The sequence below is a fragment of the Pezoporus flaviventris genome, unplaced genomic scaffold (assembly GCF_033815535.1).
Source record: "Pezoporus flaviventris isolate CSIRO_AGI_PZ_B2104156 unplaced genomic scaffold, CSIRO_AGI_Pfla_v1 ptg000145l, whole genome shotgun sequence".
Taxonomy (NCBI): Eukaryota; Metazoa; Chordata; class Aves; order Psittaciformes; family Psittacidae; genus Pezoporus; species Pezoporus flaviventris.
The window spans coordinates 124,091-194,357 of NW_026892693.1; the positions used below are offsets into that span (position 1 = coordinate 124,091).

General features: G+C 48.6%; 6 protein-coding genes and 2 pseudogenes across 6 annotated transcripts; 4 read left to right on the forward strand and 4 right to left on the reverse strand.

The window, feature by feature from the left end:
• Positions 1-2,408: 2,408 nt before the first annotated feature.
• On the reverse strand, positions 2,409-3,342 carry LOC133282895 (olfactory receptor 9G19-like; annotated as a pseudogene).
• Positions 3,343-8,675: 5,333 nt separating this feature from the next.
• On the forward strand, positions 8,676-9,602 carry LOC133282921 (olfactory receptor 5G3-like). The gene has a single exon (XM_061479283.1). The coding sequence runs from the start codon at positions 8,676-8,678 to the stop codon at positions 9,600-9,602; it is 927 nt and encodes a 308-aa protein (XP_061335267.1).
• A 9,141-nt stretch (positions 9,603-18,743) lies between these two features.
• Positions 18,744-19,670, reverse strand: LOC133282896 (olfactory receptor 9G19-like; annotated as a pseudogene).
• Positions 19,671-25,019: 5,349 nt separating this feature from the next.
• Positions 25,020-25,946, forward strand: LOC133282934 (olfactory receptor 5G3-like). The gene has a single exon (XM_061479305.1). The coding sequence runs from the start codon at positions 25,020-25,022 to the stop codon at positions 25,944-25,946; it is 927 nt and encodes a 308-aa protein (XP_061335289.1).
• Positions 25,947-33,818: 7,872 nt separating this feature from the next.
• On the reverse strand, positions 33,819-34,745 carry LOC133282923 (olfactory receptor 5G3-like). Its single transcript, XM_061479285.1, has one exon. It carries the CDS (start codon positions 34,743-34,745, stop codon positions 33,819-33,821), a length of 927 nt encoding a protein of 308 aa, XP_061335269.1.
• Positions 34,746-40,561: 5,816 nt separating this feature from the next.
• On the forward strand, positions 40,562-41,548 carry LOC133282874 (olfactory receptor 5AP2-like). Its single transcript, XM_061479226.1, has one exon. It carries the CDS (start codon positions 40,562-40,564, stop codon positions 41,546-41,548), a length of 987 nt encoding a protein of 328 aa, XP_061335210.1.
• Positions 41,549-49,367: 7,819 nt separating this feature from the next.
• LOC133282892 (olfactory receptor 5AP2-like) lies at positions 49,368-50,345 on the forward strand. Its single transcript, XM_061479253.1, has one exon. It carries the CDS (start codon positions 49,368-49,370, stop codon positions 50,343-50,345), a length of 978 nt encoding a protein of 325 aa, XP_061335237.1.
• A 10,012-nt stretch (positions 50,346-60,357) lies between these two features.
• LOC133282891 (olfactory receptor 5G3-like) lies at positions 60,358-61,284 on the reverse strand. The gene has a single exon (XM_061479252.1). The coding sequence runs from the start codon at positions 61,282-61,284 to the stop codon at positions 60,358-60,360; it is 927 nt and encodes a 308-aa protein (XP_061335236.1).
• Positions 61,285-70,267: the final 8,983 nt, after the last annotated feature.

A 70,267-nucleotide genomic window follows, 5' to 3' on the forward strand; every position in this document is an offset into this window, starting at 1 on the left:
AAACCCCAGAAGGTCTTGTTAAAGCTGGTGACTCCTGGAAGGGTGCTTGGTCCCCAAGGACCACTTCTTGCTTTGGCAAAGTGAGCAGCATCACTTGTGATGGAAATAGCTGTGACTGCTTGTATTGTGAAAGCCTGGATCTCGGGCCTGCTGGAGGGCTTTCTGTGCCCATGCATGCTTGGTCCTACTCTCTCTTTAAAGACACATCCCCGTCTTCATGACATGTGCAGATCATGTGGTTCTTGCTAATGGGGTGCTTTGTCCCTTCCTGCTTTTGACCCCTAATAAAGGGAGCTGGGGAAGCTCATTGTATTTCTCTTCACTTTTCAACCTCCTCAAGGACACTTCATACATTGAATTTCTTGTTATTAGTTGCCTTTGGATGGATTTATTTGTGTCTTTTAAGCTGTGAGGCAAGTTGAAGTCCCCTACATCCATCCTCCACGCCTGACTGGCTTTCATAAATGTGGTTTTCCTACCATTATGGATTTGGGATTGGAGAATAAGCATGGGAATGGGGTCACCTGACTCAACATCTAAAATTCATTGTCTAGTTATGAGACAGTCAGGTCCCTTCTAGAATGGATAGAAATAAGAGGATGTTTTATCCCATCCTAGGGCAGCTGGTGAGGGTGGATGTGGTCCAGAGCAGGTCCGAACATCAGAAGCACTTGTACCGTGCACCCTCTCTCCATGGTATGTGCATCCCAGAATAGCTTTGTCTGCATTAATCTAATTCCAGTCAGGATGTGAAGGCCTCCTGGAGGTCAAACTGGATCAGCTGCCCCCCTCAAACCTGTTTGCAGTTTGTTTTAATCCAAGAGACAGGACAAGAGGAAACGGCCTCAAGCTGCCCCAGGGCAGGTTTAGATGGAGCTGAGGAACAATTCCTGCCCCAGAGGGTGCTCAGGCATTGGAACAGGCTGCCCAGGGCAGGGCTGCAGGCACTGGCCCTACAAGTGTTCCCACACTGTGTAGATGTGTCCCTCAGTGCCATGGGTTAGGGATGGCCTTAACAGGGCTGGGCAGTGGTTGGACTGGATGAGCTTGAAGGGCTTTTCCAACCTGGTTGATTCAATGAGTCTAAAAGGAGCCCAGTTCATGCAGCCTGACCCCAGCCTCTGATGGGGATGGAAACACAGGGAGGGGAGAATGCTCTGTGTGTGTGTGCGTGTGTGTGTGTGAGTGTCTTCAAACTTGAACTCTTGAAGCTGCTCTCTTTATCTGAACAAATACTAGAGATACAGAAACACACCTTCACTGAGCACAGATGGAGACACAAAACTCTGATTGAATGACTCAACTTTTAAGTATCTAAATTTGAAGATGAAACTCCTTCAGATCTCCTAATCCCTCCTCCCTTAAAATATTTTACTTTTCCTTTCAGTTGGACTAAAACTTTATAAAGGGAAAAAAATGAAGATAATGTAAGAACTAAGAAACCACCTTTTTTTTGCATGTTTTCCTGTAAGTGGTGGTGAAAACTACCACTTAAGTTGCAGGGAAGGAGACAGATGCAGTGAAATGCCCCAGGTCTGGTTCGGTTGCCCTCATATAGAAATGTGGTGCTATTTCCTCTGTCCTGAAGGGCCCAGGTCACTGGCTTGCACTTGGCATGTACATCATGCAGCCTTCAGAAGGGTTGGGTCGTTCTGGAGCCACATCTGAAAGCTCAGAGGGAGCCCCAGGGGCATCTCCAGGGTGTTAATAGTCAATGTTCAGGCAACTGAACTCAAACCCAGATGCCTGTGTGCTTGTTGACATTGGTTCATGCAATCTGATCTGCTCTACCCATGCTCATGTGTATGTTTCATTGGGATAATAGTCTAGGACTGTGGAATTGTGTCTGTGTGGTTCAATACAGCATCATGAAGATACAACTGGGACAGCTCAGGAACAGGCACACGATAATTCATGACTTCTGGTTCCCCAAGTACGTGGTAAATGCTCCACCCCTGGCAGTGCTCAAGGCCAGGTTGGACACAGGGGCTTGGAGCAAGCTGCTCCAGTGGAAGGGGTTGGGACTGGGTGATCTTAAGGTACTTTCGAACCCAAAGCAGTCTATGATTCTCTGACACATGGAGCTTTAGCTGAGCTACTGATTTGAGCATAAGTAATGAATGTTTAATTCAGATGAAGCACAGTGTGAAGGTGATGTGCAACCAACTCAGCTACTGCTATAATCTCATTTTATAGCAAATATCAGTTGTATATGGGGGGAGGTGGGAATGAGAGGAGGTCTGTCTGCACAGTGACACCTCATGTCCACCATGAAGCACTTCAGGGTCAGGAGAGCTTATGGTCCTGCATGGACTGTGAAAAGTGACAAAGTAAGACGCAAGCAAGACAAGGTCTGTGCACTTCTTGCTGTGTGCATCCTTAGGGACATAACCCCTGGGTTCCTCCTGTTAGGAAGCTGTCTGTCTCTTCAGCAGAGTCTTCAGTGCCTCCTTCACCTCCTGGCTCCTCACGCTGTAGACGAAGGGGTTCAGCATGGGAGTCACCACTGTGTAAAGCACAGAGACCACCTTGTCCCTCTCCAGCACATAGGAGGAGCTGGGCTGAGTGTAAATGAAGAGGATGGAGGCACAGTAAAGGGTGATGGTGGTGAGGTGAGTGGCAGAGGTGGAGAAGGCTTTGCCCTGCCCCTCGGCTGAGCACATCCTCAGGATAACAACGGGGATGGAGACGTAGGACTTGAGGATGATGTTGAAGGTCAGGATGAAGTATGAAGTAGAGGAGGGACTGGGAACTCTGTCACATCCCAGGAGAGCTTCACCAGTGGAGCAGGTCGCAGAGGAAGCCATCGATGACGTTGGAGTCGCAAAAGCTGAGGGTGAACGTGTAGCTGGCAATGAGGGTAGAGTTGGCAAAGCCGCTGAGGTAGGAGGTGACCACCAGCCCTATGCAGAGCTTCTTGGTCATGGCAGCAGCATGGAGCAGTGGGTTGGAGATGGCCACGTACCTGTCATAGGCCATGGCTGCCAGCAGGTAGCTCTCGGTGCAGGCCAAGCCACCGGAGACAAAGAATTGAGCAGCACACCCAGCAAATGGGGTGCTCTTGTCCTCAGAGACGTGGTTCAGAAGGATCTTGGGGGTGTAGACAGAGGAATACCAGAGGTCCAGGAAGGACAAATTGCCAGTGAAAAAGTCCATTGGGGTATGGAGGCGTGAGCTGCGGCATATCACCACTATGAGGGTGATGTTGCTCATGAGGGTGGTGATGGAGGCTAAGGTGAGCACCATGAACAAGAGAAGCTGCAGCTTTGGGTCAGTGGTGAGCCCCAGGAGGATGAAGCTGGTGATTGAACTGTGGTTCCTCTTCCATGGATCTGGAGACATGGATCCCAGTGGGTATTTCATAGCTGCAGTGTGGGGTCTTGATCCTGGGTTAAGCGAAGGGCTTCCATGGTGCTGGCATTGCTCTCTGTCCCAAAACACAGCTGCACACACAAAAGAGAAAAGCAGAGTAAATTTTGTATTGAGAAGACCTGTTGTGCTGATTTTGGTTGTGCTCTTCTACGGAGAATGACGGAATGGTTTGGAAGCAACCTTAAAGCTCATCCGGTTCCAACCCCCTGTCCACGAGAGGGGCACCTACTAGAGCAGATTGCTCCAAGTCTCATCCAAGTTGGCCTTGAACCCTTCCTTGCATTCCCGAACTTCTGTGAATGGGAAATCTCAATCTCAGTGTCACATGAAATTGCTCATATATTAAGACTCTTTAATTTGAATTTCATGTGGCGGAACTGGAGGTAGAGGCTGAAGACAAATGCATGTAGGGTCACCATGTGCTACAGCCCAACACAGTTTGATTAGATTCATTGTCATCAGTCCTACCACTAAAAGCATTGTCTCATTGAGTTTTCTCTTTTGCATGAGCAAGCACTGAAGGGTTGGAGGTGCACCTAAAAGCCTTAATTACAAGTGTATGTATGTATATTAGGACCTCTGGTTTTAGGCACATTATTGAAAGCAGCAGTTATTCAGCGCTAGTGTGTGTTTGCACAGCTGAGTGCAGGCCCAGAAGCTGGAATTCATCTCACCCAACATTGCCAGCCTAAAAATGAATGACTTCAGCTCTTCCGTAGCCAATGGAAGTGATAGACTCTTCCATAGGAAGACCAGAAAATGAGCTGTGGCTTGCTGCTTCTTTGCAACTTCATCTATGCTCCAGGCTTGAAGGACCCTCTCTCAATTGCCTCTCGTGCTGGATGCTCCTCAATGGGCTTGATGGTTTTCTTATCTGGCCTCATATGTTGATTCTGATGTTTGTCATCAGGTACCACAAGGGGTGGGCAGAGAGATGAGGAGACAAAGAAAAGAGAGATGAATCCCCTGGAAGATTTACCTTCTTGGCTAATATGATTCTGTACCCCTTGTTGACCCTTTTTACCTGAGAATACTCGCTCACGGTCTTATCCAGCAAGATCCCATGTGTCCCATGGAGCCTTCGGCTAGAGCATATCACCACCATGAGGGTCCAATGTAGAATCACAAGTTTAGAGACCACAAGGACAAAAGCACGCTGAAGATCTCTGTGTGACAGCCCCACAGCAGCTCATCTCCCAGGGCAAAGCAAGCAGGTACGGCCTCTCCTGTCCCGGCATTGCCTGTGGTGTGTGGTTGGGGATATTTATCCATTGCTTCATTCTGTATCTCCTTAGGTACCAGGGCGCTGAAGCAGATACTCAGTGTGTCCTTTGCCCCCAGTGAAGTGTTGCTGCACAGCCGTGCATCCCCCAGAGATGGCCTCAGTTACTCCCTGCACCAAGAAAGACCATTTCAGAGCTTTCATAGCTCTCCATGTTACGTGCTCACTGTTTCCATCACTGCAGCTGCAGAACAAAGGTGCAATCTCAAGAACATCCATGTTCTTTACATTGAGCTGATTATACCTTTTTACCAGCCTGAATGTAGGAGGAAACAAGAACTCATCCTTGGAGTCTTCCCCAGAACATCCTTCAGCTCTGTGCGCCTGCAGATGTGGATCTGGGCTCTCAGCATTGGGATTATCAAGGTGAAGTCAACAGGCACCAGGCTGGACAGAGTCTTGGGTGACTTGGTGTAGTGTGAGGCATCCCTGCCCATGGCAGGGGGTTGGGCTTTCAGGTCTTTTCCAACCCAAACCATTCCATGATTCTATGACACCCCTTTGTCCTGGTGCAGGGAATAACTTGAGCTCTGCAGTCCACAGTGAGAAGTGGGAATTTCTGGGTAGTACTCAGTTCAGCTATTTAGGGTGGTTGTTTCGGAGGAGGTGAATTGCTTCTTAGAGGACCTGGCAACAATAGGGTGAGAAGGGTCAGATGAAGAACCAAGCCTGTAGACGACAACATTCAGCTAAACCATGCTCAGATTTAGCTGGTATGCTCAATATAAGCACCGAGTTAGTTATAAATGATCTGTCAAAGAAAAACCCAAGCAGAGCAACCCCAAATGTTCTTTCTGATTGGATTTTGACATTTCTTCCTGGAGTCCTGCAGGAGAAATCCCATCCCAATCCATTGGACTGACCACAATGACTGGCACCAGCCTGTGCATCACATGCTAAAGCCACGGAATGATTCATTTCATCCCCTTTTAGGCAACTGAGTGCTCATCAAGTCAGTGTTGAAATGATACAGATTGGAGTGGAATGAAATGAAGCTTCAAGTGCAGCTGATGAGCATTTTCTTATGCATTTGTCTGGGTGCCTTTTCTGATTCTCAGGACAACTTCTTGGGGGTTATGGACCCCAAATGGATCTATTTAGGGAAAGAAACCACACAGACCCAATGGTATTTTATTTTTTGGGTAGGTTTTGGTTTCTGCATCCCTTTTCGTTAAAATTCACTGGAGGGGTTTGGTGTCATGGCACATTCGAGCACAGACTGTGTTTTTGAATCACTCCTGAGTGACTGAGGTTTAGTGAATGGAATGAGAATGATTAAAACCAATAACCCAGACACAACCAGGCAGACTCCCTGGTGCTTCAAGCTGATGATGCTTTCCCTACCTTAGATATCTGCCAGAAAATGTTGCTCTTGGCTTTTTAGACATAAATTGTGCTGGAAAGCTGGGCACATCATTGTGTGTAAGTGAGCTGTGAATGTGGGATGAGGCAGAGCTTTGGTGAGAAGCTGCGAGGGCTGGAGCAGCTCTGCTCTGGAGGAGGCTGAGAGAGCTGGGCTGGGGCAGCCTGGGGAAGAGAAGGCTCCTGAAGGGGAGACCTGAGAGCAGCTCCAGTGCCTGAAGGGGCTGCAGGGAACCTGGAGAGGGGCTTGGGACAAGGGATGGAGGGACAGGCCAAGGGGAATGGCTTGAACCTGCCCGAGGGGAGACTGAGATGAGCTCTGAGGCAGAAGCTCTTCCCTGTGAGGGTGCTGAGGCGCTGGCACAGGGTGCCCAGAGAAGCTGTGGCTGCCCCATCCCTGGCAGTGCTCAAGGGCAGGTTGGACACAGGGGCTTGGAGCAAGCTGCTCCAGTGGAAGGGGTTGGGGTTGGAGCTGGATGAGCTTTAAGGTCCCTTCCAACACAAACCAGGCTGGGATTCTGTGATGGGTTTGGGAGCATCCATCAGAGGCACCAGTGACAGGGGCAACCCTTAATCACCCTTCAGAAGGGCCTTTTTCCCCTCTTGCTGCCATTTTCAGTCCTTTACCACACTCCTCACTGTTCTTCCCCATCTCCTTCCTTCCACTTTCTGGCGCTGCTCCCTCAGGCTCTCCTTTGTCTCTTGTGCTTCCAGCCCAATGCGTGGAAGAAGGTGAACGTCATCATTGAGGAGAGCACAAGGACTGGGGCTGCCTCAGGCCCCACTGATATTAATAACCAAATTCCCCAGGAAGCCCTCTCCAGGCAGAGGAAGGACAGGAGGGTGACCATGAGCAGCCAGCACAGAGGTACCAAGGAAAAGTCACACCTGACCAACCTGAGTGCCTTGGGTGATGTGAGCATTGAGGTTTGCTTGGACAAGAAGTAGAGGACAGCATTTACCTTGCTATTAGTAAGGTCACCACGATCTTCTCTTAGCTCTCTGCAAGTCAAACTTGTGAGGTATGGTTGGAGTACAAGGAATTGAAGATGGGTTTAAAGCCGTTTCGTTGCACATGATGCCTGACACTGCTGATGGACACTGGTACCAACTCCCATTGGCGAGGCTCCCCTCACCTCCCTGCCATGATAATGTCAACCATGGCCCTTGTGAAGCTGTAACTGCCTCAGAAATGCTCCAAAAGTGGATGTCAAAGGTGGGCTTGTTCTGTAGTTTGCTCTAAGGGAGCCCAAAGCCCTGTTGCTTGCTCAAGCTGAGGTCATCTCCTCTGGGTATTTCTTCTCCTCCAAACTAATGAACCCAGAGAAGAGATAATGACCTGCTTTGGGCTTTGTCACCTCCTGGGGCCCAAAGAGATTCACAGTCCCACATCCCCACATCACTTGAAATAGGAAGGGGGTTTGCTGATGCTGGTTCATTCCCAGGCTCCCTGCACGGCTCCAGGCACGTTCATCTTCACATCCATCTCCGAGAGCATCAGGAGGGCAGCAGAGACAGAGCTGAGATGTAAGTGAGGGGCAGCATCTTCCAGCCCATCTTTCTCCTGTGCTTCTCTCTTGCCAACAAGCAGCAGCTCCTGTCTTCATGTCCTGCCCTACTTCAGGGTCCTGGGCTTCTTGATGATGCTCTGGGCTTCCCAGGGAGCTGCTTGTGCTGTGTGCTCCCCATGCTGCTGCTGAGAAGGCAGGTTTGGAGATCACCCTGGTGGAGAGCACCCTCAGGAGGCTTCCTCACCTCTGAGCACAGATGTTTCCTGGGTGAGCACCAGAAGCTTCCCTGTACAGGACATTCAGGGTGCTCCCCATTGCTGAGATGAGGCAGCTCCAAAAGATGACTTTTTTCCCCCAAAACATGTGTGCAAGTAGGGATTTCTGAGCTCTGGGGATTGCCCATTTCTATTGGAGACTCAAGGAACAGGTTAAAGAACCATGAAAAGGTTTTAGATGTGACAGAGTGTGTCAGGAGGGAGGGGAAACAGATATTAACCCCTGTGTAAGGTTGCATAGGAGCATTGTATGGCTTGTGTTGGAAGAGACCTTAAATCTCACCCAGTTCCAAGCCCCTGTGATGGCCAGGGACACCTTCCACTAGAGCAGGTTGCCCTGTCCAACCTGCACTTTCCATAAGTCAGGAATTCGTTCCAGTTAGGAAGAAACCCAAGCAGAGAGGGAAGGAGCGGGTGGTTGGGAAATGCCCACGAGAGGATGAGGGATTAACTCATCACTGTGAAAGCACCACGTTTCTCTGTGTTCCAGGTTGAGCCGGATGGTCTCCAAGCCCCAGGCTGAGCACTAAAGCAGGCGATGAGGTGCAGCACTAAGGTAAAGTTACTCAGGTGAGTGGAACCTCACCTTTCCACAGAGGTCATTGCTCAACATCTCAAGGTGAGCCAGAGGAGCAGGCACCACGTTGTGCCATGGTGTTTAACTGCTTGAGCACCCCTTTGTTCTACCTGTGCTGGCACAGGACTTTCACCAACCTGTTCCTCATTGAGCTGTGCCTGAACTCTCCCTTTCCATCCTGCAGGACTGTCTCTGAGCAGCTCCCACCACACAGAGGCTTTTCCACCTGGGACATCCCTGCCTCTTGGAGAAGAAACCTCCAGCCAGGAGCTCACCCACAAAGCACCATCCAGCCCATGGCACAAAGCAATTGCACCCAAGTGACCCAGTTCAGCCTGGCGGGGTTCACAGAGGACCCGGTGACTCAGCTCAACTTGTTCCTGCTCTTCCTGCTCACCTACCTTGTCACCATCATGGGCAACCTGGGCATCATCATCTTAACCAGGGCCAGCCCCCACCTCCACTCCCCCATGTATTATTTCCTGAGCAACCTGGCCTTTGTAGACCTCTGGATTTCCACCATCGTCAACCCCAAGTTGTTGGTTGACTTGATGTCAGAGAAGAAGAGCATTGCTTATGCTGTCTGCGTGGCTCAGGTCTTCCTCTTTCAGCTTTTTGGGGTAACTGAATGCTTCCTGCTGGCTTCGATGGCCTATGACCGTTACGTGGCCATTTGCCATCCCCTGCTGTACCCCCTTGTCATGTCCCCAAAGTGCTGTTTCCAGCTGGTGACTGGCTCGTACCTCATGGGGCTGACCAATGGTGTGGGACAGACCATCAGCATGTCCACCCTGTCCTTCTGCAGCTCCAGCACCATCGACCTCTTCTTCTGTGACATTTCCCCTCTCATCTCCCTCTCCACCTCTGACACCACCCTCAGCCACATCATCCTGACCACTGCAGCATCTCTCTTTGGTGTGTCCAGCAGCCTGGTTATCCTGCTCTCCTACGTGGCCATCATCGCCACCATCCTGAGCATCAATTCAGCCGAGGGCAAGCGCAAAGCCTTCTCCACCTGCACCTCCCACCTCACCACTGTCAGCATCCTCTATGGGGCATGCTTTTTTATGTATTTATTCCCCAGCTCAAACAGCTCAAGAGCAGCAGATAAATGGACTGTGGTGATCTACACCGTGGTGACTCCCATGCTGAACCCCTTGATCTACAGCCTGAGGAATGAGGAGGTGAAGGAGGCTTTGAGGAGACTCTTGAAAATAAAATGATCTTGAATTCTCCCAGTATAGGACCAGATAGAATGGAGATGTGGAGGGTAGATGCTCAGCTTTTGGTTAAGTATGGATAACATGTTGGGGGTCTTCTGCACCCAGCCTTATGTGATGCACTGCTTGATGTGATTGAGAATACAAATAATTTCATACTCTAAACTTTGATAAATATATTTAGTAGTTAATTTCACCTAATTGATTAATTAGTCATTTATTTCACCTAATGAAGACACAAGTAGACAACTACAAGCGTGCACTTCTCTTCATCTTAGGGTAAGGGGGACCTTACTGCCCTCTACGCCTGCCTGACGGGAGGATGGAGCCAGGAGGGGCTGGGCTCTGCTCCCAAGGAACAAGGGATGGGACAAGAGGAAACGGCCTCAAGCTGCCCCAGGGCAGGTTTAGATGGAGCTGAGGAACAATTCCTGCCCCAGAGGGTGCTCAGGCATTGGAACAGGCTGCCCAGGGCAGGGCTGCAGGCACCGGCCCTGCAAGTGTTCACAAACCCTATAGAGAAGGCCCTCAGTGCCATGGGTTAGGGGTGGCCTTGGCACTGCTGGGGAATGCTTGAACTTGATGAGCTTAAAGCTCTTTTCCTTTTTGCTCTCCCTTTTGCTTGGCAAATGAGAATAAACAGAGAGTGAATTCTACCGTTCCACTGGATCAAACTCCATTTCTAGACAGTGTTGGTAAATTCATTGAGGGCCTTAAGAAAAGGACAAAAACACCTTTAACAAGAGAAATAGAGATGACAGCAAATAAGTGTGATGCCATGCAGGCAGTATTTTTAGGTTTTGATGCACAAACCTCATTCAATGATTTCCAGCACCATTCACCTCATTTTATTTCAGACAGCAAAGAATTTAAGTGAAATATGGCACTTGTGTGACCTCTGGTACGAATGAAGGTGCTTTGAAAGCGTTTTAAGACGTGATAGTGATGAATCCACACCAAAGGGCAGAAACAATCGTGGAACCCCTGTCCCCTGGTCCACACCTTTGCTTTCCATTCCCCCGTTGGCAGCAATAGAAGCCATGATCTCCATGGCAGCCTGACCACAACACAGCACAGGAGCTGTGGTGTTGCTCAGCAGCCTTCAGACCTCCTGTGTGTAAGCCCATGGCAGCCTGGAGCAATGGCATTGCCTGCCCTGATGCCTCTCCTGTTGCTTTCCTGCGCAGAGAGCTGATGGGTGATGGACACACATTTCATACACAAACCACCCCAAAATACTCCACTGTGTGCATTACCTCAGCCCATGGAGCTGCAGCCTCTGCCAGGACCATGGTGAAACCTGGAGCCATGGCTGAGCCTTAGGGCTATCCTAGACACACATAATAACCTAGGCTGGAGAGAGAAGCTCCATGGCTGGATTCAGTTAAGCCAGGATCAATGTGGTTTGGTGATTCCTTAACAACACACAACTCACAGGCACCCAGGGTCAATCAGCTGAATCCTGCTTTGTTCCCAAAGCTTCCTGATAATTCCCTGGTTATTATTTAACCCAGATGACTGCTGTTGTCCTCCTGAGCCTTGGGGACAAGCAGGGGCAGAGGTTTCACACCCTCCCTGGCCCCTATGTCAGTGTTTGGCTGCTCTTACAGTGGGGTTTTCTCTCTCCCTCTGTTTCTAACTGGAATTTCCCATGCTGCACATTCACAATAGGAAACCTCAGATTTACCCTCATCTGCAAGATAAAGCACATGGAGAACTTGGCAGGAGGCATCAAGTCAAAAAGAATGGGACACCATTAATTCTTGCAGGAATCCTTTCTCTGTCCCTGAAATCATCGAATCATGGAATAGGTTGGGTTGGAAGGGACCTTAAAGCTCCTCCAGCTCCAACCCCTGCCACGGGCAGGGATCCCTTCCACTGGAGCAGCTTGCTCCAAGCCCCTGTGTCCAACCTGGCCTTGAGCACTGCCAGGGATGGGGCAGCCACAGCTTCTCTGGGCACCCTGTGCCAGCGCCTCAGCACCCTCCCAGGGAAGAGCTTCTGCCTAAGAGCTCATCTCAGTCTCCCCTCGGGCAGGTTCAAGCCATTCCCCTTGGCCTGTTCCTTGTCCCAAGCCCCTCTCCAGCTTTCCTGTAGTACCCTTAATGTACTGATAGGCCACAATAAGGTCTCTCTGGTGCCTTCTACAACAATATTCAATGACTTTATGTCCAGCTGCTCTCTCTTTCACCATCACCAAGTGTTTAAACAGGAATATGAGCTCTTAGTGTCTTGAAAACACAAGTCTGTGGCTACAACCCTATCGCTCTGCTCATTGTGGCTTCACATTGGAGCTGCTGCTCTCAAAGCCAAAAGCTTTTTGCTCCTTGTTGTGTGTGTTTAAGGAAACCAGTGGTTTGCTGTGTCTAAGGGCTGCCACTGCCTTCAATGGGGTTATCATCTGACCAGGAGAGCAGAGCAAACACCAGGTGAGGTTCCAGGAAGCAGAAGCAGCAGCCAGCATTGCAATGCATCTTCCTGCTGGGTCATGATGAGCAGGCAATGAGGTGCCTGGCTTCTGGCATTCCTGCTGATGAGCTCCTAATGGCTTTAGCTCCCCACTCTCAGCTGGAGCTGCTTTCATTGTAGTTAAATCTGGTTTAAAGGCAGCTGAGCAATTGCTGGGTAGGAGCTACCTCCCCTTCTTTGGGTACTTAGTGACTGGATTTAGGAATCACCTCAAATGTCCTTAGGGAAGCACTTATCTCCTTACATTGGAATGCACCATGTCACCTCTATGTGTTTACTGGGTCCATCAGCTCCCTTTAGTGTTGAGGGAGATTTGGTGGGGTTCATGCCCCTCACTGCAAGGCAGACACCTCCATTGCTCCAGGTGAAGAGATCTGAATGACCTCTGCTGATTGCCTTGGTCTGAGTCTCATCAGCTGTAATGGGACCTTGGCTCATAAATAGGTAAGGAGATACACTCACTTTTGGCTCTTTGTATTAGTTGTGGCTGGATCTGGGTGAAACAAATATTCTGGTAGGTTAATAAAGGCCCAGAAGCAAGCGAATTATGGGTTTTCCCTTTGGTTGAAAAGGTTTTGAAGATTAGGGCTTCAAATGAGTAGATCCTGCACTGAGGTTGGGATGCCCCTGTTGTGTAAATTCATGTATGGGAAGAACCCGGAACATTGAGTGCTGTTTTCTTGTCTCCAGGTTAGCTGTAAATAGAGCTGTCTTGGTTTGGTCTTACTCCTTTTGAATTTGGTGGCTAGGGTATTTCTCTTATTTTGGGTTTTTTTTGTGGGTTTTTCTTTTTTTTTTTTTTTTAAAGACAATTGAGAGAGATGAGAATGGTTTCTTTTAGTCACCATTTCTACCATGAAGGGAAGCAACTTTCTGAGGTTGTGGTGGAAGAAGCAAGGATCTCTTCTTCAAACACTGGTGAGTTCATTTCTGTGTCTGACTTTATCACTGTTCATGGCTTGGAAAGACATGGGGTGGATTGAGATGAGCTCTTAGGCAGAAGCTCTTCCCTGGGAGGGTGCTGAGGCGCTGGCACAGGGTGCCCAGAGAAGCTGTGGCTGCCCCATCCCTGGCAGTGCTCAAGGCCAGGTTGGACACAGGGGCTTGGAGCAAGCTGCTCCAGTGGAAGGGGTCCCTGCCCGTGGCAGGGGTTGGAGCTGGAGGAGCTTTAAGGTCCCTTCAAGCCAAACCGTTCTGTGATTCTGATTTATGATAGTTTGAACTCAAGAAAGAGCAATTTGCATATCCCAGATCTTGAGAAAGGGAAGGTTGGGTTGAGCAAGGAGAGACAAACCCGTAGGTGTTAAAGCTTTAGCAAAGCCCTGTCTGCTGTCAGCTGCTTCTCTCTCCAAGGAACAAGTCCCACTCTTGGTTTCATTTCCTCCTTTTGCAAGCACCAAAGAGCCATCTCGAGGCATATAATGTAAAATAGCATTTCCAAGGCAAAATTTGGGTCCAAAATGGGCAGGTGGAATCAGAGAGACTTCAAAAAGGGAAAATGCTGAGTCCTGCCCATGTGGAAGAGGTGCTCTAAGAACCAAGACAGACTTGGGGGGGCAGTTTATCAGAGAGGGACAAGGTGGTTGTGGTGTCCACTGAGTTGAAATGAGCCATCAATGTGTCCTTGCAGCAAAGGCACCCACCAGCAACATGAGAAGAGCACTGGGGGTGAGTCAAGGGACTTTGTGCAATGAACATCTGAGCCCAGGCTGGGGAATGGGGAAGTAAAAGCTGCTTTGGGAAGGGTGGAGGGAGAAGATGAATTGTGCTGAAGAGATGGTCATCTTGCTTGAAAAGGGGCTGATGGAAAGAAGGAAGTGGTAGGGGAAGGGGGAGGAATGCTCATTTCTCAACAGGCAATATGCGTATTTTAAGGTCGTCTCGTGTGCACTCATATATACACACATGTTCTTTAAATATAAGCAAGAACAGAGGAAGAAATATATGCAAGAACAATTCAGATGAGAAGCGGCTGGTTTTTCCCTTGAAGCTACAAGTACATGGAATTGCATTCAGGGATTCTGGTCTCACCTTAATCAACTCAAACACCACTACAGAGTCAGAAAACCAATTTGATTTCTTATCTATTTAATGCAACACTAATCCATGTGGCAGATTAAGGCATGATATTGCTGTATTTACTTGTCCTTAAATAAGAACCCTCCCAAACAGGAAAGAAATCATCCCAAACAAGCCTCCTTGTTAAAAAGAATTTGGTTGCTCATGAGAAGATGCTTATGTTTTGCAGGACCAATTCTTTCCATAACAGGCCAGCCAGAGCTTTAGGATTTAAGCGTTAAGATTATTTTTTTTCCATATAGGAACTATTGCCTATTATTTTATCAAGGTATTATTTTTAATATATTATTTAGGACCTTCAACCATCATGGTTTTATCTCCCAGGAATTGGGTGCAGTCCTAAAGGAAACCCCAAATCCTGCATTAACCTCATGCACTGTGTGCCCCTATGAGCTGGGAGAAGTGATTCAACCTCTTCCCATGTTTCTTTGTCTCCTGCTGCCCAGAGAGTGGCTGGAGGAAAGCACTTGAGTGTGACCACGTTTGTCCTCTTGGGCTTCCCCAGTGTGTGGAAGCTGCTCTTTGTGCCTGTTTTACTCATCTCCATCAGCATGGTGGTGGGGAACCTTATGCAGACCAGCTCTCAGCTTCATGTGCCCATCTACTTCTTTCCTCATAGGAAATGTGCTTTTTTTCTTCCGTAGGATGTAGCTGGGCATTTTGCTCTTCTGGATGGGCCTGCTCCATGGGAAGCTGCCACCATGCTGACCTAGGAGCAAGGTGAAATATCATCCCCTGTGATAAGCAGTCACCCAACTTGGTGCAGGAACAGCCTTTCAAGGCACTGTCTGGGCAGTGTTGGCTTTTCCTTGGATGCCATCTGGAGCTGATGACACAGATGCTCCACGCTTCTGGCCATATGTTGTATGCCGACGTGCCCAACTTGTTTCATGGCCCAAAGACTCTCAGTGTTGTCCAGAACTACCCTATCACTTCTTCATTTCCTTATCTTTGTCCATCCAGGCCAAGCTTATTTTCCATCCCAGCTGCAGCTTACTCATGATTTCTCATTCCAGGGTTTGAGGGTTGAGTCAAAGGTCAAAGGAGTGATAGTATGTAATGGTAGGTTTCCACATCTGAATTAGTCACAGAAGGTTCCCCTTATGGAGACAAGGATGCATGGGGGGGCTTTGATTCAGCTTGGATCTATTTTAAACATCCATATCAGGGGTTTCTTCTGGAAAAAGTGGATGGTTCTCTGCCCTTGCAGTGAAAGATGCTGGGCAGGCACAGCTACAATGTGGGTTGTGTTCAGAGCAGACAGAGGCCGTGGCCTTAAGAGTCAGTTTAAGCCTAATGGGAAACATCAGCTCACTGTGCTGATGCGTTGGGGTCCTTGAGAAACCCCACTCAAAAGTGAGGAGGTGAAAGCAGCTTTTCATACAACCATGGAATGGTTTGGGTTGGGTTGGAAGGGAGCTTAAAGCTCCTGAAATTCCAGCTCCCTGCCGCAGACAGGGACACCTTCCACTAGAGCAGGTTGCTGCAATCCCTATTTAATCTGTCTGCTATCAGTTCTATTGATCAGTAATTTCCAATGCATCAAGGCCTCAGTGCTCAGCATCCATAAAACATTTCCTGGACAGAATAGGAATACAAAATGAATGTAGGCAGTGTCCTGGCTGTGCGTTTTCTCTTATGAAGGTTGGTAATAGCAGATATTAACTTCCTGATGAGGGGTGTCTATTCTGCATCGATGGATAGGAAATTATTCCTCTAGGAAATACGAGTGTTGGTTTGCTCTTTTCAGAGCAATGAGATGGAAGCTATTCTCCATAAACCTGGCTGGGCCTGAAGGAGCTGAAAGAAAGCTGGAGAGTGGCTTTGGAGAAGGGCCTGTAGGGTCAGGACAAGGGGAATGGGTTTTTTTGGATGCAGGGGCTGGAGCTGGAGGAGCTTTAAGGTCCCTTCCAACACAAACCAGGCTGGGTTTCCATGATGCAGGTCCATGAAATTGTCCTTAATACCCAAACATGCCAACACAGTGACCCTCCAGCTCACTGGCTTTGGGCATGAGCCGTCTCTGTCAACAAGGCAGCTGTAGAAGTGAACTTTGCTGTTAACAAAGAAGAAAGTTTCTTTCTTGTTATCCCCAGCTAATTAATCTCTGATGGCTTGTTATGAAGAATGAGGGAAGTCACATGCAAGTTTTCTGAGAAGCTTTCGTGGTGATGAGGAAACTTCCTTGGTAAACCCCAGAAGGTCTTGTTAAAGCTGGTGACTCCTGGAAGGGTGCTTGGTCCCCAAGGACCACTTCTTGCTTTGGCAAAGTGAGCAGCATCACTTGTGATGGAAATAGCTGTGACTGCTTGTATTGTGAAAGCCTGGATCCCGGGCCTGCTGGAGGGCTTTCTGTGCCCATGCATGCTTGGTCCTACTCTCTCTTTAAAGACACATCCCTGTCTTCATGACATGTGCAGATCATGTGGTTCTTGCTAATGGGGTGCTTTGTCCCTTCCTGCTTTTGACCCCTAATAAAGGGGGCTGGGGAAGCTCATTGCATTTCTCTTCACTTTTCAACCTCCTCAAGGACACTTCATACATTGAATTTCTTGTTATTAGTTGCCTTGGGATGGATTTATTTGTGTCTCTTAAGCTGTGAGGCAAGTTGTAGTCCACTCCATCCATCCTCCATGCCTGACTGGCTTTCATAAATGTGATTTTCCTACCGTTATGGATTTGGGATGGGAGAATAAGCATGGGAATGGGGTCACCTGACTCAACATCTAAAATTCATTGTCTAGTTATGAGACAGTCAGGTCCCTTCTAGAATGGATAGAAATAAGAGGATGTTTTATCACATCCTAGGACAGCTGGTGAGGGTGGATGTGGTCCAGAGCAGGTCTGAACATCAGAAGGACTTGTACCATGTACCCTCTCTCCATGGTATGTGCATCCCAGAATAGCTTTGTCTGCATTAATCTAATTCCAGTCAGGATGTGAAGGCCTCCTGGAGGTCAAACTGGATCAGCTGCCCCCCTCAAACCTGTTTGCAGTTTGTTTTAATCCAAGAGACAGGACAAGAGGAAACGGCCTCAAGCTGCACCAGGGCAGGTTTAGATGGAGCTGAGGAACAATTCCTGCCCCAGAGGGTGCTCAGGCATTGGAACAGGCTGCCCAGGGCAGGGCTGTAGTCATCATCCCTGCAAGTGTTCACACACTGTGTAGATGTGTCCCTCAGTGCCATGGGTTAGGGATGGCCTTGACAGGGCTGGGCAGTGGTTGGACTGGATGAGCTTGAAGGGCTTTTCCAACCTGGTTGATTCAATGAGTCTAAAAGGAGCCCAGTTCATGCAGCCTGACCCCAGCCTCTGATGGGGATGGAAACACAGGGAGGGGAGAACGCTCTGTGTGTGTGTGCGTGTGTGTGTGTGAGTGTCTTCAAACTTGAACTCTTGAAGCTGCTCTTTATCTGTACAAATACTAGAGATACAGAAACACACCTTCACTGAGCACAGATGGAGACACAAAACTCTGATTGAATGACTTAACTTTTAAGTATCTAAATTTGAAGATGAAACTCCTTCAGATCTCCTAATCCCTCCTCCCTTAAAATATTTTACTTTTCCTTTCAGTTGGACTAAAACTTTATAAAGGGAAAAAAATGAAGATAATGTAAGAACTAAGAAACCACCTTTTTTTTGCATGTTTTCCTGTAAGTGGTGGTGGAAAGTACCACTTAAGTTGCAGGGAAGGAGACAGATGCAGTGAAATGCCCCAGGTCTGGTTCGGTTGCCCTCATATAGAAATGTGGTGCTATTTCCTCTGTCCTGAAGGGCCCAGGTCACTGGCTTGCACTTGGCATGTACATCATGCAGCCTTCAGAAGGGTTGGGTCGTTCTGGAGCCATATCTGAAAGCTCAGAGGGAGCCCCAGGGGCATCTCCAGGGTGTTAATAGTCAATGTTGAGGCAACTGAACTCAAACCCAGATGCCTGTGTGCTTGTTGACATTGGTTCATGCAATCTGATCTGCTCTACCCATGCTCATGTGAATGTTTCATTGGGATAATAGTCTAGGACTATGGAATTGTGTCTGTGTGGTTCAATACAGCATCATGAAGATATAACTGGGACAGCTCAGGAACAGGCACACGATAATTCATGACTTCTGGTTCCCCAAGTACGTGGTAAATGCTCCACCCCTGGCAGTGCTCAAGGCCAGGTTGGACACAGGGGCTTGGAACAAGCTGCTCCAGTGGAAGGGGTTGGGACTGGGTGATCTTAAGGTACTTTCGAACCCAAAGCAGTCTATGATTCTCTGACACATGGAGCTTTAGCTGAGCTACTGATTTGAGCATAAGTAATGAATGTTTAATTCAGATAAAGCACAGTGTGAAGGTGATGTGCAACCAACTCAGCTACTGCTATAATCTCATTTTATAGCAAATATCAGTTGTATATGGGGGGAGGTGGGAATGAGAGGAGGTCTGTCTGCACAGTGACACCTCATGTCCACCATGAAGCACTTCAGGGTCAGGAGAGCTTATGGTCCTGCATGGACTGTGAAAAGTGACAAAGTAAGACGCAAGCAAGACAAGGTCTGTGCACTTCTTGCTGTGTGCATCCTTAGGGACATAACCCCTGGGTTCCTTCTGTTAGGAAGCTGTCTGTCTCTTCAGCAGAGTCTTCAGTGCCTCCTTCACCTCCTGGCTCCTCACGCTGTAGACGAAGGGGTTCAGCATGGGAGTCACCACTGTGTAAAGCACAGAGACCACCTTGTCCCTCTCCAGCACATAGGAGGAGCTGGGCTGAGTGTAAATGAAGAGGATGGAGGCATAGTAAAGGGTGGTGGTGGTGAGGTGGGTGGCAGAGGTGGAGAAGGCTTTGCCCTGCCCCTCGGTCGAGCACCTCCTCAGGATAACAACAGGGATGGAGACGTAGGACTTGAGGATGATGTTGAAGGTCAGGATGAAGTAGAGGAGGGACTGGGAACTCTGTCACATCCCAGGAGAGCTTCACCAGTGGAGCAGGTCGCAGAGGAAGCCATCGATGACGTTGGAGTCGCAAAAGCTGAGGGTGAACGTGTAGCTGGCAATGAGGGTAGAGTTGGCAAAGCCGCTGAGGTAGGAGGTGACCACCAGCCCTATGCAGAGCTTCTTGGTCATGGCAGCAGCATGGAGCAGTGGGTTGGAGATGGCCACGTACCTGTCATAGGCCATGGCTGCCAGCAGGTAGCTCTCGGTGCAGGCCAAGCCACCAGAGACAAAGAACTGAGCAGCACACCCAGCAAATGGGGTGCTCTTGTCCTCAGAGATGCGGTTCAGAAGGATCTTGGGGGTGTAGACAGAGGAATACCAGAGGTCCAGGAAGGACAAATTGCCAGTGAAAAAGTCCATTGGGGTATGGAGGCGTGAGCTGCGGCATATCACCACTATGAGGGTGATGTTGCTCATGAGGGTGGTGATGGAGGCTAAGGTGAGCACCATGAACAAGAGAAGCTGCAGCTTTGGGTCAGTGGTGAGCCCCAGGAGGATGAAGCTGGTGATTGAACTGTGGTTCCTCTTCCATGGATCTGGAGACATGGATCCCAGTGGGTATTTCATAGCTGCAGTGTGGGGTCTTGATCCTGGGTTAAGCGAAGGGCTTCCATGGTGCTGGCATTGCTCTCTGTCCCAAAACACAGCTGCACACACAAAAGAGAAAAGCAGAGTAAATTTTGTATTGAGAAGACCTGTTGTGCTGATTTTGGTTGTGCTCTTCTACGGAGAATGACGGAATGGTTTGGAAGCAACCTTAAAGCTCATCCGGTTCCAACCCCCTGTCCACGAGAGGGGCACCTACTAGAGCAGATTGCTCCAAGTCTCATCCAAGTTGGCCTTGAACCCTTCCTTGCATTCCCGAACTTCTGTGAATGGGAAATCTCAATCTCAGTGTCACATGAAATTGCTCATATATTAAGACTCTTTAATTTGAATTTCATGTGGCGGAACTGGAGGTAGAGGCTGAAGACAAATGCATGTAGGGTCACCATGTGCTACAGCCCAACACAGTTTGATTAGATTCATTGTCATCAGTCCTACCACTAAAAGCATTGTCTCATTGAGTTTTCTCTTTTGCATGAGCAAGCACTGAAGGGTTGGAGGTGCACTTAAATGCCTTAATTACAAGTGTATGTATATTAGGACCTCTGGTTTTAGGCAAATTATTGAAAGCAGCAGTTATTCAGCGCTAGTGTGTGTTTGCACAGCTGAGTGCAGGCCCAGAAGCTGGAATTCATCTCACCCAACATTGCCAGCCTAAAAATGAATGACTTCAGCTCTTCCATAGCCAATGGAAGTGATAGACTCTTCCATAGGAAGACCAGAAAATGAGCTGTGGCTTGCTGCTTCTTTGCAACTTCATCTATGCTCCAGGCTTGAAGGACCCTCTCTCAATTGCCTCTCGTGCTGGATGCTCCTCAATGGGCTTGATGGTTTTCTTATCTGGCCTCATATGTTGATTCTGATGTTTGTCATCAGGTACCACAAGGGGTGGGCAGAGAGATGAGGAGACAAAGAAAAGAGAGATGAATCCCCTGGAAGATTTACCTTCTTGGCTAATATGATTCTGTACCCCTTGTTGACCCTTTTTACCTGAGAATACTCGCTCACGGTCTTATCTAGCAAGATCCCATGTGTCCCATGGAGCCTTCGGCTAGAGCATATCACCACCATGAGGGTCCAGTGTAGAATCACAAGTTTAGAGACCACAAGGACAAAAGCACGCTGAAGATCTCTGTGTGACAGCCCCACAGCAGCTCATCTAACAGGGCAAAGCAAGCAGGTACGGCCTCTCCTGTCCCAGCATTGCCTGTGGTGTGTGGTTAGGGATATTTATCCATTGCTTCATTCTGTATCTCCTTAGGTACCAGGGCGCTGAAGCAGATACTCAGTGTGTCCTTTGCTCCCAGTGAAGTGTTGCTGCACAGCCGTGCATCCCCCAGAGATGGCCTCAGTTACTCCCTGCACCAAGAAAGACCATTTCAGAGCTTTCATAGCTCTCCATGTTACGTGCTCACTGTTTCCATCACTGCAGCTGCAGAACAAAGGTGCAATCTCAAGAACATCCATGTTCTTTACATTGAGCTGATTATACCTTTTTACCAGCCTGAATGTAGGAGGAAACAAGAACTCATCTTTGGAGTCTTCCCCAGAGCATCCTTCAGCTCTGTGCGCCTGCAGATGTGGATCTGGGCTCTCAGCATGGGGATTATCAAGGTGAAGTCAACAGGCACCAGGCTGGACAGAGTCTTGGGTGACTTGGTGTAGTGTGAGGCATCCCTGCCCATGGCAGGGGGTTGGGCTTTCAGGTCTTTTCCAACCCAAACCATTCCATGATTCTATGACACCCCTTTGTCCTGGTGCAGGGAATAACTTGAGCTCTGCAGTCCACAGTGAGAAGTGGGAATTTCTGGGTAGTACTCAGTTCAGCTATTTAGGGTGGTTGTTTCGGAGGAGGTGAATTGCTTCTTAGAGGACCTGGCAACAATAGGGTGAGAAGGGTCAGATGAAGAACCAAGCCTGTAGACGACAACATTCAGCTAAACCATGCTCAGATTTAGCTGGTATGCTCAATATAAGCACCGAGTTAGTTATAAATGATCTGTCAAAGAAAAACCCAAGCAGAGCAACCCCAAATGTTCTTTCTGATTGGATTTTGACATTTCTTCCTGGAGTCCTGCAGGAGAAATCCCATCCCAATCCATTGGACTGACCACAATGACTGGCACCAGCCTGTGCATCACATGCTAAAGCCACGGAATGATTCATTTCATCCCCTTTTAGGCAACTGAGTGCTCATCAAGTCAGTGTTGAAATGATACAGATTGGAGTGGAATGAAATGAAGCTTCAAGTGCAGCTGATGAGCATTTTCTTATGCATTTGTCTGGGTGCCTTTTCTGATTCTCAGGACAACTTCTTGGGGGTTATGGACCCCAAATGGATCTATTTAGGGAAAGAAACCACACAGACCCAATGGTATTTTATTTTTTGGGTAGGTTTTGCTTTCTGCATCCCTTTTCGTTAAAATTCACTGGAGGGGTTTGGTGTCATGGCACATTCGAGCACAGACTGTGTTTTTGAATCACTCCTGAGTGACTGAGGTTTAGTGAATGGAATGAGAATGATTAAAACCAATAACCCAGACACAACCAGGCAGACTCCCTGGTGCTTCAAGCTGATGATGCTTTCCCTACCTTAGATATCTGCCAGAAAATGTTGCTCTTGGCTTTTTAGACATAAACTGTGCTGGAAAGCTGGGCACATCATTGTGTGTGAGTGAGCTGTGAATGTGGGATGAGGCAGAGCTTTGGTGAGAAGCTGCGAGGGCTGGAGCAGCTCTGCTCTGGAGGAGGCTGAGAGAGCTGGGCTGGGGCAGCCTGGACAAGAGAAGGCTCCTGAAGGGGAGACCTGAGAGCAGCTCCAGTGCCTGAAGGGGCTGCAGGGAAACTGGAGAGGGGCTTGGGACAAGGGATGTAGGGACAGGCCAAGGGGAACGGCTTGAACCTGCCCGAGGGGAGACTGAGCTGAGCTCTTAGGCAGAAGCTCTTCCCTGGGAGGGTGCTGAGGCGCTGGCACAGGGTGCCCAGAGAAGCTGTGGCTGCCCCATCCCTGGCAGTGCTCAAGGGCAGGTTGGACACAGGGGCTTGGAGCAAGCTGCTCCAGTGGAAGGGGTCCCTGCCTGTGGCAGGGGTTGGAGCTGGAAGAGCTTTAAGGTCCCTTCCAACGCAAACCAGGCTGGGATTCTGTGATGGGTTTCGGAGCATCCATCAGAGGCACCAGTGACAGGGGCAACCGTTAATCACCCTTCAGAAGGGCCTTTTTCCCCTCTTGCTGCCATTTTCAGTCCTTTACCACACTCCTCACTGTTCCTCCCCATCTCCTTCCTTCCACTTTCTGGCGCTGCTCCCTCAGGCTCTCCTTTGTCTCTTGTGCTTCCAGCCCAATGCGTGGAAGAAGGTGAACGTCATCATTGAGGAGAGCACAAGGACTGGGGCTGCCTCAGGCCCCACTGATATTAATAACCAAATTCCCCAGGAAGCCCTCTCCAGGCAGAGGAAGGACAGGAGGGTGACCATGAGCAGCCAGCACAGAGGTACCAAGGAAAAGTCACACCTGACCAACCTGAGTGCCTTGGGTGATGTGAGCATTGAGGTTTGCATGGACAAGAAGTAGAGGACAGCATTTACCTTGCTATTAGTAAGGTCACCACGATCTTCTCTTAGCTCTCTGCAAGTCAAACTTGTGAGGTATGGTTGGAGTACAAGGAATTGAAGATGGGTTTAAAGCCGTTTCGTTGCACATGATGCCTGACACTGCTGATGGACACTGGTACCAACTCCCATTGGCGAGGCTCCCCTCACCTCCCTGCCATGATAATGTCAACCATGGCCCTTGTGAAGCTGTAACTGCCTCAGAAATGCTCCAAAAGTGGATGTCAAAGCTGGGCTTGTTCTGTGACTTGCTCTAAGGGAGCCCAAAGCCCTGTTGCTTGCTCAAGCTGAGGTCATCTCCTCTGAGTACACTTCTCCTCTTCCAAACTAATCAGCACAGAGAAGAGATAATGACCTGCTGTGGGCTTTGTCACCTCCTGGGGCCCAAAGAGATTCACAGTCCCACATCCCCACATCACTTGAAATAGGAAGGGGGTTTGCTGATGCTGGTTCATTCCCAGGCTCCCTGCACAGCTCCAGGCATGTTCATCTTCACATCCATCTCCGAGAGCATGAGGAGGGCAGCAGAGACAGAGCTGAGATGTAAGTGAGGGGCAGCATCTTCCAGCCCATCTTTCTCCTGTGCTTCTCTCTTGCCAACAAGCAGCAGCTCCTGTCTTCATGTCCTGCCCTACTGCAGGGTCCTGGGCTTCTTGATGATGCTCTGGGCTTCCCAGGGAGCTGCTTGTGCTGTGTGCTCCCCATGCTGCTGCTGGGAAGGCAGGTTTGGAGATCACCCTGGTGGAGAGCACCCTCAGGAGGCTTCCTCTCCTCTGAGCACAGATGTTTCCTGGATGAGCACCAGGAGCTTTCCTGTACAGGACATTCAGGGTGCTCCCCATTGCTGAGATGAGGCAGCTCCAAAAGATGACTTTTTTCCCCCAAAACATGTGTGCAAGTAGGGATTTCTGAGCTCTGGGGATTGCCCATTTCTATTGGAGACTCAAGGAACAGGTTAAAGAACCATGAAAAGGTTTTAGATCTGACAGAGTGTGTCAGGAGGGAGGGGAAACGGATATTAACCCCTGTGTAAGGTTGCATAGGAGCATTGTATGGCTTGTGTTGGAAGAGACCTTAAATCTCACCCAGTTCCAAGCCCCTGTGATGGCCAGGGACACCTTCCACTAGAGCAGGTTGCCCTGTCCAACCTGCACTTTCCATAAGTCAGGAATTCGTTCCAGTTAGGAAGAAACCCAAGCAGAGAGGGAAGGAGCGGGTGGTTGGGAAATGCCCATGAGAGGATGAGGGATTAACTCTGCACTGTGAAAGCACCACGTTTCTCTGTGTTCCAGGTTGAGCCGGATGGTCTCCAAGCCCCAGGCTGAGCACTAAAGCAGGCGATGAGGTGCAGCACTAAGGTAAAGTTACTCAGGTGAGTGGAACCTCCCCACTGTTTTCCAAAGTGGTCATTGCTCAACATCCAGAAGTGAGCCAGAGGAGCAGGCACCGCGTTGTGCCATGGTGTTTAACTGCTTGAGCACCCCTTTGTTCTACCTGTGCTGGCACAGGACTTTCACCAACCTGTTCCTCATTGAGCTGTGCCTGAACTCTCCCTTTCCATCCTGCAGGACTGTCTCTGAGCAGCTCCCACCACACAGAGGCTTTTCCACCTGGGACATCCCTGCCTCTTGGAGAAGAAACCTCCAGCCAGGAGCTCACCCACAAAGCACCATCCAGCCCATGGCACAAAGCAACTGCACCCAAGTGACCGAGTTCAGCCTGGCGGGGTTCACAGAGGACCCGGTGACTCAGGTCTACTTGTTCCTGCTCTTCCTGCTCACCTACCTTGTCACCATCATGGGCAACCTGGGCATCATCATCTTAATCAGGGCCAGCCCCCGCCTCCACTCCCCCATGTATTATTTCCTGAGCAACCTGGCCTTTGTAGACCTCTGGCTTTCCACCATCGTCAACCCCAAGATGTTGCTTGACTTGATGTCAGAGAAGAAGAGCATTGCTTATGCTGGCTGCGTGGCTCAGGTCTTCCTCTTTCAGCTTTTTGGGATAACTGAATGCTTCCTGCTGGCTTCGATGGCCTATGACCGTTACGTGGCCATTTGCCATCCCCTGCTGTACCCCCTTGTCATGTCCCCAAAGTGCTGTTCCCAGCTGGTGACTGGCTCGTACCTCATGGGGCTGACCAATGGTGTGGGACAGACCATCAGCATGTCCACCCTGTCCTTCTGCAGCTCCAGCACCATCGACCTCTTCTTCTGTGACATTTCCCCTCTCATCTCCCTCTCCACCTCTGACACCACCCTCAGCCACATCATCCTGACCACTGCAGCATCTCTCTTTGGTGTGTCCTGCAGCCTGGTTGTCCTGCTCTCCTACGTGGCCATCATCGCCACCATCCTGAGCATCAATTCAGCCGAGGGCAAGCGCAAAGCCTTCTCCACCTGCACCTCCCACCTCACCACTGTCGGCATCCTCTATGGGGCATCCTTTTTTATGTATTTATTCCCCAGCTCTCGCAGCTCAAGAGCAGCAGATAAATGGGCTGTGGTGATCTACACCGTGGTGACTCCCATGCTGAACCCCTTGATCTACAGCCTGAGGAATAAGGAGGTGAAGGAGGCTTTGAGGGGACTCTTGAAAATAAAATGATCTTAAATTCTCCCAGTATAGGACCAGATAGAATGGAGATGTGGAGGGTAGATGCTCAGCTTTTGGTTAAGTATGGATAACATGTTGGGGGTCTTCTGCACCCAGCCTTATGTGATGCACTGCTTGATGTGATTGAGAATACAAATAATTTCATACTCTAAACTTTGATAAATATATTTAGTAGTTAATTTCACCTAATTGGTTAATTAGTCATTTATTTCACCTAATGAAGACACAAGTAGATAACTACAAGCGTGCACTTCTCTTCATCTTAGGGTAAGGGGGACCTTACTGCCCTCTACGCCTGCCTGACGGGAGGATGGAGCCAGGAGGGGCTGGGCTCTGCTCCCAAGGAACAAGGGATGGGACAAGAGGAAACGGCCTCAAGCTGCCCCAGGGCAGGTTTAGATGGAGCTGAGGAACAATTCCTGCCCCAGAGGGTGCTCAGGCATTGGAACAGGCTGCCCAGGGCAGGGCTGCAGGCACCGGCCCTGCACGTGCTCACAAAATCTATAGAGGAGGTCTCAGTGTCATGGGTTTGGGATGGCCTTGACAGGGCAAGGGAACACTTGGACTGCATGAACTTAAAGCTCTTTTCCTTTTTGCTCTCCCTTTTGCTTGGCAAATGAGAATAAACAGAGAGTGAATTCTACCGTTCCACTGGATCAAACTCCATTTCTAGACAGTGTTGGTAAATTCATTGAGGGCCTTAAGAAAAAACACCTTTATCAAGACAAATAGAAATAAGAGCAAATAAGTGTGATGCCATGCAGGGAGTAGTATTACGTTTTGATGCACAAGCCTCATTAAAAGATTTCCAGCACCATTCACCTCATTTCATTTTAGACAGCAAAGAATTTAAGTGAAATATGGCACTTGTGTGACCTCTGGTATGAATGAAGGCAGTTTGAAAGCATTTTAAGATGTGATAGTGATGAATCTCCTCCAAATGGAAGATACTATCAAGGGACCCCTGTCCACTGCTCCACAGTGGTTTCCAGCTTCCTGTTGGCAGCAATAGAAGCCATGATCTCCATGGCAGCCTGGCCACAACAGAGCACAGGAGCTGTGGTGTTGCTCAGCAGCCTTCAGACCTCCTACGTGGCAGCCCATGGCAGCCTGGAGCAATGGCATTGCCTGCCCTGATGTCTCTCCTGTTGCCTTCCTGCGCAGAGAGCTGATGGGTGATGGACACACATTTCATACACAAACCACCCCAAAATACTCCACTGTGTGCATTACCTCAGCCCATAGAGCTGCAGCCTCTGCCAGGACCATGGTGAAACCTGGAGCCATGGCTGAGCTTTAGGGCTATCCTAGACACACATAATAACCTAGGCTGGAGGGAGAAGCTCCATGATTGAATTGAATCAAGCCAGGATCAAAGTGTTTGCTAATTCCTTAACAACACACAACTCACAGGCACCCAGGGTCAATCAGCTGAATCCTGCTTTGTTCCCAAAGCTTCCTGATAACTCCCTGGTTATTATTTAACCCAGATGACTGCTGTTGCCCTCCTGAGTCTTGGGGACAAGCAGGGGCAGAGGTTTCACACGCTCCCTGGCCCCTATGTCAGTGTTTGGCTGCTTTTACAGTGGGGTTTTCCCCCTCCCTCTGTTTCTAACTGGAATTTCCCATGCTGCAAATTCCCAATAGGAAATCTGAGATTTACCCTCATCTGCAAGATAAAGCACATAGAATCATAGAATCATAAAATAATTAGGTTTGGAAAGGACCTTAACATCTTCCAGTTCCAACCCCCTGCCATGGGCAGGGACACCTCACACTAAACTATGGCACCCAAGACTCTGTCCAACCTGGCCTTGAACACTGCCAGGGATGGAGCATTCACAACCTCCCTGGGCAACCCATTCCAGTGCCTCAGCACCCTCACAGGAAAGAATTTCCTCCTTACATCCAATCTAAACTTCCCCTGTTTCAGTTTGAACCCGTTACCCCTTGTCCTGTCACTGCAGTCCCTAATGAAGAGTCCCTCCCCAGCATCCCTATAGGCCCCCTTCAGACACTGGAAGCTGCTCTGAGGTCTCCCCGCAGCCTTCTCTTCTCCAGGCTGAACAGCCCCAACTTCCTCAGCCTGTCTCCATACAGGAGGTGCTCCAGCCCCTGAGCATCCTCGTGGCCTCCTCTGGACTTGTTCCAACAGTTCCATGTCCTTTTTATGTTGAGGACCCCAGAACTGCACACAATGCTCCAGGTGAGGTCTCACAAGAGCAGAGCAGAGGGGCAGGATCACCTCCTTGGACCTGCTGGTCACGCTGCTTTGGATGCAGCCCAGGACACGGTTGGTTTCTGGCCAGAAGCGCACACTGAGGCCGGCTCATGTTCATTTTCTCATCAGGCAACACCCTCAAGTCTTTCTCCTTGGGCTGCTCTGAATCTGGATGGCATTCCTTCCCTCCAGGGTATCAACCGAACCACCCAGCTTGGTGTCATCGGCAAACTTGCTGAGGTTGCACTCAATCCCACTGTCCATGGCAGCAACGAAGATGTTGAACAAGACCGGTCCCAACACCGATCCCTGAGGGACACCACTCGTTACTGGTCTCCAGCCGGACATTGAGCCACTGACCACAACTCTTTGTGTGCGGCCATCCAGCCAGTTCTTTATCCACCGAGTGGTCCATCCATCAAATTGATGTCTCTCAATTTAGAGACAAGGATGTCGTGTGGGACAGTGTCGAACGCTTTGCACAAGTCCAGGTAGATGACATCAGCTGCTCTACCCCTGTCCATCAGTTCTGTAGCCCCATCATAGAAGGCCACCAAATTGGTCAGGCAGGATTTCCTCTTAGTGAAGCCCTGCTGGCTGTCACCAAGCACCTTGTTGTTTTTCATGTGCCTTAGCATGCCATCCAGGAGAATCTGCTCCAAGATTTTGCCAGGCACAGAGGTGAGACTGACTGCTCTGTAATTCCCTGGGTCATCCATTTTCCCCTTCTTGAAAACAGGGGTTATATTTCCCTTTTTCCAGTTGTCAGGAACTTCACCTGACTGCCAGGATTTCTCAAATACAATGGCCAGCGGCTTCGCAACTTCATTCTCCAGCTCCTTCAGGACCCGCGGATGGATCTCATCAGGACCCATGGACTTGTGCACGTTCACATTTTTAAGATGGTCTTGAACCAGTTCCTCTCCTACGGTGGGCGCAAGGTCTTCATTCTCACAGTCCCCATGTCTGCCTTCCAAGACTTGGGTGGTGTGGTCAGAGCCTTTGGCAGTGAAGAGCGAGGCAAAGAAGTCATTCAGAACCTCAGCCTTCTCCAAACCCTGTGTAGCCAGTTCTCCTGAGAGCTTCCTAAGGGGGCCTGCATTCTCCCTAGTCTGTTTTTTATTTGCTATGTACCTGTAGAATCCCTTCCTGTTATCTTTAATACCTCTAGCTAAGTTTAATTCTAACTGGGCCTTAGCTTTCCTAACGTGGTCCCTAGCTTCCCCGATAACATCCCTGTACTCTTCCCATGCCACCTGTCCTTGCTTCCACTTATTATAAGCCTCTTTTTTCATTTGAATTTTCCTCAGGAGCTCCTTATCCATCCAAGGAGGTCTCCTGGTCCTCCTGCTGCACTTCCTTCTGGTTGGGATGCAACACTCCTGAGCTTGCAGCAGGTGATCCTTGAATATCAACCAACAGACTTGGGCCCCCCTGCCCTCTAGGGCAGTATCCCATGGAACCTTCCTAAGCAGGTTCCTGAAGAGGCCAAAGTCTGCTCTTTTGAAGTCCAGGGCAGTGAGCTTGCTGCACGCTCTTCCCACTGTCCTGAGGATCTCAAATTCGACCATGTCATGATCGCTGCATCCAAGGCTGCTCTGGAGAGTCACATTTCCAAAGAGCCCTTCCCTGCTGGTGAGCACGAGGTCAAGCATGGCACCTCTCCGTGTTGACTCCTCTATTACTTGCAGAAGGAAGTTGTCTTCCACACAGTCGAGGAACCTCCTGGAGTGCTTGTGCCGGGCCGTACCGTTGTTCCACAGACTCTCTGTTAACTGCTCACCTGTTCCCAGACAGAGTTCCACACTCTCCAGCCTACCCCTAACATGAAGGGCAGCCCCCCACTCCCCGCCTGCCGGGCCTCTCTTTCCTAAAGAGTCTGTGACCTTCCATCCCAACACTGCAGTCATAGGAGCCATCCCACCATGTTTCTGCGATGCCTGTTATATCATACCCCCGTAGACGTTCACACATCTCTAATTCCTCATGTTTGTTCCCCATGCTACAGGCATTTGTATAGAGGCATCTGAGCCGAGCTCCAACTGAAGCCAGCTCATTGGCTGGAGCGGCTGGAATATCTCTACATTGCTCTGAGCATTTATTAGGTGCTGGACACTGACTGGGTGTGTTGGGATGGAACGATGCCCCCCTCCCCCAACACATCTGGTTTAAAGCCTCCTTGACCAGTCTGGCAAGCCTCCTACCAAAACTGCTCTTTCCCTTCTTTATCAGACCAGCTCCACCAGCCCCCCCTAGATCTGGCCTACAAACTTGGGTCCCGTGTTCAAGGCACCCAAACCCTGACTATGACACCACCCTTTTAACCATTTATTAACCTGGCCAATCCTCCTAGCTTTTTTTAGGTCCTTCCCTGTATCGTGGTGAATTGATGAAAAGACCACCTGAGCTCCAGAGCCCCTAACCACCTCCCCCAGGGCTCTGTAGTCCTTCTTTATGTTCCCCAGGCTACTACTATCTATATCCCTAGCACCCACATGTGTCACCAGGAGTGGGTAATAGTCCGTGGGACTTACTAGAGCAGGCAGCCTCTCTGCCACATCCCTGATCCATGCCCCTGGTAGGCAACACACCTCCCTTGAGACGGGGTCTGGCCGGCAGACGAGTGCTTCTGTCCCTTTCAGTGTAGAGTCCCCTACTGCTACGACCCGCCGCTTTTTCCTGGCAGCACCAGCAGAGATCTTCTTTAGCAGTGCATCAGCCGGCTGCTTCTTTCTCATGAGCCTCCTGCAGGACAGCAAAGCGATTCTGCCTGGGGACAGGGGATTTAGGGGGAAGCCCCTTGCTTTTGGTTGTTCTTTTCCTACCTTGTTGGGTTTTTTGTCACTAATTCCCGGGTTCCCGGTTTAACGGCCTCCTTCTTTCCTTCATGAGGCAGAGGTGAAGCTCGAGGCCCCTGCACAGTTTGGGCCAGGAGAAAACATTCCTGCCTCCTCTCAGCTTCCCTGACATCTCGCAGTCCATTAACAGCATCCCGCAGCTCAGCCCCTGCTGCAGGAGGACCTCCACCAGGGAGCACCGAGTGCAGCCCTGCCCATTGCGCACCATTCCCTCACCAGACCGGTGCAGGCACTCTCTGCACTGCAGCCTCCCTCCCCTCTCATCGGCTCTGTCTGGGTGCCTACGCAGCCACCGCCGGGGCAGCCAGAGCAGAGCTCCCGCACCGGGCCCTGCTCACACACCGAGTGCTCCCCATCCCGCTCGCCTGCCCGCACAATCTGCCTCCATCCGCTCTGTTCGCCGCGCTCCTGCTAACTTAAGGACATCTGAATGTCAGGTGGAGGAGGCCCAGCCGGACTATGGAGACCTGACAGTAACTGTGCATCGGAAAGAAAGGTGTTCTCCAAAGCGATTGTTGCATAAACATTACTTGAAATTAATATATTTTATTCCTTAAGTGTTATTAAACATCACAATAAAATTTCAGAGAGCAAGAGGGAGAAGGTAGGTGGTGGCTTTGCCCTGCTGGCATCAAACCGGATGGTATCTGAGCTCACGTTTTATATCAGCAAATGATTTCTGGTGTTATTTCTGGTTTTAAAGAAATATTAACTGATATTTCCAGGTATTTCAACTCCAGACCACAAGGTTTGGTCATGTAAAATGACAGAGGGGGTATTGAGGTGAGCTCTTGGGCAGAAGTTGCTCTCTGGGAGGGTGCTGAGGCGCTGGCACAGGGTCCCCAGAGAAGCTGTGGCTGCCCCATCCCTGGCAGTGTTCAAGGCCAGGTTGGACACAGGGGCTTGGAGCAAGCTGCTCCAGTGGAAGGGGTAGGGGTTGGAGCTGGAGGAGCTTTAAGGTCCCTTCCAACCCAACCCATTCCATGATTCAATGATTTCAGGGACAGAGAAAGGATTCCTGCAAGAATTAATGGTGTCCCATTCTTTTTGACTTGATGCCTCCTGCCAAGTTCTCCATGTGCTTTATCTTGCAGATGAGGGTAAATCTGAGATTTCCTATTGTGAATGTGCAGCATGGGAAATTCCAGTTAGAAACAGAGGGAGAGAGAAAACCCCACTGTAAAAGCAGCCAAACACTGACATAGGGGCCAGGGAGGGTGTGAAACCTCTGCCCCTGCTTGTCCCCAAGGCTCAGAAGGACAACAGCAGTCATCTGGGTTAAATAATAACCAGGGAATTATCAGGAAGCTTTGGGAACAAAGCAGGATTCAGCTGATTGACCCTGGGTGCCTGTGAGTTGTGTGTTGTTAAGGAATCACCAAACCACATTGATCCTGGCTTAACTGAATCCAGCCATGGAGCTTCTCTCTCCAGCCTAGGTTATTATGTGTGTCTAGGATAGCCCTAAAGCTCAGCGATGGCTCCAGGTTTCACCATGGTCCTGGCAGAGGCTGCAGCTCTATGGGCTGAGGTAACGCACACATTGGAGTATTTTGGGGTGGTTTATGCATGCAGTGTTTGCTCATCACCAATCAGCTCTCTGCGCAGGAAAGCAACAAGAGAGACATCAGGGCAGGCAATGCCATTGCTCCAGGCTGCCATGGGCTGACACACAGGAGGTCTGAAGGCTGCTGAGCAACACCACAGCTCCTGTGCTGTGTTGTGGTCAGGCTGCCATGGAGATCATGGCTTCTATTGCTGCCAACAGGGAGCTCAAAAGCAAAGGTGAGGAGCAGTGGATGGGGACTCCTTTACAGTTTCTGCCCTTTGCTAGGGATTCATCACTATCACATCTTAAAACGCTTTCAAAGCACCTTCATTCATACCAGAGGTCACACAAGTACCATATTTCACTTAAATTCTTTGCTGTCTGAAATGAAATGAGGTGAATGGTGCTGGAAATCATTGAATGAGGTTTGTACATCAAAACCTGAAAATACTGCCTGCATGGCATCACACTTATTTGCTCTCATCTCTATTTCTCTTGCTAAAGGTGTTTTTGTCCTTTTCTTAAGGCCCTCAATGAATTTAACAACACCGCCATGAAATGGAGTTTGATCCAGTGGAACGGTAGAATTCACTCTGTTTATTCTCATTTGCCAAGCAAAAGGGAGAGCAAAAAGGAAAAGAGCTTTAAGCTCATCAAGTTCAAGCGTTCCCCAGCAGTGCCAAGGCCACCCCTAACCCATGGCACTGAGGGCCTTCTCTATAGGGTTTGTGAACACTTGCAGGGCCGGTGCCTGCAGCCCTGCCCTGGGCAGCCTGTTCCAATGCCTGAGCACCCTCTGGGGCAGGAATTGTTCCTCAGCTCCATCTAAACCTGCCCTGGGGCAGCTTGAGGCCTTTTCCTCTTGTCCCATCCCTTGTTCCTTGGGAGCAGAGCCCAGCCCCTCCTGGCTCCATCCTCCTGGCAGGAAGGTGTAGAGAGCAATAAGGTCCCCCCGTTATCCTAAGATGAAGAGAAGTGCACGCTTGTAGTTGTATACCTGTGTCTTCATTAGGTGAAATAAAATATTAATTAACCAATTAGGTGAAATTGACTACTAAATATATTTATCAAAGTTTAGAGTATGAAATTATTTGTATTCTCAATCACATCAAGCAGTGCATCACATAAGGCTGGGTGCAGAAGACCCCCAACATGTTATCCGTACTTAACCAAAAGCTGAGCATCTACCCTCCACATCTCCATTCTATCTGGTCCTATACTGGGAGAATTCAAGATCATTTTATTTTCAAGAGTCTCCTCAAAGCCTCCTTCACCTCCTTATTCCTCAGGCTGTAGATCAAGGGGTTCAGCATGGGAGTCACCACGGTGTAGATCACCACAGCCCATTTATCTGCTGCTCTTGAGCTGTTTGAGCTGGGGAATAAATACATAAAAAAGGATGCCCCATAGAGGATGCTGACAGTGGTGAGGTGGGAGGTGCAGGTGGAGAAGGCTTTGCGCTTGCCCTCGGCTGAATTGATGCTCAGGATGGTGGCGATGATGGCCACGTAGGAGAGCAGGACAACCAGGCTGCTGGACACACCAAAGAGAGATGCTGCAGTGGTCAGGATGATGTGGCTGAGGGTGGTGTCAGAGGTGGAGAGGGAGATGAGAGCAGAAATGTCACAGAAGAAGAGGTCGATGGTGCTGGAGCTGCAGAAGGACAGGGTGGACATGCTGATGGTCTGTCCCACACCATTGGTCAGCCCCATGAGGTACGAGCCAGTCACCAGCTGGGAACAGCACTTTGGGGACATGACAAGGGGGTACAGCAGGGGATGGCAAATGGCCACGTAACGGTCATAGGCCATCGAAGCCAGCAGAAAGCTTTCACTTACCCCCAAAAAATCAAAGAGGAAGACCTGAGCCCCGCAGCCAGCATAAGCAATGCTCTTCTTCTCTGACATCAAGTCAACCAACATCTTAGGGGTGATGATGGTGGAAGAACAAAGGTCTACAAAGGCCAGGTTGCTCAGGAAATAATACATGGGGGAGTGGAGGTGGGGACTGGCCCGGATTAAGATGATGATGCCCAGGTTGCCCATGATGGTGACAAGGTAGGTGAGCAGGAAGAGCAGGAACAAGTTGAGCTGAGTCACCGGGTCCTCTGTGAACCCCGCCAGGCTGAACTGGGTCACTTGGGTGCAGTTGCTTTGTGCCATGGGCTGGATGGTGCTTTGTGGGTGAGCTCCTGGCTGGAGGTTTCTTCTCCAAGAGGCAGGGATGTCCCAGGTGGAAAAGCCTCTGTGTGGTGGGAGCTGCTCAGAGACAGTCCTGCAGGATGGAAAGGGAGAGTTCAGGCACAGCTCAATGAGGAACAGGTTGGTGAAAGTCCTGTGCCAGCACAGGTAGAACAACGGGGTGCTCAAGCAGTTAAACACCATGGCACAACGCGGTGCCTGCTCCTCTGGCTCACCTTGAGATGTTGAGCAATGACCTCTGTGGAAAGGTGAGGTTCCACTCACCTGAGTAACTTTACCTTAGTGCTGCACCTCATCGCCTGCTTTAGTGCTGAGTTTGGGGCTTGGAGACCATCCGGCTCAACCTGGAACCCAGAGAAACGTGGTGCTTTCACAGTGCAGAGTTAATCCCTCATCCTCTCGTGGGCATTTCCCAACCACCCACTTCTTCCCTCTCTGCTTGGGTTTCTTCCTAACTGGAACAAATTCCTGACGTATGGAAAGTGCAGGTTGGACAGGGCAACCTGCTCTAGTGGAAGGTGTCCCTGGCCATCACAGGCAGTTGGAACCGAGTGAGATTTAAGGTCTCTTCCAACATACAATGCTCCTATGCAACCTTACACAGGGGTTAATATCCGTTTCCCCTCCCTCCTGACACACTCTGTCACATCTAAAACCTTTTCATGGTTCTTTAACCTGTTCCTTGAGTCTCCAATAGAAATGGGCAATCCCCAGAGCTCAGAAATCCCTACTTGCACACATGTTTTGGGGGAAAAAAGTCATCTTTTGGAGCTGCCTCATCTCAGCAATGGGGAGCACCCTGAATGTCCTGTACAGGGAAGCTTCTGGTGCTCACCCAGGAAACATCTGTGCTCAGAGGTGAGGAAGCCTCCTGAGGGTGCTCTCCACCAGGGTGATCTCCAAACCTGCCTTCTCAGCAGCAGCACTGGGAGCACACAGCACAAGCAGCTCCCTGGGAAGCCCAGAGCATCATCAAGAAGCCCAGGACCCTGCAGTAGGGCAGGAGATGAAGACAGGAGCTGCTGCTTGTTGGCAAGAGAGAAGCACAGGAGAAAGATGGGCTGGAAGATGCTGCCCCTCACTTACATCTCAGCTCTGTCTCTGCTGCCCTCCTCATGCTCCCGGAGATGGATGTGAAGATGAACGTGCCTGGAGCTGTGCAGGGAGCCTGGGAATGAACCAGCATCAGCAAACCCCCTTCCTATTTCAAGTGATGTGGGGATGTGGGACTGTGAATCTCTTTGGTCCCCAGGAGGTGACAAAGCCCACAGCAGGTCATTATCTCTTCTCTGTATTGATTAGTTTGGAAGAGGAGAAGTGTACCCAGAGGAGATGACCTCAGCTTGAGCAAGCAACAGGGCTTTGGGCTCTCTTAGATCAAAGCACAGAACAAGCCCAGCTTTGACATCCACTTTTGGAGCATTTCTGAGGCAGTTACAGCTTCACAAGGGCCATGGTTGACATTATCATGGCAGGGAGAGGAGCAGAACCAGGGAAGCTGGTATCAGTGTCCATCAGCAATCCCAGCACCACAGGCAATGAACCAGTTTTCCACCCATCTTCAATTCCTTGTACTCAAACCATAGCTCACAAGTTTGGCTGCAAAGGAGCCAACAGAAGATCATGGTGACCTTGCTAACGGTGAGGTAAATGCTGTCCTCTGCTTCTTGTCCATGCAAACATCAATGCTCACATCACCCAAGGCACCAGGCTGGTCAGGTGTGACTTTTCCTTGGTACCTCTGTCCTGGCTGCTCATGGCCACCCTCCTGTCCTTCCTCTGCCTGGAGAGGCCTTCCTGGGGAATTTGGATGTTAACCTCAGTGGGCCTGAGGCAGCCCCAGTCCTTGTGCTCTCCCCGATGATGACGTTCACCTTCTTCCACCCATCGTGCTGGAAGCACGAGACAAAGGAGAGCCTGAGGGAGCAGTGCCGGAAAGTGAAAGGAAGGAGATGGGGAGGAACAGTGAGGAGTGTGGTAAAGGACTGAAATGGGCAGCACCAGGGGAAAAGGGCCCTTCTGAAGGGTGCTTTAGGGTTGCCCCTGTCGCTGGTGACTCTGATGGATGCTCCCAAGCCCATCACAGAATCCCAGCCTGGTTTGTGTTGGAAGGAACCTTAAAGCTCCTCCAGCTCCAACCCCTGCCACAGGCAGGGACCCCTTCCACTGGAGCAGCTTGCTCCAAGCCCCTGTGTCCAACCTGGCCTTGAGCACTGCCAGGGATGGGGCAGCCACAGCTTCTCTGGGCACCCTGTGCCAGCGCCTCAGCACCCTCCCAGGGAAGAGCTTCTGCCTAAGAGCTCAGCTCAGTCTCCCCTCGGGCAGCTTAAAGCCTTCATGGGGGTTGTGGAGAACCTCCTTCTACAGCCAAACATGAAAGGAAAGTGCATGTCACACGGATTCCCACCAGAGATCATCCGGATCCCCTGGCAGTGCACACTGGGAGCAAACCCCCACAATCTGGGCATCATTTGGGGTTCCAACCCCTTCCAGAGCCACATCCTCCCCTTTCCTTCTCTCTCCAGCAGTAAAACCATTCATAGGAGCTGCAGGACACGGTGCAATGCTGCGGATGAGCCCCCTCCATCCTCCTCCTGCTGTCAGCTCTGCCTCTCGCACCTCCTCATCTCCCTGCTCAATACCAGCCCCACAGCCACAGCCTGGCTGACAGTGGGAGCTGAATGGGACTGAGTCAGTTCTCCAGGGCATGGGATATGTGTATGGATGTGTAGGGATGTGATGGACATAGGGGGATGTGCACGGATATGGTCCCTCCTTGCTTTGCATCAGTCCTGGTCCCAAATCCTCTCACTGCTCACACAGCCCCTGTAGCCACCCTGCAGCACATGGAGGGCAGAGGCTCTCCTCCCTGCTATGATGGACATAGGAAAGATTTAAGCACTGATCCCAAAGAAGTGAAAGCTGAGTCCCAGTTTGGATCCAGCTCCATGCAGAGCAGGGAGGGATTTCAGCCGGATTTCAGCCCTTGCCCAGTGCCTCCATCACCAGGGTACCACCAGGGGCAGAAGCCATCAGCATCCATAGGAGAATGTCCCTTGTTTCCTGCAGAGCCCCAGCATCCTTCATCCTGCCCCATGGTGTGCAGTGAGGTGCTGGAGTTTGCAGTTTGAAAGATGTCACAATGCAGGTTTTAAGCTATCACGTGGAGATGCTGACAGCTTTGGGAGATATTTTTGACAGGGCTAGCAAGGAGCCAGGTAATAATGTTGTGTAGATCAGAAAAGACCAAGACACAGGGGAAAAAAGTAACCACTAAGGGCAATAAAAGAGTGTAGATAAATCAGATTATCTGTGGTCTTGTTGCACAAACCAGTCGTAGGAAGAAAGCAAGACCTAGAAATTGTTCCAAACCAAGCCTGCAAGCCTAAGGAAGAGGTTGGGGAAACCAAAGTGCTTGGTATCAGTGAAGCTCTGGTGTCCTCTGTCACACAACAAGAAGATAAACATCATCCCAAAGATACTTCCAAACCAAAGTGTTGGCAATCTGCTGAGACTGAAAGTCTAATGTTATACTTGGTAAAGGAGAAGGCACTAAGGAAAAGATAACAACGCTTGAATGTAAGGATCAATTTGTTACTCTACTTTTCATCACTGAAAAGCTACCTCCTAATTTGCTCAGGTAGGGACATGTTCTGGATGGAAAATGACTGCCAGAGCAGTGAGCACTGGCTGGGCTGTCAGGTGCAGAGGGTGATGGGTTCTACTCTGCAGGAGCCTGGGGACTGCCACAGGGGTTTGTCTCCTTTACCTGTCTAAACAGAACCAAAGGAGAACACCCTGGTGTGCAGGGACCATCCCACGGTACCTGAGCAAGTGAAGCAGGGCAGGAACAGAGAACTCGGCCAAGTTCAACCACGGCTCCAGAGCATCAGGAAAGCTGGTGATGAGGAGGCAGATTCAAGACCAAACCAAGTCAGGTCCAGCCAGTCCCTTGTGCAGGATCAGGTGAAAAAATTGTGAGGAAGACAGATGAGAAACCCTAGGTGACCACCAAAAGATTGCACAGGTGTGCTGAGCTCCTACTAAACTGGAAACCAGAACTCCTCTAGTAAAGCTCAATCTGCCTGTTCTGAGCTTAAATAGAGATGGGGGAACAACAGGAAGAGGGTGGGGATGGAGCCCCAGCTGAGGCTGCTCAGGGGGATAAAGGCCTATTAGTTCATCCTGGGACAATTCCTCTCTGCCTCAAAATGCCAGTTTTTCACCCTTGAATACAGTGGGAGTCCTGAGGCACCAGCTCAGCTGTTGGACATCCAGGCACTACATGTGGGTAACCCCACTGGGGCTGGAAAACTGGGTTCACCCTCCACAGAGGGACATCAGCAGCTCCAGAGATGGAGTCACTTGTGCTTCATGTCCCATTTGAGGACCTGTGCAAGATCTGGAATGTCTCCAAACCCATTTTCATTGTGTCAGTATGGTCAGACCAAAACATTTGCATGGTCCACAAGTATGTAGGAAGCATCCTATGAGCTGCTCATCACTGCTGCTGTGCAGCTGTGCTCAGGCATGGCTCACCCACTCCATGTCTCTCAGATGCCCAAGCACCACAATGCCTTTCAGAGGTGATTTCACACCCTTTGCTTTTCCTTCTCTTTGTTTTCCTGTGGTAAATCATGAGCAGCCCTGGAGGCTTCCTCCCAGGAGAGCACATGCAACTGTATTTACAGCCCCAGCACCACAAGCTGGGCTCTTGGAGTCTGGCAGGAGCTCACCTCTCTTCACATCAGGTGCTTAACAGAGATGATGCTGGCACGTAGATGTTCTCTGCTGCGTTGGGGATAAATCCTTGGCTCCCATCACTCGGTGGCAGAGGGAAGGCACAGGAGGTAACACCAACACAAAGCAGAGCCTCACCTGCATTGAGGCAGTGGGCTTGCTTCTGCATGTCCTCGTGTAATCTGTGGTAAAGCTTTGTCAGAAAACAACCTTACCAATGTGGGTTTTCTTTATAATAATAGGGAGCAATGTCTGATGCAGGTTGTGTTTCTTTTGCTTAAGCCAGATACATTGATTTATTCAAGAGTTAAATGATGAATCTTATTCTGTTATGTAGAAATGCAACAGTTCATATTGTCATCAGAATATAGTTACTAACAAATCAGCCTTTAGAATCAGCTGGTTATAACAGCAACTCATTTTTAAAGCAAGAAACTGAATGCCCATTAGGTTTAGGATGCTTTATCGTGCTGGAGCTCAGGAAGGTACATATCATGAATTTAACAAAGTCAATGTTATTTGTTGTTAATGATCTCAAATAGTTTGTTAAATGTGATTTGGTGACAGGAATGATAATCAAAAACCAAAGGGAAATGTCTGGAGGTCATGCATGTGTAAGCTGGGCTTTCACTGGGACTGACAAATTCTCTTGCTTCACGTTTACGTGCAACCCTATGAGGATCCTCTGAGGTGTCTTCTGACACAGATTTCCTTCAAATTGAAAGTGAATAAAGATCTGATTCTTTGCTCAAACCTGAAAACACACATGCTTGACTAAAGCCAGCGTTAATTGTCCCACCACAGAAAAATACAAATGCCATTCACTGCTTCAGCAAACTACCTGTTCTTTTCTGATTACCTCATCTGAAAAACATAATATCTGCATATAATTTTGGTTAGAAAATATATGAGAATAATCTAATGTGTGGCAGGTACAGTGGTCATTGATTGGAGATAGATGTGGTCCAGATCTGAATCTCCATTTTTGATCAGTTTGACGTTTCTCTTCCTTTTGCCTCAGCAGGTAACACCTGGTCATGGGAGGAAATCACACCCAGAATAAATTCATCCTGTTGGGAATTACAGACAGCCCATATGCACAGACTCCTCTTTTTGTCTTGTTTCTATTGATTTACATTGTCACTTTGGTGGGGAACGTTGGCATTATCACATTGGTGCGGGTGTCTCCCAGCCTCCACACCCCCATGTACTTCTTCCTCACCCATTTTGCCTTCACTGACATCTGCTATTCCACAGTCATCTCCCCCAGGATGCTGGCAGACCTGTTATCAGAGGACAGAACCATTTCTTTCTCTGGCTGCATGATGCAGTTCCTCACCTTTGCTTTTTTTAGTACTATTGAGTGTCACCTCCTGGCCATGATGGCCTACGACCGACACGTTGCTATCTGCCAGCCCCTGCTTTATGTTACCATCATCTCCAGCCACATCTGCTGGCAGCTGATAGCAACATCCTACCTATTCGCCTTCCTGAGTGCCATCATCTACACATGGTGCACGTTTGGAGGTTCCTTCTGCGGTCCCAACCGCATCGACCACTTCTTCTGTGATGAAGTTCCTGTGCTGAAGCTCATGTGCTCTGACACTCACAGCAGTGAGATGCTCATCTTTGCCTTCATCACCATCAACGTGGTGGGCACTAGCATGATCATTCTGCTCTCCTACATCTCTATCCTCTGCACCGTGCTGAGGATGTGCTCAGCACAGAGCAGGGCCAGAGCCTTCCGCACCTGCGCCTCCCATTTGATGGCTGTTGCCTCCTTCTTTGGTACAAAGTTCTTCATGTACCTACAACCTCCATCTAGCCACAGGAGCCGCGATAAGGCCGCCTCCATCATCTATACCATCATCACCCCCATGCTTAACCCATTCATCTACAGCCTGAGGAACAAGGAGGTGAAGGGGGCTCTGGTGAAGTGCAGGAGCAGGCTCTTCAACCCCTGGCAACCTAAGAAAGTTCTATCATCTAGCACATGTCAACTGAGAAAGCCTATGGTACACTAAAACATTTTTTTCCAATACTCCCCATGATTTGATGCAGATTCTTCCACACTTCCTACACAAAAGTCAATGACAGTATTGAATGAGAAACAGGCCCCCAGAATCACACCATTCTTGGAAGAAAACCAGAAGAAGACTAAGCCTCAAATTTCAATTCACTTCTCAGTCACCAGCCTGCGGGAAGAAATCACCCTCAATTATCTCAGGCCTCTTTTCCTCACAGAAAACACCAATCAGCTTTACCCAGTTATAGCTTTTGTCACTGATAAATATCTATTTTTCTTACAAGGTTCTTGACCTTGTCCCTCAGCTCCAATAAAATTCCTCCCTCTTACCTGCGAGTTCTTTATTAAAGCTGCTGGGATGGGAGGGAAGAGGAAGTGTAGTTTTACATTCGCTTGCTGAAAAAGAGTCAGAGAAAAGGTTTCAAAAGATTCATTGCATTTGTTTGTGCCTTTCAAAGAGAAGAAGCTGGTGGGAATCAAGATCTCCAGCTTCACTTTTGAATGTCAAGGGGAATCCCTCCCCAGGCTGCAGCTTCACAAGAGATTTCACTTAAAGAAAGCTATTGTAGGCAATTGTTCCAGTGTTTGAGGATTGCGGGTTGAGAGAAATGCTACACAGTAATGAATCACAGCAAGTTTATTAATACAGGGAAAATATAGAGATAAGATACATAAAGGATAATCCTGATGGCTGGTTATCTTACCAACCCCAAAGACCATGTAATGATGAGCAGGAAACCGGCCCTGAGAAACGTCATTGCAGTGCGAGGTGGCAGGCTCAACCTTAGCAGGCGTTCCTGCGAAGACAACACTGACCTGGTAGTATGAGGTTCTGCCTCCCTGCATCGCATGAGGCTCTGGCTTTTGTACTAGCAAGAATGTGCACTCATTCTGATGTAGGCGTCCAGCCTCCATTGGGAGAAGTGGCCAGCAATATCTAGAAAGGTCTCCCAGGGTTGGGACTTTTCCAGGGATCAGGCAAAGCGGGATCTTCCAGAGAGGAGCCAAAGGAGGACTTTCCGGGGAGGAGCCACCACGAACAAACAGTACTTTTCTATTTTTGTGTGTTTCACCATGGACCATTATCTGGTGTCACTGACACAGCAATATAATTCATAATACATGGTGATGAACTGTGCTGAGACCACCCACTGTGAAGGACAATTTGAGCACATCAAAGGATCCTCTCATTCCCTTTAAGGGGTGTTTTACATTCATCTGAAATGACCTTTTACCTAAATGGTGACATAAATGGAACTCCATAAATGGAGATAAAAAAGAGCAGACTTTGGCCTCTTCAGGAACCTGCTTAGGAAGGTTCCATGGGATACAGCCCTAGAGGTCAGAGGGGCCCAAGACTGTTGGTTGATATTCAAGGATCACCTGCTGCAAGCTCAGGAGTGTTGCATCCCAACCAGAAGGAAGTGCAGCAGGAGGGCCAGGAGACCTCCTTGGATGGATAAGGAGCTCCTGAGGAAAATTCAAATGAAAAAAGAGGCTTATAATAAGTGGAAGCAAGGACAGGTGGCATGGGAAGAGTACAGGGATGTTATCGGGGAAGCTAGGGACCACGTTAGGAAAGCTAAGGCCCAGTTAGAATTAAACTTAGCTAGAGGTATTAAAGATAACAGGAAGGGATTCTACAAGTACATAACAAATAAAAAACAGACAAGGGAGAATGTAGGCTCCCTCAGGAAGCTCTCAGGAGAACTGGCTACACGGGAGTTGGAGAAGGCTGAGGTTCTGAATGACTTCTTTGCCTCGGTCTTCACTGCCAAAGGCTCTGACCAAACCACCCGAGTCTTGGAAGGCAGATGCAGGGACTGTGGGAATGAAGACCTTGCGCCCACTGTAGGAGAGGAACTGGTTCAAGACCATCTTAAAAATGTGAACGTGCACAAGTCCATGGGTCCTGATGAGATCCATTCGTGGGTCCTGAAGGAGCTGGAGAATGAAGTTGCGAAGCCGCTGGCCATCATATTTGAGAAATCATGGCAGTCAGGTGAAGTTCCCCATGACTGGAAAAAGGGAAATATAACCCCCGTTTTCAGGAAGGGGAAAATGGATGACCCAGGGAATTACAGAGCAGTCAGTCTCACCTCTGTGCCTGGCAACATCTTGGAGCAGATTCTCTTGGAAGGCATGCTAAGGCACATGAAAATCAACAAGGTGCTTGGTGACAGCCAGGTTCACTGGCTTCACTGGCTTCAGTAAGGGGAAATCCTGCCTGACCAATTTGGTGGCCTTCTCTGATGGGGCTACAGAACCGATGGACAGGGGTAGAGCAGCTGATGTCATCTACCTGGACTTGTGCAAAGCGTTCGACACTGTCCCACACGACATCCTTGTCTCTAAATTGGAGAGACATCAATTTGATGGATGGACCACTCGGTGGATAAAGAACTGGCTGGATGGCTGCACGCAAAGAGTTGTGGTCAGTGGCTCAATGTCCGGCTGGAGACCAGTAACGAGTGGTGTCCCTCAGGGATCGGTGTTGGGACCGGTCTTGTTCAACATCTTCATCGCTGCCATGGACATGGGATTGAGTGCAACCTCAGCAAGTTTGCCGATGACACCAAGCTTTGTGGTTCGGTTGATACCCTGGAGGGAAGGAATGCCATCCAGAGGGACCTCGACACGCTTGTGAGCTGGGCTGATGCCAACCTCATGAGGTTTAACCATGCCAAGTGCAAGGTCCTGCACCTGGGTCGGAGCAATCCCAGGCCCAGCTACAGGTTGGGCAGAGAAGAGATTCAGAGCAGCCCAAGGAGAAGGACTTGGGGGTGTTGGTTGATGAGAAAATGAACATGAGCCGGCTTCAGTGTGCGCTCACAACCCAGAAACCAACCGTGTCCTGGGCTGCATCCAAAGCAGCGTGACCAGCAGGTCCAAGGAGGTGATCCTGCCCCTCTGCTCTGTTCTTGTGAGACCTCACCTGGAGCATTGTGTGCAGTTCTGGGGTCCTCAACATAAAAAGGACATGGAACTGTTGGAACAAGTCCAGAGGAGGCCACGAGGATGCTCAGGGGCTGGAGCAGCTCCTGTATGGAGACAGGCTGAGAAAGCTGGGGCTGTTCAGCCTGGAGAAGAGAAGGCTGCGGGGAGACCTCAGAGCAGCTTCCAGTATCTGAAGGGGGCCTATAGGGATGCTGGGGAGGGACTCTTCATTAGGGACTGTAGTAACAGGTCAAGGGGTAACAGGTTCAAACTTAAACAGGGGAAGTTTAGGTTGGATCTAAGAAGGAAATTCTTTCCTGTGAGGGTGGTGAGGCACTGGAATGGGTTGCCCAGGGAGGTTGTGAATGCTCCATCCCTGGCAGTGCTCAAGACCAGGTTGGACGAGGCCTTGGGTGATATGATTTAGTGTAAGGTGTGCCTGCCCACAGCAGGGGGGTTGGAACTGGATGATCTTAAGGTCCTTTCCAACCCTAACGATTCTATGATTCTATAAACACACATATCCCATGTCCATGTCCAGCTCATGCTCAAGAACACCAGGAAAACCAAATTGTCTATTTCCCGCAAGAATTAATTCTGTAGAAAGCTTCCATAGATGAAAGACAATCCTGAACACAGAATCGATGGTAACTGAGAGCTGTCTGGGTCTCAATAAAGCCAAAACACACTGATGGGGGGGAATATCTTTCTTCCAGCTGTTGTAAGAATTAACTTATATTGGGAACAGAATTTTTATGTGCTCAGAAAAACAACGGTATGAAAGGGAACATTGTCTTAGGTGTGAGGGAAACATAGCTTCTAGCATCATTCAATGAAGGAGCCAGAACCTACAAAATTAAAGGCTATAAAGCTTGGCAGGACAGAGACCTTTGATATCAGAGAGCTTCATTTAAAAACCTCACCACAACTTGTTTTCTTCCTTCTATTTTATTGGATATTTCTGCTTAGACTATAGGTGTGGAATCTTAGAGTCAAAAATCCCCAGGTTGGGCCAGAAAGGATCATCTGATCCAAGCTTTTCTGGGAAAGGGAGCCTAGAAGAGAAGTGTCATGTGCTGGGCTCATCACTGCTTAATGAATTATCCCACTCTGGTGTCCTTATTTCCTCTTGGCTTTAATAAAGTTTCCAAAGCAGAGATAATTGAAATGCTCAAACATTTACCCATACTTGATGCTCTGGTCCTAAGAGGGCTCTGGTTTGCCATAGTCTTGTATGCAACTTTGTGACTGTCCAAGAGGAATCTCAGTCTAATGTGCAAGAAAAACAGAATTGTGAATTCCAGCAATACAAGAAAGAGTCCTGAGGTTTTGGGAATATATTTTATACAGAGAGTGTCATTGCATGATTCTCCTTCAATCTTTGCAGAGAAAGGGTCTACGTAATGCAGAAAGTCCTGGCTGTGACACAAAATTCCCACACCAAATACATACCAGATTTCCTCTCGATCAAAGTCTAATATTATACTTGGTAAAGGAGAAGGCACTATGGACCAGGGAATGACGCTTGTATGTAACGTTCAATTCATTACTCTATTTCCCTCACTAAGAACACTGTCTCCTATTTTGCCCATGCAGGGACATAGTCTGGATGGAGACGGCAGTCAGAGCAATGAGCACTGTTGGGTGCAAAGGATGATGGGTTCTACTCTGCAGGAGCCTGGGGACTGCCACAGGGTTGGTCTCATTCATCTCTTTAAACAAAGACAAAGGGGACACCTTTCCAGAGACCATTCCACAGTACCTGAACTACAGAAATATGGCAGGAACAGAGACCTGGGCCAAGTTCAGCCAAGACTCCAGAGCATCAGGAAAGCTGGCGATGAGGAGGCAGGTCCAAGAACAAAACAGGTCAATACAGAAGTAGTCAACAACCTGCTCAGGATCAGGTTCAGCAATGGCTGGGGAGATCCATTAGCAAAGCCTAGGTCACCATGAAAAGATTCCATAGGTGTGCACAACGCCTGCTAAACTGGAAACCATAATGCTCTAGCAAAGGTCAAGCTCCCTGGGCTAAGCTTAAATAGAGATGGAGGTCAAATTTGCAGAGGGTGGGGATGGAGCAGCAACTGAGGCTTCTCAGGTGGATAAAGGCCAATTAGTTTACCCTGGAACAATCTGTAAATGTTTGAAAATGCACATTTCTCACCCTTGAATACAGTGGAAGCCCAGAGTCACCAGCTCAGGTGTTGGACAGCCAGGCACTTCAAAGAATCATAGAACAGTCAGGGTTGGAAAGGACCTTAAGATCATCAAGTTCCAATCCCTCTGCCGTGGGCAGGGACACCTCACACTAAACCATGGCACCCAAGGCCCTGTCCTTGAACACCACCAGGGATGGAGCTTTCATAAGTTCCTTGGGCAACCCATTCCAGTGCCTCACCACCCTTACAGTAAAGAACTTCCTCCTTAGACCCATTCTAAACTTCCCCTGTTGAAGTTTTAACTCGTTACCCCTTGTCCTGTCACTGCAGTCCCTAATGAAGAGTCCCTCCCCAGCATCCCTATAGGCCCCCTTCAGACACTGGAAGCTGCTCTGAGGTCTCCCCGCAGCCTTCTCTTCTCCAGGCTGAACAGCCCCAACTTTCTCAGCCTGTCTTCATACAGAGGTTGCTCCAGTACCTTGATCATCCACGTGGCCCTCCTCTGAACTTATCATCATAGAATCATAGAACAGTCAGGGTTGGAAAGGACCTTAAGATCATCCAGTTCCAACCCCCTGCCATGGGCAGGGACACCTCACACTAAACCATGGCACCCAAGGCTCTGTCCAGCCTGGCCTTGAACACTGCCAGGGATGGAGCATTCACAACCTCCCTGGGCAACCCATTCCAGTGCCTCAGCACCCTCACAGGAAAGAATTTCCTCCTTAGATCCAATCTAAACTTCCCCTGTTTCAGTTTGAACCCGTTACCCCTTGTCCTGTCACTGCAGTCCCTAATGAAGAGTCCCTCCCCAGCATCCCTATAGGCCCCCTTCAGATACTGGAAGCTGCTCTGAGGTCTCCCCGCAGCTTCTCTTCTCCAGGCTGAACAGCCCCAACTTTCTCAGCCTGTCTTCATACAGGAGCTGCTCCAGCCCCTGAGCATCCTCGTGGCCTCCTCTGGCCTTGTTCCAACAGTTCCATGTCCTTTTTATGTTGAGGACCCCAGAACTGCACACAATGCTCCAGGTGAGGTCTCACGAGAGCAGAGCAGAGGGGCAGGATCACCTCCTTGGACCTGCTGGTCACGCTGCTTTGGATGCAGCCCAGGACACGGTTGGTTTCTGGGCTGTGAGCGCACACTGAAGCCGGCTCATGTTCATTTTCTCATCAACCAACACCCCCAAGTCCTCCTCTGCAGGGCTGCTTTGAATCTGAATGTGGATAACCACACTGGGGATGGAAAACTGGGCTCTCAAGTGTCCACAGACGGACAGCAGCAGCTCCAGAGATGGAGTCACTTGTGCTTCATGTCCCATTTGAGGACCCTCTGCAAGATCGGAAATGTCTCTAAACCCATTCTCATTCTGTTGCCAAAGACAAACAAAAACCATTGCTTTCCCCACAAGCATGTCAGAAGCATCATGTAAGCCTGTCATCACTGCTGCTGTGCAGCTGTGCTCAGGCATGGCTCACCCACTCCATGTCTCTCAGATGCCCAAGCACCACAATGCCTTTCAGAGGTGATTTCACACCCTTTGCTTTTCCTTCTCTTTGTTTTCCTGTGGTAAATCATGAGCAGCCCTGGAGGCTTCCTCCCAGCAGAGCACATGCAACTGTATTTACAGCCCCAGCACCACAAGCTGGGCTCTTGGAGTCTGCAGGAGCTCCCCTCTCTTCACATCAGGTGCTTAACAGAGCTGATGCCGGCACATAGACGTTCTCTGCTGCGTTGGGGATAAATCCTTGGCTCCTATCAGTCGGTGGCAGAGGACAGGCACAGGAGGTAACACCAACACAAAGCAGAGCCTCACCTGCACTGAGGCAGTGGGCTTTTTCTGCATGTCCTTGTGTAATCTGTGGTAAAGCTTTGTCAGAAAACAGGCTTACCAACGTGGGTTTTCTTTATGAAAGGGGGAGCTAAGGCTGATGTATATTGTGTTTCTTTTACATAGGCAGCTAAAACAAGATTCACTGATTTACTGAGTTAAATAAGGATGAATCTTATTCTGTCATAAAGAAATGCAGCATTTCCGATTATCAGCAGATTATAGTCACTAACAAATGAGCCTTTGGAATCAGCACATTTTAACATCAACTCGGCTTTCAAGCAAGCAGCTTAATGCCCGTGGGTTTAAGACGCTTTAGCCTGCTGGAGCTCACAAAGGTATAAAACATGATTTTACCAATGCATATTTCATCCTTTGCCAATGATCTCAAATACTTTGATAAATGTGATTTGGTGACTGGAATGATAATTGAAAGCCAAGGGAAAATATCCGGAGGTCATGCATGTGTAAGCTGGGGTTTCCCTGGGACTGGGACTTTCTCTTGCTCCAAGCTTGCGTGAACTCACCATGAGTTCCCTCTTAGCTGTCTTCTGACAAGAACTGCCTCCAAACTGAAAGTGAATAACGATTTGATTCCTCTTTTAAATCTCAAAAACAAGCATTAAATTAAATCCGTATTTTTAAGTGTCACATCTTAGAGAAACAAAAATGCCATTTGTTGCTTCAATGTTCTTACTGTTCATTTTTAAATACCTCAACTGAAAAACATGAAGTATACATAAATTGGGTCAGAAAATGTAGAAAAATATTCTAAAATGTGCCAGTTCCAATGGTTACTGATCGAGATTAGATATGGTCCAAAAGTGAACCACCATTTTTAATCAGTTTGATGTTTCTCTTCCTTTTGCCTCAACAGGTAACACCTGGTCATGGGAGGAAATCTCACCCAGAATAAATTCATCCTGTTGGGAATTACAGACAACCCATATGCACAGACTCCTCTTTTTGTCTTGTTTCTATTGATTTACATTGTCACTTTGGTGGGGAACGTTGGCATTGTCACATTGGTGCGGGTGTCTCCCAGCCTCCACACCCCCATGTACTTCTTCCTCACCCATTTTGCCTTCACTGACATCTGCTATTCCACAGTCATCTCCCCCAGGATGCTGGCAGACCTGTTATCAGAGGACAAATCCATTTCTTTCTCTGGCTGCATGATGCAGTTCCTCACCTTTGCTTTCTTTGCTACTACTGAGTGTCACCTCCTGGCCATGATGGCCTACGACCGACACGTTGCCATCTGCCATCCCCTGCTTTACGTGACCATCATCTCCAGACGCGTCTGCTGGCAGCTGGTAGCAACATCCTACCTATTTGCCTTCCTCACTGTTACCATCTGCACATGGTGCACGTTTGGAGGTCCCTTCTGTGGACCCAACCACATCGACCACTTCTTCTGCGACGTCGTCCCTGTGCTAAAGCTCGTGTGCTCTGACACCCACAGCAGTGAGATGGTCATCTTTGCTTTATTCACCATCAATGCGGTGTGTGCAAGTGTGGTCATTTTGCTCTCCTACATCTCTATCCTCCGCACTGTGCTGAGGATGTGCTCAGCACAGAGCAGGGCCAGAGCCTTCCACACCTGCGCCTCCCATTTGCTGGCTGTTGCCTTGTTATATGGGACATCATTCTTCACGTACCTACAACCTCCATCTAGCCACAGGAGTCTGGATAAAGTGGCCTCCATCTTCTATGCTGTGCTCATCCCCATGCTCAACCCCTTCATCTACAGCCTGAGGAACAGGGAGGTGATGGGGTCTCTGGTGAAATGCGGGAGGAGCTTTTTCAGCCGCTGGCAACACAGAAGATTTCTGTCATCCGGGACACGAACAGTTCATCTGAAGTGAGAAAGCCTATAGGGCACTAAAACAAAGGGATTTCTCCCAGTAAACCCCATGATTTGATGTAGATGCTTCCACGCTTCCTGCACAAAACTCAATTACAGTTTTTAATGAGATATAGATCCCCCAAATCACAATTTCCTTCCTTGGAAGGAAGCCAAAAGGACAGGAACCTCAAACTTCAATTCACTTCATAGTCAGCAGCCTGTAGGAAGAAATTACCCTCAATTATCCCAGGCCTCTTTCCCTCACAGGAAACACCAATCGCCTTGATACAGTTATAACTTTTGTCACTGATAAAGACATCTTTTTCTTGCAGGATTCTTGACCTTGTCCCTCAGCACCAATAAAATTCCTCCCTCTTACCTGTGAGCTCTTTATTAAAGCTGCTGGCGTGGGAGGGAAGAGGCAGTGTAGTTTTACATCTGCTTGCTGAAAAAGAGTCAGAGAAAAGGTTTCAAAAGATTCATTGCATTTGTTTGTGCCTTTCAGAGGGAAGAAGCTGGTGGGAATGAAGATCTCAAGCTGCACCTTTGAATATCAGGGGGAATCCCTCCCAGGGCTGCAGCTTTACAGGAGATTTCATTTAAAGTAAAAAGTTGCAGACAATATAATTCATAATAGAGGCTGATGAACTGTGCTGAGACAACCCAGTGTTAGGGACATTTTGGGCACATCAAGATCTCCTCCCATTCATTGTAAGTGGTGTTTTACATTCATCTGAAATAACCTTTTACCTAAATGGTGAGAGAAATGCAATTCCACTTGGAGATAAGCACCCATATCCCATGTCCATGCCCTGCTCATGCTCAAGCACACCACGAAAACCAAATTGTCTATTTCACATTAGAAATAAGTTTGTAGGAAGCTTCCATAAATGAAAGAACACAGAATTGATGGTAACTGAGAGCTCTCTGGGTCTCAATAAAGCCAAAACACACTGATGGGGGGGAATATCTTTCCTTTAGCTGTTGTGAGTGAGAATTAACTTATATTGGGAAAGTATATGGATGGTGAACAGAATTATTACATGCTCAGAAAAACAACAGTATGGAAGCATGAACTGTCATAGGTGTGGGGACAACGTGGCTTCGACCTGCAGTCAATGAAGGAGCCAGAGTCTGTACCATTAAATGCTAAAGGGCTTGGCACCTTTGATATCAGAGAGCTTCCTTCAAAACTTTCACCATGTCTTGTTTTCTTCCATTTTGTCGGATATTTTGGCTTACACTATGCATATAGAATCATGGAGCCACAGAAAGCCCAGGCTGGGCCTCAAAAGATCATCTGGTCTGAGCTTCTGTGGAAACAGGAGTCTAAATGAGCAGTGTCATGTGGAGGGCTCATCGCTGCTTGATGAATTAGCCCACTCTGGTGTCCTTATTTCCCCTTGGGTTTAAGAAAGTTTCCAATTCAGAGACAACTGAAATGCTCAAACATTTACCCAGACTGGATGCTACTTCACTCATAGAGGACCTGGATTGCCTTTGTCTTGTGTGGAGGAACCTGCTCAGTGGGCTGGCAATAGAAACCTCAGTTTAACATGCCAGGGAGGCAGCATGGTGAATTCCAGCAACACAAGAAACAGGCTTGAGGTTTTGGAAATACATTTCATACTGAGAGCATCATTGCACAAATTCTGTTTCAATCTTTGCAGAGAAGGGATCTATAAAATACAGCAACCCCTGGCTGTAGGCCCAAAGTTCCCACATCAAACACATGACAGGGATCCTCTGCATAAATGGTTCTGATACCTCAAATAGCAATCACCTTTTTGGCAGGAAGAGCTGGACATGGGTCTCTTTGCCCTGTGCTTCAGGTGCTGTTAGATCAGCCTAAATGTTTTGGAGAAGAACATTGGTTTTTGTGGAGATGATTCAAAACCTGGCCTCTATTGACATGAGCATTAAAGATGATATTCATATGACAGCCTCGTTAACCTAACAATTAGTTAGCAATTCTCATCTATAAGTAACATATAGTCCTTTCAGATCATCCAGTCCCAGCACCCTGCCATGAGCAGGGACACCTTTTGCTAGAGCAGGTTGCTCCAAGCCCCTGTGTCCAACGTGGCCTTGAACACTGCCAGGGATGGAGCATTTACCACTCTTTTGGGCAACCAGAAGTGCTGTCCCAGTTACTTCTTCACGATGATGTCTGCACCACACAGCCGTAATTCCATAGTTCTAGACCATTATCTCAATGAAACATTCACATGAGCATCGCTAGGTGGATCAGAATGGAGGAACCATGTCAGGAATCATAAAGGCATCTGGGATTGAATTCAGTTGCCTGAACATTGACTATTAACACCATGGAGGAGACCCTGGGTCTGCCTCTGAGCTTTCAGATGTTGCTCCAGAATGACCCAACTGTTCTGAAGGTTGCATGATGTACATGTCAAGTGCATGGCAATGCCCTGGGCCCTTCAGGACAGAGCAAATGGCACCACATTTCTATATAAGGGAGAGCAAACCTGACCTGGGGCATATCACTGCATCTGTCTCCTTCCCTTCAACTTAAATGATAGTTTTCCAACCACTTCTAGGAAAACATGCAAAGAAATGGTTTGTCAGTCCTTCAATTATCGTATATGTTTTCCTCCTCTATGAGGTTTTAGTCCAACTGAATGGAAAACTAAAATACCTCTTTCAAGAGTGTTGGGAGGAGGGATTAGGAGATCTGAAGTAGTTTCACCTTCTTCGAATTTAGATACTTAAAAGTTGAGTCCAATGCCTGAGCACCCTCTGGGGCAGGAATTGTTCCTCAGCTCCATCTAAACCTGCCCTGGTGCAGCTTGAGGCCCTTAACTCTTGTCCTGTCTTTTGGATTAAAACAAACTGCAAACAGGTTTGAGGGGGGCAGCTGATGCAGTTTGACCTCCAGGAGGCCTTCACATCCTGACTGGAATTAGATTAATCCAGACAAAGCTATTCTGAGATGCACATACCATGGAGAGAGGGTGCACGGTACAAGTGCTTCTGATGTTCAGACCTGCTCTGGACCACATCCACCCTCACCAGCTGCCCTAGGATGGGATAAAACATCCTCTTATTTCTATCCATTCTAGAAGGGACCTGACTGTCTCATAACTAGACAATGAATTTTAGATGTTGAGTCAGGTGACCCCATTCCCATGCTTATTCTCCAATCCCAAACCCATAACGGTAGGAAAATCACAGTTATGAAAGCCAGACAAACATGGAGGATGGATGTAGTGGACTTCAACTTGCCTCAGTTTAACAGTTTAAGAACATTTTTAACAGGTAAAGAACTAAAGAGAGACAAATAAATCCATCCCAAGGCAACTAATAACAAGGAATTTAATGTATGAGGTGTCCTTGAGGAGGTTGAAAAGTGAAGAGAAATGCAATGAGCTTCCCCAGCTCCCTTTATTAGGGGTCAAAAGCAGGAAGGGACAAAGCACCCCATTAGCAAGAACCACATGATCTGCACATGTCATGAAGACAGGGATGTGTCTTTAAAGAGAGAGTAGGACCAAGCTAGCATGGGCACAGAAAGCCCTCCAGCAGGCCCGAGATCCAGGCTTTCACAACACAAGCACTCACAGCTATTTCCATCACAAGTGATGCTGCTCACTTTGCCAAAGCAAGAAGTGGTCCTTGGGGACCAAGCACCCTTCCAGGAGTCACCAGCTTTAACAAGACCTTCTGGGGTTTACCAAGGAAGTTTCCTCATCACCACGAAAGCTTCTCAGAAGACTTGGATGTGACTTCCCTCATTCTTCATAACAAGCCATCAGAGATTAATTAGCTGGGGATAACAAGAAAGAAACTTTCTTCTTTGTTAACAGCAAAGTTCACTTCTACAGCTGCCTTGCTTGACAGAGATGGCTCATGCCCAAAGCCAGTGAGCTGGAGGGTCAGTGTGTTGGCATGTTTGGGTATTAAGGACAATTTCGTGGGCCTCTATCATAGAATCCCAGCCTGGTTTGTGTTGAAAGGGAGCTTAAAGCTCATCCAGCTCCAACCCCTGCCACGGGCAGGGACCCCTTCCACTGGAGCAGCTTGCTCCAAGCCCCTGTGTCCAACCTGGCCTTGAACACTGCCAGGGATGGGGCAGCCACAGCTTCTCTGGGCACCCTGTGCCAGCGCCTCAGCACCCTCCCAGGGAAGAGCTTCTGCCTCAGAGCTCATCTCAGTCTCCCCTCTGGCAGGTTCAAGCCATTCCCCTTGGCCTGTTCCTGCAGGCACCTGTCCTAAGCCCCTCTCCATGTTTCCTGAAACCCCTTTAGGCACAGCTTTATGGGGAAAAGTTCCTTTCTTATGGCTCTGAAAAGAGCAAACCAACACTAGTATCTTCTAGGCAATAATTTCCTATCCATCCATGCAGAATAGAAACCCCTCATCAGGAAGTTAATATCTGTTATTAGAAACCTTTATAAAAGCAAACACACAGCCAGGACACTGCCAACATCCATTTTGCTTTCCTATTCTGTCCAGGAAGTGATTTATGCATGCCGAGCTTTGAAGCTCTACTGCATTAGACATTACTGACCAACAGAAATGATTGAGGACAGGTTGGATGGGGCTTGCAGCAACCTGCTCTACTGGAAGGTGTTCTGCTCATGGCAGGTGTTGGAACTGGGTGAGCTTTAAGCTCCCTTCCAACCCAAACCATTCCATGGTTGTATGAAAAGCTGCTTTCACCTCCTCACTTTTGAGTGGGGTTTCTCAAGGACCCCAACACATCAGCACAGTGAGCTGATGCTTCCCATTAGGCTTAAACTGACTCTTCAGGCTATGGCCTCTGTCTGCTCTGAACACAACCCACATTGTAGCTGTGTCTGCCCAGCACCCTTCACTGCAAGGGCAGAGAACCATCCACTTTTTCCAGAAGAAACCCCTGATATGGATGTTTAAAATAGATCCAAGCTGAATCAAAGCCCCCACATGCATCCTTGTCTCCATAAGGGGAACCTTCTGTGACTAATTCAGACGTGGAAACCTACAATTAGATAGAATATCCCCTTGGTCCAATGTGACTCAACTCTCAAACCCTGGAATGAGAAATCCTGAGCAAGCTGCAGCTGGGATGGAAAATAAGCTTGGCCTGGATGGAAACACTTAAGGAGAAGAGGAGGTGATGGGGGATTTCCGGACAACACTGAGAGTCTTTGAGCCATGAAACAAGTTGGGCACGTCAGCATACAACATATGGCCAGAAGCGTGGAGCATCTGTGTCATCAGCTCCAGATGGCATCCAAGGAAAAGCCAACACTGCTCAGGCAGTGCCTTGAAAGGCTGTTCCTGCACCAAGTTGTATGACTGCTTATCACACAGGATAAAATTCCACCCTCTCCCTAGGTCAGAATGGTGGAAGCTTCCCATGGAGCAGGCCCATCCAGAAAAGCAAGACGCCCAGATATATCCTATGGAGGAAATAAGCACATTACCTATGAGAAATGAAGTAGATGAGTTCATGAAGCTGAGAGCTGGTCTGCATAAGGTTCCCCACCACCATGCTGATGGAGATGAGTAAAACAGGCACAAAGAGCAGCTTCTACGGGTTGGGGAAGCCCAAGAGGACAAACGTGGTCACACTCAAGTGCTTTCCTCCAGCCACTCTCTGGGCAGCAGGAGACAAAGAAACATGGGAAGAGGTTGAATCACTTCTCCCAGCTCATAGGGGCACACAGTGCATGAGGTTAATGCAGGATTTGGGGTTTCCTTTAGGACTGCACCCAATTCCTGGGAGATAAAACCATGATGGTTGAAGGTCCTAAATAATACACTGAAAAATGATACCTTGACAAAAGAATAGTCAATAGTTCCTATAAGCTAAAACCTCATCTTAGAGCTTAAAATATAAAGGTCTGACTGGCCTGTTATGGAAAGAATTGGTCCTGCAAAAGATAAGCATCTTCTCATGAGCATCCAAAATCTTTTTAAGAAGTCCGCAAGTTTGGGATGATTTCTTTCCTGTTTGTGGGAGCTGTTCTTATTTAAGGACAAGTAAATACAATAATATCATGCCTTAATTTGCCACAAGAATTAGTGTTGCATTAAATAGATAAGAGGTCACATTGCAGTGATTTTTTTACTCTGTAGTGATGTTTGAGTCGATTAAGGTGAGACCAGAATCCCTGAATGCAATTCCATGTACTTGTAGCTTCAAGGGAAAACCCACCCCCTTCTCATCTGAATTATTTTTCCATATATTTCTTCCTCTGTTCTTACTTCTATTTTAAGAAAATGTGTGTATATATAGATGTACACGAGATGACCACTGTTCATGTTAACCTGAAATATGCAGACCTTAAAATGATGAGGAGACAACCTTAAAATATGCATATTGCCTGCTGAGAAATGAGCATTCCTCCTCCTTCCCCTACCACTTCCTTCTTTCCATCAGCCCCTTTCCAAGCAAGATGACCATCTCTTCAGCACAATTCATCTTCTCCCTCCACCCTTCCCAAAGCAGCTTTTACTTCCCCATTCCCCAGCCTGGGCTCAGATGTTCATTGCACAAAGTCCCTTGACTCACCCCCAGTGCTCTTCTCATGTTGCTGGTGGGTGCCTTTGCTGCAAGGACACATTGATGGCTCATTTCAACTCAGTGGACACCACAACCACCTTGTCCCTCTCTGATAAACTGCCCCCCAGCCTGTCTTGGTGCTTAGAGCACCTCTTCCCCATGGACAGGGCACAGCACTTTCCCTATTTAAGTCTGTGTGATTCCATCTGCCCATTTCGGACCCCAAACGGGCTTTTGAAACAACATTTTGCATCATATACCTCAAGATTTAAATATCCTCAGGGTGGCTTTTCCTGCTTGCAAAAGAAGGAAATGAAACCAAGAGTGGGACCTGCTCCTTATAGAGAAAAGCAGCTGACAGCAGACAGGGCTTTGCTAAAGCTTTAACACCTTCAAAGGGGTTCAGAAGATCCAGCTGAAGTTGTCTACACTCACCTCAGGCAGGGGGATGAAGGCAGCTGCTGTTTCCCATTGCTAATGGCTCACACACTCAATGGCCATCTCCTCATCCTCATTCTTCTCCTTCACCTTGGATAGTACTTACATAACTAAGTTAGAGCTACATAAACAGTAGACATCTCAAACACCTTGCATCTAACAACACCACTGAAACCAGCCATTCTCAATACCACAGCTTGTCTAAACATCACCCATCCCACATCAAATACTCACATCTTGTCACACACAGAAGCATCCTTTCCTCTGTGGTATCTGGTTTGCACACACAGGCTGACACTGCAGGTGGCTAAAGCCACCTAAACCCAGTCCTGCCAATGGCTCTGTCTGCCCTTGCTCAAACCAACCTTCCCCTTCTCACTTTGACCCTGTCTCCACATACAAGAAATGCAAATTGCTCTTTCTTGAGTTCAAAAATCAGAATTCCAGACAGGTTTGGACTGGGAGGGACTTTAAAGCTCCTCCAGCTCCAACCCCAACCCCTTCCACTGGAGCAGTTTGCTCCAAGCCCCTGTGTCCAACCTGCCCTTGAACACTGCCAGGGATGGGGCAACCACAGCTTCTCTGGGCACCCTGTGCCAGCGCCTCAGCACCCTCACAGGGAAGAGCTTCTGCCTCAGAGCTTATCTCAAGCCACCCCCATATCTTTCCAAGCCATCAATAGTGGTAAAGGCAGACACAGAGATGAACTCACCAGTGTTTGAAGATCTCCTTGCTTCTTCCACCACCAACCCCAGAAGGTTTCTTCACTCCATTATAGCGGTGGTGTCTAAAAGAATCCACACTAATATCCCCCAGTTCATTTTCAAAAACTAAGATAACATGGCCAACAGTTTTAAAGGGAGTACTGAAATCAAACTGAATTTATCCTTTTTATTTCTACACCAAGGGAAACTAAGGTAGCTCAGCTTCCAGCCACCCTACAGACAGCAGCTTGGTACTCCATGTTCCTGGAGTCTCCTATACACCTAGAACCCACACACTGGAGAGGAACCACATGCCCAGTGCAGGATCTATGCAATTGAAGCCCAAGTCTTCAAACCCTTTGCAATCAAAAGGGAAAAACCATACTTCCCTTGCTTCAGGACATTTCTTAACTCACCAGCTAAAAGAGACATAGCAAAGACCTCCAAAAACTAACCCAGTCACCCTCCTTAAGACATGACTTACATTAAGACCCAAAAGTGAGTGTATCTCCTTACCTATTTATGAGCCAAGGTCCCATTACAGCTGATGAGACTCAGGCCAATGCAATCAGCAGAGCTCATTCAGATCTCTTCACCTGGAGCAATGGAGGTGTCTGCCTTGCAGTGAGGGGCATGAACCCCACCAAATCTCCCTCAACACTAAAGGGAGCTGATGGACCCAGTAAACACATAGAGGTGACATGGTGCATTCCAATGTAAGGAGATAAGTGCTTGCCCAAGGACATTTGAGGTGATTCCTAAATCCAGTCACTAAGTACCCAAAGAAGGGGAGGTAGCTCATGTGGTGTTTGCTCTGCTCTCCTGGTCAGATGATAACCCCATTGAAGGCAGTGGCAGCCCTTAGACACAGCAAACCACTGGTTTCCTTACACACAACAAGGAACAAAATCTGGTTGTGAGAGCAGCAGCTCCAATGTGAAGCCACAATGAGCAGAGTGATAGGGTTGTAACCACAGACTTGTGTTTTCAAGACACTAAGAGCTCATGTTCCTGTTTAAACACTTGGTGATGGTGAAGGAGAGAGCAGCTGGACATAAAGTCATTGAATATTGTTGTAGAAGGCACCAGAGAGATCTTATTGTGGCCTATCAGTACATTAAGGGTACTACAGGAAACCTGGAGAGGGGCTTTGGACAAGGGCCTGTAGAGGAGTCTGAGGGGAGACTGAGCTGAGCTCTTAGGCAGAAGCTCTTCCCTGGGAGGGTGCTGAGGCGCTGGCACAGGGTGCCCAGAGAAGCTGTGGCTGCCCCATCCCTGGCAGTGCTCAAGGCCAGGTTGGACACAGGGGCTTGGAGCAAGCTGCTCCAGTGGAAGGGGTTGGGGTTGGAGCTGGAGGAGCTTTAACGTCCTTCCAGCCTAACCCGTTCTATGATTCTATGGCTGTAGCATAGCCCAGAGGCTCAGCAATGCCTCCAGGTTTTAGCATGGTCCTGGTAGAGACTGCAGTTCTATGAGCTGAGGTAATGCACACTCTTTAGTGTTTGAGGGGCTTTTTATCTATATAAATGTATATATGTATATTTATGTATATAAGCTATATAACAGCTCTCTGTACAGGAAGACAGCAGAAGAGAGGTCAAGGCAGGCAATGCCATTGCTCCAGGCTGGGATGTGCCATTGTGGGATGCCAAGTGTCAGGTGTGAAGGCTGCTGGGCAACACCATAGCTCCTACACTCTGCTGTGCTCAGGCTTACATGGAGTTCACAGCTTTTATTGCTGTCAACAGGGAAATGGAAAGCAAAGATATGGAGCAGTGGATGGGGGTTCCTTGATAGTATCCACCTTTTGGTGGGGGTTCATCGCTACCATGTCTTAAAACTCTTTCAAAGCACCTTCATTCATAATAGAGGTCACACAAGTACCACTTTTAATGTAAATTCTTTGCTGTCCAAAATGTAATGAGGTGAATGGAGCTGAAAATCATTGAAGGAGGTTTGAGAATCAGAACTTACAAAAACTTCCTATGCAGTGTGCCAGCTATTTGCTGCCAACTCTGTTTACCTTCCAGAAGATGTTTGTATCCTTTTCTTATGACCCTCAATGACTTCACAGCACTGTCTAGAAATGGAGTTTGATTTAGTGGAACAGTAGAATTCACTCCCTGTTTATTCTGATTCGCCAAGCAAAAGGGGACCAACACAAAACACAGCTCATACCTTGCTTCAGGGCAATTGTAAAACCTTTTGCAATGCTCTTATTTGTATTCTCAGCTGGTGATATCAAAGCAGGAGGTGTATCACCTAAGTTCAGATGCAGAAGACCTCCCATATGTGGTCCCTTTCAGACACTTCAGAAACAGCTTAGCATCCCCCTCATATCTTCATTGTACCTGAGCCTGAACTTAAAACAGTCAAGATCACTTTATTTTCATGAGTATTCTCAAAGCCTCCTTCACCTCCTTATTCCTCAGGCTGTAGATCAAGGGGTTCAACATGGGAGTCACCAAGGTGTAGAGCACCACAGCCCATTTATCTGCTGCTCTTGAGCTGTCTGAGCTGGGGTTTAAGTAAGTGAAGAAGGATGCCCCATAGAAGATGCTGACAGTGGTGAGGTGGGAGGTGCAGGTGGAGAAGGCTTTGTGCTTGCCCTCGGCTGAATTGATGCTCAGGATGGTGGCGATGATGGCCACGTAGGAGAGCAGGACAACCAGGCTGCAGGACACACCAAAGAGAGATGCTGCAGTGGTCAGGATGATGTGGCTGAGGGTGGTGTCAGAGGTGGAGAGGGAGATGAGGGGGGAAATGTCACAGAAGAAGAGGTCGATGGTGCTGGAGCTGCAGAAGGACAGGGTGGACATGCTGATGGTCTGTCCCACACCATTGGTCAGCCCCATGAGGTACGAGCCAGTCACCAGCTGGAAACAGCACTTTGGGGACATGACAAGGGGGTACAGCAGGGGATGGCAAATGGCCACGTAACGGTCATAGGCCATTGCAGCCAGCAGAAAGCTTTCACTTATCCCAAAAAAATCAAAGAGGAAGACCTGAGTCACGCAGCCAGCATAAGCAATGCTCTTCTTCTCTGACATCAAGTCAACCAACAACTTGGGGGTGATGACAGTGGAAGAACAGAGGTCTACAAAGGCCAGGTTGCTCAGGAAATAATACATGGGGGAGTGGAAGTGGGGGCTGGCCCTGGTTAAGATGATGATGCCCAAGTTGCCCGTGATGGTGACAAGGTAGGTGAGCAGGAAGAGCAGGAACAAGTTGAGCTGAGTCACCGGGTCCTCTGTGAACCCCGCCAGGCTGAACTGGGTCACTTGGGTGCAATTGCTTTGTGCCATGGGCTGGATGGTGCTTTGTGGGTGAGCTCCTGGCTGGAGGTTTCTTCTCCAAGAGGCAGGGATGTGCCAGGTGGAAAAGCCTCTGTGTGGTGGGAGCTGCTCAGAGACAGTCCTGCAGGATGGAAAGGGAGAGTTCAGGCACAGCTCAGTGAGGAACAGGTTGGTGAAAGTCCTGTGCCAGCACAGGTAGAACAAAGGGGTGCTCAAGCAGTTGAACACCATGGCACAACGTGGTGTGTGCTCCTCTGGCTCACCTTGAGATGTTGAGCAATGACCTCTGTGGAAAGCAGTGGGGAGGTCACACACCTGAGTAGCTTTACCTTAGTGCTGCACTTCCTTGACTGCATTCGTGCTGAGCCTGGGGCTTGGAGACCATCCGGCTCAACCTGGAACACAGAGAAACGTGGTGCTTTCACAGTGCAGAGCTGATCCTTCATCCTCTCACGAACATTGGCCAACCACCCGCTCTTTCCCTCTTTGCTCGGGCTTCTTGATAACTGGAAACTGGACTGAGTTCCTGACCTATGGAAAGTGCAGGTTGCCTGGGGTTTGGAGCAGCCTGCTCTAGTGAAAGTTGATCCTGTCCATGGCAAGGGGCTCCAGATGCATCACCTCTGATTTCCCATCAACCAGAACCATACTATTAACCTGTGCATTCTTACACAAAGGTTGAGATTGGTTTCCCCTCACTCCTGACACACTCTGTCAGATCTAAAACCTTTTCGTGGTTCTTTAACCTTTCCCTTGAGTCTTCAGTAGAAAGAGGGTTCAAGAAATCTTTTCTTGAACACATGCTTTGGGGGAAAAAAAATCATCTTTTGGAGCTGCCTCATCTCAGCAATGGGGAGCACCCTGAATGTCCTGTACAGGAAAGCTTCTGATGCTCACCCAGGAAACATCTGTGCTCAGAGGAGAGGAAGCCTCCTGAGGGTGCTCTCCAAACCTGCCTTCTCAGCAGCAGCATGGGGAGCACACAGCACAAGCAGCTCCCTGGGAAGCCCAGAGCATCATCAAGAAGCCCAGGACCCTGAAGTAGGGCAGGACATGAAGACAGGAGCTGCTGCTTGTTGGCAAGAGAGAAGCACAGGAGAAAGATGGGCTGGAAGATGCTGCCCCTCACTTACATCTCAGCTCTGTCTCTGCTGCCCTCCTGATGCTCTCGGAGATGGATGTGAAGATGAACGTGCCTGGAGCTGTGCAGGGAGCCTGGGAATGAACCAGCATCAGCAAACCCCCTTCCTATTTCAAGTGATGTGGGGATGTGGGACTGTGAATCTCTTTGGTCCCCAGGAGGTGACAAAGCCCACAGCAGGTCATTATCTCTTCTCTGTATTGATTAGTTTGGAAGAGGAGAAGTGTACCCAGAGGAGATGACCTCAGCTTGAACAAGCAACAGGGCTTTGGGCTCCCTTAGAGCAAGGCACAGAACAAGCCCAGCTTTGACATCCACTTTTGGAGCATTTCTGAGGCAGTAACAGCTTCACAGGGGCCATGGTTGACATTATCATGGCAGGGAGAGGAGCAGAACCAGGGAAGCTGGTATCAGTGTCCATCAGCAATCCCAGCACCACAGGCAATGAACCAGGTTTCCACCCATCTTCAATTCCTTGTACTCAAACCATAGCTCACAAGTTTGGCTGCAAAGGAGCCAACAGAAGATCATGGTGACCTTGATAACGGTGAGGTAAATGCTGTCCTCTGCTTCTTGTCCATGCAAACATCAATGCTCACATCACCCAAGGCACTCAGGTTGGTCAGGCGTGACTTTTCCTTGGTACCTCTGTGCTGGCTGCTCATGGTCACCCTCCTGTCCTTCCTCTGGAACAGATGAGGTGTGTGGTAAAGGACTTAAATGGGAGGCAACAGGGGAAAAAGGCCTTTCTGAAGGGATGCTTTAGGGTTGCCCCTGTCACTGGTGACTCTGATAGATGCTTCCAAGCCCATCACAGAATCCCAGCCTGGTTTGTGTTGGAAGGGACCTTAAAGCTCCTCCAGCTCCAACCCCTTCCACTGGAGCAGCTTGCTCCAAGCCCCTGTGTCCAACCTGCCCTTGAACACTGCCAGGGATGGAGCATTTACCACTGCTTTGGGCAACCAGAAGTCATGAAGTAACGTGTGCCTGTTCCCGACCTGTCCCTGTTATTTCTTCACGATGATGTCTGCACCACACAGCCGTAATTCCATAGTCCTAGACCATTATCTCAATGAAACATTCACATGAGCATCGCTAGGTGGATCAGAATGGAGGAACCATGTCAGGAATCATAAAGGCATCTGGGATTGAATTCAGTTGCCTGAACATTGACTATTAACACCATGGAGGGGACCCTGGGTCTGCCTATGAGCTTTCAGATGTTGCTCCAGAATGACCCAACCCTTCTGAAGGTTGCACGATGTGCATGTTAAGTGCATGGCAATGTCCTTGGCCCTTCGGTGTTAGTAATAGGTGAAATTGTGAGTTGAAACAATAGTACAAAGAGAAAAGATGATTATATTTGAAAATCTGCTAATTAGTATAGGGTTTCTTTGTATTAAGAACCAGTTGAAATTCTGCTATTATGTATCTTAGTTACTTTATAACTAAAAGTTATAAGCAATTAACGTAGCCATATATGGGGAAGGGTATATGGGTGGATCCAGGGGAGTATTGTGAGACTCTACCGAAGCAGAACTCACGAAGGTACTAGGAGTAGTCAAGTGAAAATAAGAGAATGCTGGCATCCACATAATGACTGGGACATGCCCAAGGAACAGAAAAGTGAACAGGACGACCTGAGGAAGATTTCTTACTTCATCCGAGGAAGACTCCTTACTTCATCAGGACGACCACCAGAGGGGGGCTGCGCAAGCGCAGAAGAGGCTGATGTCGTAATAGACTGATGTGGCAATCCTTAATGCATATGTATTAGTCAGTGATGTAATCTGTGTTGAATATGTATTAGTGATGACATTTTAGTGTCTAAATTGACAGCGATGTGACGGGGTGGAAGCCAGATTTGGGTGCATGCCCCTGGTTTCCCAGCGCTGCAATAAGGCACCTCATATAACCATCCCGGTGGTTATGTGTCAGCTCTTACGCTAACATCAGGACAGATCAAACAGCACCACATATCTATATGAGGACAACCAAACCTGACCTCGGGCATTTCACTGCATCTGTCTCCTTCCCTGCAACTTAACTGGTAGTTTTCACCACAACTTACAGGAAAATATAAAAAAAAAAAAGGTGGTTTCTTGGTTTTTAAATTATCTTATTTTTCCCCTTTATAAAGTTTTAGTCCAACTGAAAAGAAAACTAAAATACCTCTTTTAAGAGTGCTGGGAGGAGGGATTAGGAGATCTGAGGTAGTTTCATCTTCTTCGAATTTAGATAATTAAAAGTTGAGTCATTCAATCAGAGTTTTGTGTCTCCATCTGTGCTCAGTGAAGGTGTGTTTCTGTATCTCTAGTATTTGTTCAGATAAAGAGAGCAGCTTCAAGAGTTCAAGTTGGAAGAGACACTCACACACACAGCGTCCTCCCCTCACTGTTGCCATGCCCATCAGAGGCTGGGGTCAGGCTGCATGAGCTGGGCTCCTTTTAGACCCTTAGAATCAACCAGGTTGGAAAAGCCCTTCAAGCTCATCCAGTCCAACCATTGCCCAGCCCTGTCAAGGCCACCACTAACCCATGGCAATGAGGGCCTCGTCTCCACAGTGTGTGAACACTCGCAGGGACTGCGACTCCGTCACTGCCCTGGGCAGCCTGTTCCCATGCCTGAGCACCCTCTGGGGCAGGAATTGTTCCTCAGCTCCATCTAAACCTGCCCTGGTGCAGCTTGAGGCCGTTTCCTCTTGTCCTGTCTTTTGGATTAAAACAAACTGAAAATAGGTTTGAGGGGGGCAGCTGATCCAGTTTGACCTCCATAAGGTATTCAGATCCTGACAGGAATTAGTTTAATCCACAGAAAATTATTCAGAGATGCACATACCATGGACAGAGGGTACATGGTACAAGTCCTTCTGATGTTCAGACCTGCTCTGGACCACATCCATCCTCAACAACTGTCCTAGGATGTGATAAAATAACCTCTTACTCCCATCCATTCTAGAAGGGATCTGTCTATCTCGTAACTAGACTATAAATTTTAGATGTTGAGTCAGGTTGTTAGAGGGTGAAGTTTTTACAATAAAATAATCATATAAAATAGTAAAATGATTATATTTGAGAAGTTTATAAATCAATTGTAAGGCTTTGTATATTAGAAGATGTAACGTTGCTGTTTTGTATCATAGTTCCTCTATAACTAAATGTTACAATGGTAGTCTTGGTAGCAAGAGCTAACATAACTCTATATGGTGAGGGGAGTATGGGTGTATGTACTGTAAAACTCTACCCAAGCAGAACCTAAGTTTAAGATAGCCAAAAAGGGCATACCAGAAGCATCCTGGTGAAGATAAGAGAATGCTAACGTCCACAAGGCGATTGAGACCTAGCCAAGTAGAGAAAAGGTGAAGAGGACAACCTGAGGAAGACTTCTTTCTTCATCTGAGGAAGACTCCTTACTTCATCAGGGCGACCACCAGAGGGGGCTGCGCAAGCGCAGAAGAAGCTGATGTCGTAATAGACTGATGTAGAAATCCTTGATGCATATGTATTAGTCAATGATGTAATCTGTGTTGAATATGTATTAGTGACGACATTTTTAGTGTATAAATGGGGAACGCGATGTGACGGGAACCGGAACCAGATTTGGGTACGTGCCCCTGGTTCCCGGCGCCTCAATAAAGCGCCTCACATAACCATCCCGGTGGTGATGTGTTTGTCTCGACGCTAACAAGGTGACCCCATTCCCATGCTTATTCTCCAATCCCAAACTCATAACGGTAGGAAAACCACATTTATGAAAGCCAGTCAGGCGTGGAGGATGGATGTAGTGGACTACAACTTGCCTCACAGCTTAAGAGACGCAAGCAAATCCATCCCAAGGCAAATAACGACAAGTAGTTAAATTTATATCAGAGAGTAATTAGCTGGGGATAGCAAGAAAGAAACTTTCTTCTTTGTTAACAGCGAAATTCACTTCTGCAGCTGCCTTGTTGACAGAGATGACTCATGTCCAAAGCAAGAGAATTGGAGGGTCAGTGTGTTGGCATGTTTCTGTATTAAGGACAATTTCATGGGCCTGGATCATAGAATCCAGACTGGTTTGGGTTGGAAGGGAGCTTAAAGCTCCTCCAGCTCCAACCCCAACCCCTTCCACTGGAGCAGCTTGCTCCAAGCCCCTGTGTCCAACCCGGCCTTGAGCACTGCCAGGGATGGGGCAGCCACAGCTTCTCTGGGCACCCTGTGCCAGCGCCTCAGCACCCTCCCAGGGAAGAGCTTCTGCCTCAGAGCTCATCTCAAGCCACCCCCATTTCTTTCCAAAGCATGAACTGCGGTAAGCAAAGACACAGAAATAAACTCACCAGTGCTTGAAGAAGATCTCCCTGCTTCCTCCACCATGACCTCAGAAGGGTTCTTTGCTCCAAAGTAACAACAGTGTCTAAAAGAAGCCATTCTGAAATCACCCAATTCTCTTTCTAAAACAAAAGAAAATAACTTGGCCAACAGTTTTAAAGGGAGCAAACCCAAACTGAAATTCTCCTTTTCATTTCTACACCAACGGAAACTAAGGTAGCTAGGTTTCCAGGTAGTCTGGAGAGAAAAGCTTAGTACTCCATTTTGCTGGTTCTTCCCATATCAAGACTCCACACACTGAAGAGGAATCACATCCCCAGTGCAGAATCTACGCAATCAAATCCCAAGTCTTCAACTCCTTTTCAACCAAAAAGGAAAAAAACCCTATTTTACTTGTTTCCTGACCTATTTTAACCCACCAGCTAAAAGAGACATAGAAGAGACCAAGGTTCAGTGTCTCCTTACCTATTTTTGAACCAAGGTCCCATTACAGCTGATGAGACTCAGGTCAATGCAATCAGCAGAGCTCATTCAGATCTCTTCAGCTGGAGCAATGGAGGTGTCTGCCTTGCAGTGAGGGGCATGAACCCCACCAAATCTCCCTCAACAATAAAGGGAGCTGATGGACCCAGTAAACACATAAGGGTGACATGGTGCATTCAAATGCAAGGAGATAAGTACTTGCCCAAGAACATGAGATGATTCCTAAATCCAGTCACTAAGTACCCAAAGAAGGGGAGGTAGCTCCTACCCAGCATTTGCTCAGCTGCCTTTAAACCAGATTTAACTACAATGAAAGCAGCTCCACCTGGAAGTGTGAAGCTAAAGCAATTAGGAGCTCATCAGCAGGAATGCCAGAAGCCAGGCACCTCATTGCCTGCTCATCATGACCCAGCAGGAAGATGCATTGCAATGCTGGCTGCTGCTTCTGCTTCCTGGAACCTCACCTGGTGTTTGCTCTGCTCTCCTGGTCAGATGATAACCCCATTGAAGGCAGTGGCAGCCGTTAGACACAGCAAAACACTGGTTTCCTTAAACACACACAACAAGGAGCAAAAAGCTTTTGGTTTTGATGGCAGCAGCTCCAATGTGAAGCCACAATGAGCACAGTGATAGGGTTGTAGCCACAGACTTGTGTTTTCAAGACACTAAGAGCTCATGTTCCTGTTTAAACACTTGGTGATGGTGAAGGAGAGAGCAGCTGGACATAAAGTCATTGAATATTGTTGTAGAAGGCACCAGAGAGACCTTATTGTGGCCTTTCAATACCTTAAGGTACCACAAGAAACCTGGAGAGGGTCTTTGGACAAGGTCCTGTAGGGACAGGGCAAGGGGAATGGCTTGAACCTGCCCGAGGGGAGACTGAGATGAGCTCTTAGGCAGAAGCTCTTCCCTGTGAGGGCGCTGAGGCGCTGGCACAGGGTGCCCAGAGAAGCTGTGGCTGCCCCATCCCTGGCAGTGTTCAAGGGCAGGTTGGACACAGGGGCTTGGAGCAAGCTGCTCCAGTGGAAGGGGTTGGGGTTGGAGCTGGATGAGCTTTAAGCTCCCTTCCAACCCAAACCATTCCATTATTCTATGATTTCAGAGACAAAGGATTCATGTAAGAATTAATGGTGTCCCATTCTTTTTGACTTGATGCCTCCTGCAAGTTCTCCATGTGCTTTATCTTGCAGTTGAGGGTAAATCTGAGATTTCCTATTGTGAATTTGCAGCATGGGAAATTCCAGTTAGAAACAGAGGGAGAGAGAAAACCCCACTGTAAGAGCAGCCAAACACTGACATAGGGGCCAGGGAGGGTGTGAAACCTCTGCCCCTGCTTGTCCCCAAGGCTCAGAAGGACAACAGCAGTCATCTGGGTTAAATAATAACCAGGGAATTATCAGGAAGCTTTGGGAACAAAGCAGGATTCAGCTGATTGACCCTGGGTGCCTGTGAGTTGTGTGTTGTTAAGGAATCAGCAAACACTTTGATCCTGGCTTAACTGAATCCAGCCATGGAGCTTCTCCCTCCAGCCTAGGTTATTATGTGTCTCTAGGATAGCCCTAAGGCTCAGCCATGGCTCCAGGTTTCACCACGGTCCTGGCAGAGGCTGCAGCTCTATGGGCTGAGGTAATGCACACATTGGAGTATTTTGGGGTGGTTTATGTATGCAATGTGTGTCCATCACCGAGCATCTCTCTGTGCAGGAAAGCAACAAGAGAGACATCAGGGCAGGCAATGCCATTGCTCCAGGCTGCCATGGGCTGACACACAGGAGGTCTGAAGGCTGCTGAGCAACACCACAGCTCCTGTGCTCTGTTGTGGTCAGGCTGCCATGGAGATCATGGCTTTTATTGCTGTCAACAGGGGGATGGAAAGCAAAGGTGTGGATCAGGGGGTAGTGGTTTCTCAATAGTATCTGCCCTTTGGTGGGGATTCATTACTACCACATTTTAAAAGACTTTCAAAGCACCTTCATTCATAATAGAGGTCAGAGAAGTTCCCAAGAAAGGTCTGGATTGCCATAATCTTGCATGTAGTGGATTCAACTTTGCGAATCTCCAAGAGGAACCTTGGTCTAATGTGCAGGAAATACAGAATTGTGAATTTCAGCAATACAAGAAACAGGCCTGAGGTTTTGGAAATACATTTTATACCGAGAGCACCATTGCATGATTATGCTTCAGTCTTTGCAGAGAAAGGGTCCACATAATGCAGAAAATCCCGGCTGTAGACAGAAAATTCCCATACCAGGTTTGATTGGCTGATGGCTTGGCTTCGTGAGCGAAGATTTGGGAAGGGTTTTAACCACGCTTACTACAAGCACGATGACCAAGGGCAAGTGGGCTATCCAAATCTGGTTGGATAAAAGGTTGCTTAGGCAATCAGGAAGTGTCCGACCACAGCTGTCAACTCCTGATCTAAGTCCGCCCCTATGCAGCATTGGATCTGAAGCTGCCCATGCACCCTGTCACCTACCGTTTCGACCCTTAGACAAGTGAGAGTGAGCCGTTCCAGCCTCCTCAGTGGATTTTTTAGGTGAAGCACAGCTTGCATACAACTGCCCCCCCCCCCTTTAAACCTGAGGTTTAACTGCCACGACCCGGCTAGCTAGGACGGTGACAGCAAAGTCCACAGGTCGTAGGTTTTGTAAGAGTGTCCTTCTCTTTGATGGAAGACCATACAAGGCTAGGCAAGCTCCATCAGCCCGGGTTTGAAGATAGGAGTTTTCCTTCTCCGATGATGAAGGCCTGTCTTCGCTAACGAAGATTCGGAAAGACCTTTAACCACGCATTCTGAACAAGACTGTCATCTCCTGGGTCAATCACAAGCGACCAATGATGCAATAGCACAACAAGCATCTAGGCAGGTTCTTAGAGGCGTTGTCATAAGCCTGCGGATGGTAGCCTCACGCCAGTGGCTCCTCAGACAAGCGCACGCACCAGGGGTATGAACCTGTGGTTCCTCTCGTACTGAGCAGGATTACTATTGCAACAACACATCATCAGTAGGGTAAAACTAACCTGTCTCACGACAGTCTAATCCCAGCTCATGTTCCCTATTA

Bases quoted from the DNA above. Each gene is read 5' to 3' on its own strand.
- LOC133282921 (XM_061479283.1), top strand. From the start codon at position 8,676: ATGGCACAAAGCAATTGCACCCAAGTGACCCAGTTCAGCCTGGCGGGG.
- LOC133282923 (XM_061479285.1), bottom strand. From the start codon at position 34,745: ATGGCACAAAGCAACTGCACCCAAGTGACCCAGTTCAGCCTGGCGGGG.
- LOC133282874 (XM_061479226.1), top strand. From the start codon at position 40,562: ATGGGAGGAAATCACACCCAGAATAAATTCATCCTGTTGGGAATTACA.
- LOC133282891 (XM_061479252.1), bottom strand. From the start codon at position 61,284: ATGGCACAAAGCAATTGCACCCAAGTGACCCAGTTCAGCCTGGCGGGG.
- LOC133282892 (XM_061479253.1), top strand. From the start codon at position 49,368: ATGGGAGGAAATCTCACCCAGAATAAATTCATCCTGTTGGGAATTACA.
- LOC133282934 (XM_061479305.1), top strand. From the start codon at position 25,020: ATGGCACAAAGCAACTGCACCCAAGTGACCGAGTTCAGCCTGGCGGGG.